Source organism: Hibiscus syriacus, unplaced genomic scaffold (genome assembly GCF_006381635.1).
Source record: "Hibiscus syriacus cultivar Baekdansim isolate YM2019G1 unplaced genomic scaffold, ASM638163v2 tig00111467_pilon, whole genome shotgun sequence".
NCBI lineage: Eukaryota > Viridiplantae > Streptophyta > Magnoliopsida > Malvales > Malvaceae > Hibiscus > Hibiscus syriacus.
Window position 1 is genome coordinate 337,529 of NW_024063100.1, and position 72,089 is coordinate 409,617.

The 72,089-nt window shown below is 33.8% G+C and overlaps 3 protein-coding genes and 2 pseudogenes across 3 annotated transcripts; 2 read left to right on the plus strand and 3 right to left on the minus strand.

Moving 5' to 3' along the window:
- Positions 1-892: 892 nt before the first annotated feature.
- On the minus strand, positions 893-6,447 carry LOC120163631 (probable protein S-acyltransferase 7). The gene is made up of 5 exons (XM_039173519.1): positions 6,100-6,447; positions 5,738-5,920; positions 2,236-2,532; positions 1,787-2,020; positions 893-1,672 (listed from the first exon to the last, which is right to left on the minus strand). Exons 1-5 carry the CDS (start codon positions 6,193-6,195, stop codon positions 1,154-1,156), a joined length of 1,329 nt encoding a protein of 442 aa, XP_039029450.1. The 5' UTR covers positions 6,196-6,447; the 3' UTR covers positions 893-1,153.
- A 2,761-nt stretch (positions 6,448-9,208) lies between these two features.
- LOC120163622 lies at positions 9,209-23,867 on the minus strand (annotated as a pseudogene).
- A 56-nt stretch (positions 23,868-23,923) lies between these two features.
- Positions 23,924-25,758, plus strand: LOC120163624 (exocyst complex component EXO70B1-like). The gene has a single exon (XM_039173512.1). It carries the CDS (start codon positions 23,924-23,926, stop codon positions 25,751-25,753), a length of 1,830 nt encoding a protein of 609 aa, XP_039029443.1. The 3' UTR covers positions 25,754-25,758.
- Positions 25,759-27,308: 1,550 nt separating this feature from the next.
- On the plus strand, positions 27,309-30,729 carry LOC120163618 (annotated as a pseudogene).
- A 9,342-nt stretch (positions 30,730-40,071) lies between these two features.
- LOC120163625 (GRAS family protein RAM1-like) lies at positions 40,072-42,133 on the minus strand. The gene is made up of 2 exons (XM_039173513.1): positions 41,360-42,133; positions 40,072-41,250 (listed from the first exon to the last, which is right to left on the minus strand). The coding sequence occupies exons 1-2, from the start codon at positions 42,131-42,133 to the stop codon at positions 40,126-40,128; spliced, it is 1,899 nt and encodes a 632-aa protein (XP_039029444.1). The 3' UTR covers positions 40,072-40,125.
- Between the last annotated feature and the right edge of the window lie 29,956 nt (positions 42,134-72,089).

Below are 72,089 nucleotides of genomic sequence, written 5' to 3' on the forward strand. Positions count from 1 at the left end.
TTGGAGTTAGAAAGGGGGGAATTGTGTTTTAATCCCCCATTTTTTTAATATTTCATTTTGGTCCATTTAATTCGATTTAACCTCGAATTCTTCTTAAATCGACCGTCAAATTTGATTTTATTTCAATTTAATCCTCTTATTATTAATATATTTGTTTCTTTTTTATTTTTTTTATTATTATTATTTTAGCATTTTGTTTTTTTTTTCCATTTATTTTATTATTTTTCCTTTGTTATTTTTTTGTTTATTATTTTCATATTTATACATTTTATCTTAATTCGATTATGCACTTCATTACAAATCTAACATTTATATCTTTTTAGGGGTCTTCGTTCAATCGATCAAAGGTAATTATTCGAATTGAATTTTTAAATTTCAATTTAATTTTAATTTTCACGATTAAGACAACTGATGAATTAATTGGTACCGAAAGGGCAGTACAAAGGTGCTAATCTTTCCTTGACTGTAACCGACTCCCGAATCCAATACATTTCTGGTAAGACGTAGATCAAGTAAGATTGTGTTTGATCAGCCCAAAATCTTATTTTTAAAATGATCGATGACGACTCTAACCTATTATTTCAAGTCGAAACCCAATTTCGGACCCAACCGAAAGACGACCGCGACACTATCATACCTCTCAACCGAGATTGATCGGTCTTCGAGATCATTTGCATCTACATGTTCTTCAACCTCAAAATCTTATAAAACCATACTATTAAGAAACCGTCTATAACACCACCGTGAATTAATGATTACAACTCTTCATTCAAATCAAAAGAATGAAATGTCAATAACCGCTACAACTCAAATGTTACTATCAACATAACTAATAATCAAATAAATAAACCCTAAAAAAGTACAGAAAATAGAGGCGAAATGCACATTATACGACGCTAAAATCAAAAACCACAAACTCAATACAATTAGTAGATACTAACTAATTCCACAACAAATACAAGAAAAGTGTCAAAATTGAAAAGAACTCTCTCTCGTACAAGGTACAACACACCACTTCTTCCTTAAAGCACAAAGGGTCAAACCAACACTTTTTAAACACCCTGCCAAATCCAAAAACAAATGTCCCCATAATACACATGATTGAAACAAGAATAGAAACATTAGCAATACATCCGATATCACAGCATAATGGTTATGTTTGGCGGTTTTCGGTTGTCAAATTGTTGCTACTGCTACTTCCAACAGCTCGATTCGGTTCGCTCACTCTAGCTGCCAAAGCAAGAACCTCGGGTGACATTTCCCATCGACCACTTTTTCTACCCCAACTAGATCTCCTGGGATGTATACCAGCACGCTCGCCTGTGTCGTCTCCTGTAGTTCTAATATCTGGAGATAATTCTCCCAGTTCACCCTCCTTGACATTTACTCGGTCACTTACAAGTTGCCCTTCACAATGATCGGTGCCAGCACCAATATCACCCCACACTGTCTTCCTACCCATTTCTATGTCATCCACGGCCTTCCCCATATTTGGACTCATAAAACCACCGGGTCGTGTTGGTAACACAGGTTCCCTGGGCACCTTTGCCCTGAATTTGTTCTTGGATAATGGAATGATAGAGCAAAATATCTCCTTGAAGTTCTCAACCACTCCTTTGTTATAAGGGTTTGCTCTACGATCATATCGATATCTGAAATTCTCATATGTTGTCTGCAGAAGCAAGAAACACAGATTGTTACATTTATCTAACAAATGAGCTAAGGTGCCGATATATTAGCGGCCTCAGCAACATTATTATGAAAAGCCAAGGAAAAGTAATCTTGCCTGATTTGTACTGATCAGATACAAATGGAAGGCACTCAAACCACCAACGAACCACATTGCGATGAAAGTGTAAACTATTAAAACAATGGAAGCTGGGGTTTTAATCATTGCTCTCCAAATTGTTGTCTCTTCTGATTCCATGATCCTTCTAACGTAGACCCAGCAGAATGCAAAAACATATATACACAGAAGGGTTGTTGAGAAGACAAACATGAAGAAGAACCGATAATTTCGCTGCAAACAATAAAAATCGCGAGATGAGCTAACAGTACCAAAAAGTGAAAAGCACAAAAACATCACATTTTACAGCAATTTCAATTTTCAATCATTTTGTAATATGAAAATCTTACAGCCACAAATAAGTATAAGGTAATTTAAGTTCCTACAAGGATATTAAGACCATGGTTTAGGGTTCATATCCTTTCAGCCTAAAGAAAATGGTGACATACCAGACCAATACATTGCCCAACCCAAGGACAGTGGTGATCAAAGCGTTCTACACAGTTATTGCAGATTGAACAGTGTGAGCAGCGAGGAGGCCTATAAAGCATGCAAGTGTCACAATATTTGATCTTCACAGTGATTCCATTGACCTCCACTTCTTTAATGCGTGGCAGTCGTAACTGTGGAGTTTGACCAGCCCCAACATCTGAATTTCCATCAAAACTTTCTGGCTCGGGAGGGTGTGCATTGCGCGGAATGATACCAGGATCTCTTCCGGATGTTAACAATAGAAGAACTAAATCCTGGAAGAAGAAACAAAAACATTTATGAGCTTCAAGATCTGTCTTAGAGAAATCACATAGATTCTCCATAACTCCAATAAATGCCTGACAAAATCGGTAAACTCCAGGGGGAATTCTTGTTTTGTACATGTAAGACACCATTTGGATCTTCCAAAACATTGAATGGCACAATCTTTTTTTACTTTATATGCTAGAATTCCGTCACATTCTTGTAACATTCATAAATATAATCCTGATCGACACCACAATCCCTCTATTTAATGATATATTAAACTGCCATGAGAATAGGCAAATGTAACATCCCGAAATCTGGGTCAGTGACTAAAATGAGAATTTTTGAAATTTGGGATCAATTTAGGAAAATTTGAAAGTTCAAGAATTTTAATAGGAATATTTCATTATTGGATAAAAAGGTAAATATGAAAGGATTATAAGGGTATTATGGTAATTTGGAGTGGATGATATTTTTATCTCCCTTATTTAGGAAGATAACACGTGGGGATGGGGAGAGTTATCTGGAAAGCTTATCTCTTCTTCCTTCTTCACGTTGGCTTCTATTTTTAAAGGTAAGTTTGATTTAGTGGTTGATTTCTTGAATTCTTAAGTTGGATTTGAGTCTTTGGGAGTTATATAAGCTTAAGGAAAGCTTATATAAGTTTAAAACACAAAGAAGAGAGAATTAGAAAGGAATTTATATTAAGAGTTAAGAAATGAACTTTTGTTATAAAAAGGTTTTTGAAGTTCTAAGAATGAATTTGACTTGTCAAAGGGTTAATTAAGAAGTTAGAGGTGATAGAATTGAATTTAGAACACATGGAAAATTTAATGAAATTCTTTGATTCAAGAATTATGGTGGATTATGGGAGATGGTAAAGTGTTATAGTGTTATAGTGTTATAAGAAGGTTTATATATGTATAGATAAGTTTTAAGGTACAAGGAGGGATTAATAAGTAGAATTTTGGGTCAAAAAAGACATTTTCGTGCTCAAGATGTAATTTTTGGACTGTGTGCATCGATGCACATTCAATGTGTACCGATGCACTCTCAAATAAATAAACATCGAATGTCATTAGTGCATCGATGCACCCCCTTAAAATGAAAACATCGAAGGTGGTTGGTGTACCGATGCATGGGTAGTGCATCGATGCATATGTTAAGGGATGCATCGATACATGGTATAATGTATCGATGCACTTCAATAGGAAATGAAATAAATTTTTCTTTCAGTCTAAGAAATTATAGATTATAGTATATCAATGGAATACTGATAGTATAAATATATGATTGTGTAGACATCGATCGAAAGCAAAGTTCGGATAGGTCTGCAGAGTAAGATACGCAAAGAAAACAAGAGCTTAAGAGTGTTCATTGAGACCAGGTGAGTACATGATAGTAAGTGTACGTTATGTTAAGGAATTAAGACTTGCGATGAGTCTAATTCCGATATTATATGATATAAGTACTAAAGCATAAACATGTAGTGATATGGTGTTAGATGTATGGTATCTGAGTAAATGCATATGTCTAATTGTCGAATGCATCTTTATGTGTGAACTATGTAAATGCATATGTCTAATTGTCGAATGCATCTTTATGTGAGAACTATGTAAATGCATGTACGTATGATAATAGGTCATGTGATCATGAGATATATGATAAAATATATGTGAAAATAATACGACTCATATGTGTCTCTATTAGAAGGTTATATGATATGTTATGTATGTGAAATGAATGATATGAATACATGTTAGTATAATAAGATAGATTAGATGTTATAATTGAATGAAGGGGTTGTATGATAACATGTATATGCGAACATGTGTTGTGAGATAAGAATCATGGCTATGAACTATGTGAAAAGGCATACAAGAAAAAGTGAAAAGCTATGTGATAAGTGAATGTGAATTACATGGAAATATGTTATGTGAAAGTGAACTATGCCTACGTGAATATGTAAAAAGATGAATAATAATGCCCATGTTATATAATACGAAAGCTATAGGTATAATTGGCATGCCAAGAGTCGAGGGTCTACATGGTCTTCGGGACATAGTGGTCCTTCAGGACACAGTGGTCCTACGGGACAAATTCTACGCGCCCCTAGTGGGATTTATACGAGCTGTGATGACAGCATTGTGCACAACCTCTATGTACTCACATACCTTAAGTTCTCAATAGTGTGCATGTGCTTTGAAAAGAAACATAATTTGATATAATGATATATGTGTTTCTCGTGAAATGATATATGTGATATGTATAAGTAATAAGTTAGGATCATATGATAGTAATGGTAACAAGTGCATATGTGTAATGGTGATATGGATGTTATATGTTTATGTATGATATGATCATAGTAATTATTCATGCATTGTTGTGTTTTGAAGTTATATTATATGTTTATGTTCAATATATGCTCATATAATGGAATGGAATTAATGACAAGGAAATAAGTAAGGATAAACATGTTAGTGATGAGTTCAATAGGTGTATAAGTATGATGTGTATTGCATAAGATGTTCATGCATTTGTTAGTTTACTTTATATATTTACATGTCTCACTAAGTCTATGACTTAGCGTGTAAGTGTCTTACACGTAGGTGTGGATAAGTCAGAAGATCAAGCTTCGGATCCGTAAAGCAACATATCTCCGCGCAAAGTTCAGATCAGAAATATTTTGTAAAGTATCTCGTCATATAATTTAGTATGTTAGCATGTAACTAAGTCATTATGTATATGAACGCTCTGATAGAGTCTGTTAAGTTTTTAAACAGGTTTATGTAAAAGAATTACTTTATAGAATAGAAGTTTTAAATTTTCTATGATTTTTATAAAAGTATATGCTTTGACTGGTCAATGTGACCTCGGACTCGTACCCGAACCCCGGGTACGGGTTGGGGTGTTACAGCAAAGGGAAGAAAAGAGATCTTATAAGCTATGATCATAGAAAATTACACATTCGAGTCTATATACCTTAGCCAACAAAAAAAGGGAGTCTATCACCAGTCTTAACAATGGTAAACATCATGAACTAACACTTAATGGGAGGGGAGAAATGTGAAAGGAAAGAAAATTCACAGTTCATCACTCCTAGAACTCCCAACTCAGTAGGACTCACCATAGTACCATAATCTTTCTAACATGTAATAAGAAGTTTTTCAAATGTAACAACCATTCAAGCATGGAAATTGCGTCAAGACTTACATAAACAGTGAAGATAACAGCAACAGCCATGATGGAAATACCCCAGTGATGAGAATAATCATCCATCAATTTGGTGGCAACAAATACACAGAAAATGGAGACTGGAGCTACTGTAAGTAAAATAGTCAGCCCTAATGATCTTACATCTGGTCCAAATATAAACCTCCCTTGAAATAAAAATTTCTGCAAACAATGAAAAAGAAATCAACAAGTTCAATGCCTTGCAAAATTCACGGAGGAAAATGTCGTCTTTTAAACCATTACTGGTAATGAAAATTACTACATGAATAGGATAGAAAGTGAGAAATGAGGGATTTCGAAGGCTAAAAAATGGGGAAAGAAAAAAAACAAGAAAAGCTTACATTGCTGCCTTTCCAAGCTTGGTAAACCCGTAAATCACTCGACCCGCCGCCGATGGAACCCGGATCCTGTCGCTGGGGTGGCGGCACCACATACATCTCTCTTTTTAACTCTCAGAATAACAACAAAATTTTACTGTAACAGATGATATTTGAGAAAAATAAGAAGAAAGGAAGGAGCTTTTAAGCATGGAAATGGAAACCCATGGTCGTACTGAGTCAAGGCAGGGGTGGTTAACGAGTAAGGGCGAGTGGTGGAGGAATCGGCGACAAGGCATGAGCTTTTTCGAACAAAGTGGAGGAAAAGGGACAGTGGTTGGGGTATTTTGTGGGTTTCTTTTTCTTTTGCTGAAATTTCTTTACCGAACTAATAATTTCAAGTAAAAATCACAAATTATTTTCTTCACTAGCAAACAAAACTTCATAATAGTTTATATAGGATTTAAGAGAAATTATTTTTTCAATTAAGATGAAATGAACCATATTAAAGAAAGATATTTAAATCACTTAACGTCTTTGAAAAATTATAAAATAAATTCGACTCTTTTCAGTTGATATATTACTAAATTTGACGTTATGCTATTAGGGTTTATGTTCATACTACATGAAGTTTAAGAAAGATGTCATCTTTTTAGACATCTTAAAAACGTTAAGTGATCCGGTTATCTTCCTCGTCTAATGTTTATTTTATCCTAATTGAGGAAATAATTTCTCTAAAATTTCGTACAAACTAATTTTTTACCATATTATCTTATCAAAATTTTCATTAAAAAAGGTAAAGTACACAGATGATCCTCTGACTATAACATTCTGTTTTATTGAATGCTCAACTATTAAAAGTTATAAAATGATCTTCCCACAATAGAGTTTGCTTTGTTGAGTCCCTCGACTATTAAAAGTTACAAAATAGCCACCTTACTATTCATTATGTTCCAAACTCGTCATTTTTCGTTAAAAAATTAATGGTACTCTAAGTTGGACGTTAACTTATTGATTGAGATATGATAAAATCTGACATCATAATCTCAAACGACTATAATATCTCAGTCAACATGTAATGTCTAGCTTAGAAGACCGTTAATTTTTTAATAAAAAAACTAGTTTGGAACATACTAGATAGTCAGATGATCATTTTATAACTATTAATAGTTGAGAGACTCACAAAATAATACATTATAATCGGGGGACTATTTTGTAACTTTTAATAATATGATGACTTAACAAAATACTATGCTATAGTCGGGGACTATTCGTGTACTTTACCCTTAAAAATAATATTGATAATTAATTGATAAAATACGATTAGTAAATTGGGGGAAGGACTGTTCATGATTGCACCCTCCTCCCTCCGTGAAATTCATAGCATTGAATAATAAATAAGAAAACATTGGAATATGCGAAAGTAAAAGTCTCTACTTCAATATTATCTTTCTCATGAAAGCAAAGCTGATGATCAATTTCAATGATTTTTCATTTTTGTAACGGTAAATACGATTGATTATTTGATTAAGTTAAGTTGAATTAAAAAGTTTTAAATTAGTTGAGTTATTATTTATAATTTAAATTTTATTTAAATTTTTTAGGTTGATTTAAATTGATTTGAATTGTTTAAGTTTATATTTAGATTTAATTTTAAATATTTATAATGTTATAGTATTAATTGATTATAATTTAACGACTTTTTAAAACCAATTACGATATATATCTTTATATTTTTATATGCAATATACATGTATTATGTAGAGTTGACATACTCGAATCGAACATTAAAATCATTTTATTAATTATTAAAACTTTTAAGTTATTCGAATCATATTTTATAATTTAAACTTTATTTAAAAAATTTCGAATCATGTTTATGAAATTACAAATCAAATCAAGTCAAACATTTTAATGTTGCATCGAGTTTTGTTCGCTCCTAATAGTATTTTTCCCTCTCGGTTTCCCAGAGTTTTACCCTGACTAATTTGAACTCACCCGTGTCATATACCTAGCTTTGGTAGGTAAGTCTCCCAACGAAAATTATTTTCATTCACAAAGCCTTGAGCCCAAGATACTTAAACGATGTAAAACTATTTATCACTTGAACCAAATATATTTATGTAATTTTTTTAATAGTCGCTTCTAATAGTAAAATCTAACTAAAGCAATGTAAGATGTTTATGCGGTGCACAATCAAATATCAATTAATATTATAACATAATAAATATTTATAAATTAAATTTAAACAAAAATTCAATTAATTTTACTAGAAAAAATTCAATTAAATAGGATAAACTACACGTTTAGTATTTAAAATATTAATTGTACTATGTTTTGATACTCAAAATTTATTTTATTTCAAAATCATACATAATATTTTGTTTAAGTTTCGTTTTGGTATCCACCGTTAAAAATTTAACGGTGACGTTGATGTGTCACCATAAGATAATACCATGTCAACATTAATTTTTTTAAATGCCACATCAGCAAATATTTTAATGGCGGTAGCAAATTGAAATCTAAGCTAAACATTAGATATGGTTCTGAAACAAAATAAATTTTAGATTCTAAAATAGAACAAAAGTAATAGTTTAGGAGCTAAATGTATAATTCACCCTAAATTTTAATTTATAAAATAATACTCATTAACTTGATTAATTGATTAGATTTGATCGAACATTCATCCCTATTGCAATAGGTAAATTAAGCAATATTGTTGAATAAATTGAAGATGTTTACGCTGTGAAAAATCAACTGTCAAATGTTTTACATTTAATTAAATAATATAGCGTTCCATGGTGTAGTGGTTAGCACTCTGGACTTTGAGTCCAGCAGCTGCATTTTTCCACCATCCAAAAGGCAAGACAAGTGCAGACATCCGACGACAACGGAACTTTTATGTTCTATCCCAACATTTTTACAAATATTACGCAACCAAAAATATGACTGCAACCGTGATTTAAATCTCTAAACAAAAATACGACCACAACAGTGATTTAAATCTCTAAACATAATTGCAACTTCTTGGCCTACGATTTAATTTATTAATCAACAGTTAACACGACAAGTTAAAGATACTTTGGAGACACATGAAGGCATAACTTTCATAGATGAGAAGGGTCATAATGTATAAAAAAGAATTGCAGCTTCACCGATTACATCTATTCTATATGAACGAAACAGTTTTCACAATGTTTTTCCTAGAACTGCAAAAGGCACGAATCTGATTCTCGTCTGTTGTTCCCAAGCCAGAGAGCTGGATACCGTATTGTTCCAACCTATGAATATCACGCGGAATCGGAGATTGCCACTGGCCCTCCCACCAAGCAGGAGGAAGAAGTGTTGTGAAAGCACACTGATTCCGCTGCCCCCGACAACTCAACGGTCCAGCAAATCGGTTCCATACATGTCCCCACCCCACCTGAAGCTTCAAACCTTCCGCCAACAAGTTACCCTGGAAGCTGCTTAGGAAAGAAAACCTCGAAGTTGTAGAATTTTCCCCTGTAAAGACCAAGCAACTATAAGATCATACTGCATCACAAATGAGTATAAGATATGATCCAGCTAAACAAGCCAGGAATGCGGGGAGCAGCGTTATCTATACTGTTAGCCGCAGCTAATGCAGCAATTAACTGAGCATAGGTAGTCCCGACACGTCTGTGAGCCCCCGAAACAACTGCGTGCCTTGCACGAGATGCAAGAAAGAAGTCGACAAAAGCAACCCACCTAGGTGCCGGTCCCCAATCTTTCACTCTAAAATCCAAACTTGGTGATGCTTTAATATCACGAGAAACATTGCCTCTGAAACGTCCATAATCAAAATGAAGAACCTGAGACAAAAAATTGCAAATACATTAGTATATCTACCTATATACTGAAATATGAAGGATATTTATCATTAAAATCGATTTCTTCCCTTTTTGAGGTGCGTGTGTGTGTGTTTGGGGGGTGACCAATTTTGTTACCTCGGCAACTTCACTTATATTTGGTGCAATGCCTCTTACAAAAGAGGGGGTATCAGATATTACAACCACCCTGGGTCTTGACCCTTGCCGTAAGTTGCGTGTCTCTCTTTTGAGGCAGTTCAATGCAGCCTGTGCAGCTCTCACCGACCTGAAACATGGAACACAAGCACCAGCAACACTAATCAGTTGAGTTTCCTTTCAGAAAATTATCTCTTCAAGAATGCCGAGTCTTTAAACAACATGGATATTCAGTTTTTCGGATTTAGGTGGTTCAAATATTTTTAAAAACTTCTCATCAAAGAATTGGCAGCCAATGCATACAATAAAACTGGAATTGTTTTTCTCCAATTACCTATTCATAAGCATCCGCATGTGCAATGTAATATCAGGGTTCCTACCACCACCAATAACCCAATTTACTGCTTCCTCAACATCTCTTGAAGGTGAAATGAGTATTCTCGTTATTTCTCCAAATTCATTAGGCCGTGAATGAAGAGATTCTGGGTTTCCGAATAACTCGGAAGCCGCATTCCTCATCTAAGGATGTATGTTCTTCACGAAAAACTGGGCCGCAACAGCATCTTCGGTGCCTTGATACCTGAAATATTATAGTGATACATCCATAAATTCAAGAAAACTAGCACAATTTCTATCAACAGAGTTGACACTCTACCAGACGATAGGCTGGCGCCACTTCCTCCAATTGCCACAGAGGGCATTTGTTTTCGTCGGCTTCTCAAAATCATCGATCCTCATCACAAGATGCCTTCCATACTTTTTTACACAACCATTTTGTCTCCATAAATGCTTAACTTCTCTCAATGTAAAGGTGAGATTGGAATACAAAATGTAATCCCCAAAGGGATATTTACCCCTGAAGAAAGACATGTGAAAAAATTACAAATGAACACAAGAAAAACATGAGAAGCATAACTACAATGACATGTAAAATCATTCACACGTTCTCTTAAGACACAACCCTGATTGCTTTCCTAGGGAAAAATGCAAACTAAACGTTTGAATTTTTATACAAGGATATGGCAGTAACCAAGTAAAGCATTAGACAAATAAGAAGGCTGTAAATGAGACTCATATTGTGAGTTACTCGAGTTCGACTTGGTTAAAACTCGGTCAACACTCAAATCGAATGGACTAGACTCGAGTTTTTAACGAGACGAAATAAGCTACTTGATTCCTTAGTCGAAAAGATAAGGAGCAACTTGAAAAGATAATATATTAAATTTTTTATTTTTTAAATTAAATTAATAATAATTTAACATTTATATTTTTTTCTTAAAAAATAAAATATAAGATTTTATGTACTTACTCATCATCTTCGAGTTCGAATTCGAACTTAAACTGATTTCAGTTCAAGCTTCAACCGATCTAAATCTGCTAATATTCTGACTTCATGACTTTTCAAGTTTCAACTTTTAATTTTGAGTTCGAATGGAGTTTAACAACTTTAAGTTTACAAACATTAAAGTCAACTCAACAACACTCGATCTCTACTAGTCACGTCCCTACAAATAACAACATTTAAAACACAAAACAGAAAGGATTGAGAAAGAACCAATAATATGCCTGGTTTGCCCAATGATCAGCGACCGGTTAAGCATTACACTCAAGGCAGCAGCAGTTAATAATTTGTACATTTCATTTCCAAAACCAGCTTCCGATGCTTTTCCGATCGCAAACCCATGTCTACAGAAGTGCTCCGGAGGAAGTTCACGTATTCTTGGAGCGCCTGAAAATAGAAAAAAAAATTACATCCGAGTTAAGTTTCCTCACAATTCTTTCAAAAGGAATATGCATTCAAAAGATTACCATTTATAGAAAAGTGAGTTTGAATAATCCTTCGAACTCTTAGAGTCTCCTTCAAAATCCTCCCTTTAAAAACTTTGCCCATTTCCTCCACCGTAGCACAGGTCTTGGCCCCACCTTTAATGGGTGCCTCGGCCGAAGACAAAAACGCGTCTCTTTAAGCTCCCGGAGTTCCAGCTGGGCAGGCAAATCCAGCATGGCTCCGTTGGCGGTGGTGGTAATCGGCGGCGAATCGAGGGATCTTAGTGTGAGCATGAACCAGGTTATAGAAGTAAAAGCTGCGCAGAGAATTAGAAACCAGCGTACCAAAGCTCGCTTCCTCCTTGAAACGCCATACCTCATCATTTTTCTAGGAGTTGAAGTGAACTTTGACTACTGTGATTGGATTTGCTCCTTCAAAATTAAAGATTTGTGACTTAATTACCCAATTGCGTCGGTGCCCACTGCCAAACCCTTTTTCAAAATATTAAATAATTGGGTAAAGTACGTGTTTAGCACTTAAACAATTAATTTTAATATGTTTTTGTACTTAAACTTTCATTTTTTTAAAACAATACCTAACATTTAGTTTTTGTTTCATTTTAGTATCGCACCATTAAAAACTTAACAGACGGGCAAACATTGCATATATCTAGTGGATGGACAACTTATCCGAATGGTGGACCACGAGGGAATGACTAGTTGACCAACATAGTCTAGTTTCCAGTCCATCGAGCGGTGGACCATAGACATCGGAGGATGAAGAAATTGGAGAGTTCATCGCTGATTTGGAGAGATTGAGGTATTTTTCGGTGAAACAAAGGTCTGAATCGTGTTCAGGGGTCGAAAAGGTGTGGGTTAGAAATTTTGGGCTTCATCGAATGACAGATGCAACGGTCGACGATTGTAGACGAGGCGGCCGACAATCATGTCAATTAAATTTTTAATGGTGGGTACTAAAATGAAACAAAAATTAAATGTTAAGTATGATTTTAAAAAATAAAAGTTTAGGTACTAAAATGGATCAAAACCAATAGTTTAGGTACTAAATTTACAGTATACCCTAAATAATTAAATAAAGCTTTTTTTACTTCCTTTTTATATTTACTAGATTGGTGGCTGTGCAGGGGATTTAGATAATTAATTAATAAACAACAATATTATATTAAATAGTTTTTATAAACATATTTTACATTTTAAATAAATAAATTTAAAATGAAAATGGGATAAATAAATTATTTTCTGTTTTGTATAATAAAGAAAAAAGAGAAAGATAATAAACTACAAGTCTACAACCTCAAGGTACCTTCTATTATTGCATCAATATTTAATGACGGGAGTTGACTAAACAGAGATTCTAATATTATTAAACTGTATATTGACTTTGTGCTAAGTTTGTTAAGTGATCTTCAGATTTACATAAGTCGGGTTGGATCAAATTTTCTATCAATCTGGTTTAACACGAAAATTTTATATCATCCACTCAAAACTTGATCTAATACGAGTTTAAGGTAATTTAATCCAACTCGAAATTTGACCAAACTTTTAAGATAAAACTGATCAAACCCAATTTGATCTGACCTAAAATGATATTTATTAAATTTATTCAATAAAATAAATACTTGTTTGGAAAAATAATATAAAGAGGTTTATTATTACAATTATTTCTAAATATATAACATATAATTATATTATTTTTACCCTAGACCTAAAATCTTATCCTCTACAAAATCTAACTCAACTCGACCGAAATCTGAAATTATTTAAAAAAAATCAACCAAATTAGATTGGACCGGATCAGAATTTGATGAGTTCAAATCCCGTACCGATCCCTAATTTGTTCCCTTCAGAGAATCTACGTCGTATTTCACCGACTCATCCTTCCCTGAGAAAATTCTCACAATCCTTCACCGAAGTGCTCGGTAGATGGTTGTTTGTTGAGTTTTAATTAAGAGCATTGACTAACCATTTAGTATCAAATTCTACTCTTATATATGGTGTTTGTAATTTTTTTGTCAGTAGAAGTTTTTGTCGAACTCCCTATAATTTTGCTAATAGATTGTTCGAATTTGAATATAAAATATGACACAATAAATACGTGATAAAAAATAATACGATAAATATTATTTGTTAACACATTTAGGAATGGACGTAGAATGTAATGTTAAAAATATGAATTTATAAAATTTTAAGAGTAAATAAATAATATTAATAAACATATAAAAACTACTTAAATTATATAAAATTTTTAAATTTATATGAAGATGGTCGTCCCTGAACTCGATCCATCCTAAATACACTAGAATTTATAGACCAAACTACAACAGTAGTCACTTAATTGTTAGGGCTTTTATACCTAGGTTATGTAAATTGAATTTTTTTCATTTTAATCACTATTATTAAAGAACACTTTTATTATGTTATTTTCTTTAATAAATTAATATTATTTAATAAGAGGATTATATGTATCAGATAACTACTACTCTAAGCTAAAAAATTATTATATTTTTGACAAAAATAATATTTATGATTGAAATTAATTATATTTATTTAATAAAAAAATATTAATTAAAACATAAATAATAAAATATTTACAATATTTACAATATATTTTATAACATAAGTCAAAATAAATTTATAATATAAATATATTCTCATATAAATTTTTTAATATTCTTATATCCTCTTTTCATTAGGATTTTTTTTTAATTTTATAACATAAATTAAAAAATATCATGAAAATATATTTATATTATAAAAATATATTCTTATATCATTTTATATTTTATATTATAGTTATTATATTTTATTATTACTTTTTACTCTTTTTATTGATTTTTTAATTTTACAATATAAATTAAAAATATTTTTATAAAATTGATATATTTTAATTTATATTATAAGTTAGGATAAACTACACATTTAGTACTTAAACTAATACTTTGGTTCTATTTTGATACCTAAACTTCATATTTTTTTTTTCAAAATCATACATACTATTTAGTTTAGATTTTATTTTGGTATCAAGTCGTTAAAAACTTAACAATGATGTTGATATGTCACTATAAGGTAATATCACATCAATAGTTATGTTAATTTTTTAACGACGTAATATTAAATTAAAATTTAAACTAAACTTTGATGTTAAAAAAATAAAATTTAAATATTACAACAAACAAATAATTTAGATGATAAACTTGTTGTGTGTCCAATAATTTATGATATGGAGGCTAAACTCACGATATAATGCTTTCAAAATAAATAATTCACGATTTAATGCACTCCCTATATTATTTGCTGAAATAGGGTGAAATCAACAGTGTGGCCATAGGTCGCCATGCCTTCCGGGACCTACTACGTCGCCATGGCTTCCCGGGAGCTGCACGGAGATAATGGACGTCTGCATGTGCCATGCACGTCCCCAACACCCCAACACAGGTCTCCATGCACGTCCCCAGCACCCCAACACAGGTCGCCATGCACTCCCAGCGACCTTGTAGGTCGCCAAGCAATCCTGGCGACCAAGCTTAGGACCAAACTTATCCCTGGTGGCGACCAAACTTATCCCTGCTGGCGACCAAACTTAACCCTGCTCCCTCGTGCATGGGTTGCATCCATAGCTGGGAGATTCTTGCATCCATAGCTGGGAGATTGTAGCCAAGCTTTAACCCTCTGTTCCCTCATGCATGCGTTGCATCCATAGCTGGGAGATTCATGCATCCATAAGCGTTAATTTAGCTGCTAAATGCAACAAATATTGCTGTTGAATTACAGCCTTTCAACGCTCAATAGTTACACGATTCAATGCTCAATATTATTTGCTTCAACAATCAAATTTAATGACGCTCTCCAACGCTCATTTTCTTTATATAGAGGATATGGAGGTTTAGGGTTTAGGGTAAAAGCAGAAGCAACACATATAGAAACTTTATCGAGAGAAAGAAAAGGAAGAAGAAGAAAAGAAGATAAAGGCTCAAACATTTTTTTGAGGTAATTTTTTATTGTTTAATTTAGTTTATTATATGAAATTATTAGTTTGTTAGCTTAGGGTTTAGGGTAAAACTAAAATTTAGTTAATTAGTTTGTTAGTTTAAGTTATATTATATTAGTTTGTTAGTTTAAGTTATATATTATATTATATAAAAAATTCGTTAATTAGTTTCTTAGTTTAAGTTATTAAATATAAAAAAATTAATTATTTGTTAGTATCTTTAAACGTATATTAGGTTGTTTGTTGAAGTTATATTATAAAAAAAATTAATTAGTGCTTAATTAGTTGTTAGAAAGGAAAGAAAGAAGACACAAATATGCGGGTAATTTATTATTTTTTGTTGTCCATTTTTAGTTGTTGTGTATGTGTAAATTAGTTAGTTAGTAAGTTTATATTAGATAATTTGTGCGAGATAATTTCTGTTTAAAAAAATATTGTGTTTAAAAATATTTAGTGTTGTTTTAAAAATATTTTGTTTAATTTATATTATATGTGTAAATTAGTAAGGAGTAAAAATTAATTGAATGAAATAATCCGGTCAACGCATTATCTCACGAAATAATTCTTTCGAGAACATTATCTCGACATTTCTGCCTAACAAATTTGTTTGATATTTAAAAAAAAATATTATCAAACTAATCATTATTATTAGTAATAATTACTAAATGATTAGTATCAAATATAAATCATTAAATATTTATAATAAATAATTATTAGTAATCATGACTAAATCATATTATTATTAAATCATTAAATATCAAATCATTAGATTAATAATAATTATTAAATCATTATTAGTAATATTAGTAATCAATCAATCAAATTAAATAACAAATTTTATTTGATCATTAATATAATAGTATATTATATTATATTTAATGATTTAATGATTTATGAAATTATCTTATCTAATTTTTTAATCTAAATTAATTTATTTTTTTATTTGTAGAGAAAATGAGCAACAACTTTTTTACGATTGTCCATTATAATGGACATATTATGAAAAATGAGGTCGGAGTAGTTTTTCAAATCTGAAAAAACAATAAATATGATGTTCAAAAAAGACATCACATTTATAGAAATGAAGCATAAGATAGAAAGAAAAAATCGAGCTGCAGTTGATGGTTTGAGGTATAGGTTTATGATATGCCCCAACCCAGTCAGATATGTTGCAGTTCCACTTGAATAAGATGATGATATTAGAACCATGGTTGGATTACATGAGTCAACCAATATAGCAGTTATTGAGTTATTTGTTGATGTACGTAACATATGTGATGTTCCTGGGTCATCAAGAGGTGTGGCTCAAAATCCATCTGAAATGGCTTTATATAGTCAGTTTGAGGAGCCGACATACAAGTTCCCGAACAGTTTTATGGCACTATTGGAAAGTGTAAATGAAGTCGGGGGAACATCTGCAGCAGCAGAGTATGAGACGAGAAACATACCGGAATTGGTTGTTGATATTGACGCTGAAAATCGATGGGGAGAAATTCATGATGATTCAAGCAAAGATGAAGAAACCGAAGAACCCGTTTTGGGCGGCGACGAAAATATTTTTGGTAGAGGTGCAATTGATGAAGTTCCGGCACCGTATGAAGCTACTCCTCACATGTACGATATAGACTATGATGCAATGAGGGCACCTGAATTCCCAGACATGCCACATTTACCTCCATACCAAATGACTGAATCATTCGATAATTCTGGTGAATTTTCAGTTGGGGTGCAATTCAGAGGAAAAAATGAAGTTACCCTGGCTATCAAAGAGTACTGCATCAAATACCATGTTGATATCCATGTTGCAGAGTCCAACTAGAAAACCCTATACGCGAAGTGTATAAAATATGGCCTAGAGTGCAAGTGGAAATCAGAGTGTCGAAAAATCAAAGGCACGATGTTTGGGTCATCACGAGGTACAATGGTCCGGACACATGTTTGCGAAACTTCATCGAACAAGACCATCGACTATTGGACTCCGATGTAATATGTGAATACGTGAAGGCGATGGTTAAAAAAGATCCAAGGATATCTTGTTCAGTGTTAGCTGCATCTATTCGAAGCCAATTTGAATATCAAGTAAAATATGGCAAGGTGTGGAATGCGAAGATGAAGGCAATGAAGCTGACGTATGGAGATTGGGATACATCGTACAATGAGCTACCACATTTGCTACAAGCAATGAAGCGATTTATCCCAGGAACCATAGTGAAGTCTCAAACCATGCCCGCATATTACGAAGAATGTCAACTTCTGCCAGGGAAGAAAATATTTCATAGACTATTTTGGGCATTCAAGGCATATATTGAAGGATTTCCATTTTGCAAACGTATGATCCAAGTAGATGGTACGTGGCTGTATGATCAATATAGGCATGTACTTTTGATGGCAGTTGCTCAAGATGGTGAGCGAAATATCTTCCCAATTGCATTCGCCATTGTTGAGGGAGAGACAACAGAGGCTTGGGATTTCTTTCTGACCAATCTACGTCAATATGTCGTTCGTGAAGATGGAGTTTGCTTGATATCCGATAGAGGAACGGATATTTTGGCGGCAATTGAACGACCAGGAAGTCGTTGGATACCTCCATATGCATATCCAACATTTTGTATCCGTCATATTAGCAAGAATAGTATCGACCAATTTCATAACGCACACATTCGTAGCGAGATAGTCAACATGGGTAAGTTTTATTTTCAATATTTGTGCATTTTTTACATGGTTTTTTTAATTACGGTTTAACACAATATATTATGAAACAGGATACGAACTACGTCGACCAAATTTTGACAAGAGATTGGAGAATTTGAAGGTATTTTACGATGATCAGCGTGTTTGGAAGTGGGCTTCAAAAATACCGCGGGAAAAATGTCGCAAGCATACGATGAAGGTTGGAGATACGGACATATGACCACAAACCTTGCTGAGGCCATTAATTCGGTACTAAAAGGTACACGCCATCTCCCAATTGCGAGTGTGATGAAAGAGACGTACTTTAGATTGGCTAAAGTTTGGTCGGACAAAGGCAAAGAAATAGAGAGTCTCATAAATAGAGGTAAAACTTGGGCTCCTACAGTGGTGGAATCAATGAAAGCAAATGAGCGATTGGCAACATCAATGGTTGTTCATAATTTCAACCGAGTTGGTCATACTTTTGTCGTGTTGTGCATATGTCGTAACGTCGGAGGAGAAGACCAAATATTTAGAGTTGATTTACGACAGAAATGGTGTGATTGTGGTCATTTTCAAGCATGGAAATATCCATGTGCTCTTGCAGTCGCTGCATGTATGTATGCTGGTGTAAGCGCATACACTTATGTTGATGAGTGCTTTTACCTACGTAGGATATTAAATGTCTACAGCTATGCGTTTAGACAGATACCGAATGAATCATATTGGCCCAGAAAAGATCATGACGAATGGCTGCCAAATCCAATGCTTCGCAGAAGTCCAAAGGGTCGACCTGAGTCCACTCGTATTCATACCAGTATGGATTTCCATGCTAAAGAGAGAGGTCAAGCAAAGAGATGCGGATTATGTAGGGGTGAAGGCCATTCAAAAAACAATTGTCCTAATTTACCAAGATATAGGCCTCATCATTAGTAATGATATATGTATTTCTATGAATTTCTATGTATTTATAAGATTTAGTAATTATTAGTAATAATGAAATTGTTATTAATATTTAATGATTTGATAGTAATGATTAGTAATGATTAGTAATAATAATTTATTATTAATATTTAATGATTTGATATTAATGATTTAGTAATGATTTACGACTTGAACAATGAACAATGTTTGGTTCAATTAACCATATTTCGTTACATAACTAGTAATGAAATTATAATAATGATTTAGTAATGGTTAGTAATAATGAAATTATTATTAATATTTAATGATTTGATATTAATGATTTAATAATGATTAGTAATAATGAAATTGTTATTAATATTTAATGATTTGATAGTAATGATTTAGTAATGATTAGTAATAATGAAATTATTATTAATATTTAATGATTTGATATTAATGATTTAGTAATGATTAGTAATAATGAAATTATTATTAATTTTTAATGATTTGATAGTAATGACTAGTAATAATAATTTATTATTAATATTTAATGATTTGATATTAATGATTTAGTAATGATTTGATAGTAATGATTTACGACTTGAACAATGAACAATGTTTGGTTCAATTAATCATATTTTCGTTACATAACTAGTAATGAAATTATAATAATGATTTAGTAATGATTAGTAATAATGAAATTATTATTAATATTTAATGATTTAATATTAATGATTTAGTAATGATTAGTAATAATGAGTTATTAATATTTAATGATTTGATAGTAATGATTTAGTAATGATTAGTAATAATGAAATTATTATTAATATTTAATGATTTGATATTAATGATTTAGTAATGATTAGTAATAATGAAATTATTATTAATTTTTAATGATTTGATAGTAATGATTAGTAATGATTAGTAATAATAATTTATTATTAATATTTAATGATTTGATATTAATGATTTAGTAATGATTTACGACTTGAACAATGAACAATGTTTGGTTCAATTAACCATATTTTCGTTACATAACTAGTAATGAAATTATAATAATGATTTGATACTAAAAATCATTATAAATATGTCGAATTTGTTAAGGTTTGAAAAAACTAGTCTAATTTCAATATTAAATTTGTAACAAATAACAAACTAGTTTACAATTGTTGCCGATGTCGGGGTGTTGTTGAATGATAATGTTGGGGCGAACATCTGATGCGTTGTGGCTGTTGCGGTTGCTCAAGAGTATGGTACCCATCCTCCTCATTCGTTGGGGGCATTTGAACTGACATGTGTTCAAAGTCATACGTCGACGAAAACATGGGAGAGTAGATGGATGCATCAGGCTGCACAAACTCTGGTATGTATGCATCGTCGAACGGTTGTGGTGCGCTATTATCCACATCAGTCATTTCCGCTTCAGGTTGTTGAGATGAACTCACACTCCCACTTGGTAGAGAGTATTCAGCTTTACCAAATCTTTTCTTAAACCTCAAAAATTATCGCCTCTCTACAATTGTTGTCAAGAATGGCTTTTCATTATCCAAAAAATAAGCAAGGTAAGCCGAAGTCTCAAAATTAAAGTCGTCGTCTTGAATGTCGTCAAGAGTTGGCATGAATGAAGCCCTATTGTTCCAAGCATTAATGTAGGTTGCATGCTTCTCAACCCAATTAACATTTTCTTTACGACGACCATCAAATATGTGCAGCTGGTCATGCATCTCAACCCAATTCACCTGACGACGACCATCTAAGATTTGGAGGAGGTCATGATCCCATGGACTCCGCGGAATAGGTTGGTGGAAGTGGAATTGTCTCAATACTCTATCCCCAAATTGGATCTCAACAAAAGCAAAATTGATCAATGGTGTAACAGCACACCAATATTGAAACCCATCTAAAATATCGTGCTGTATCAACTCAAGTATTTCTTCATTCATGTATGGTCTCTAATTAAACTGTAAAATTACAAAAACAATAAAATTTATTTAAATCAAATAATATAGTTAATTTAAATAATAATTAAAAATAACAGATTATACATACCTCCTTTTTTGCCTTAATGTCGATCTTCAGCCTGAACTCTTTAATGTTGTTGTGCACCAACCCCGTGCCTTCAATTTTATGCCTCCATCTGTATATCAATCAAAACAAAAATATGGTCAATTTTATTTTATAATTAATATTTTATATTAAAATAGAGAATTTATATTACCTTCCGGCAAGCGGAAAGTCAACCACAGTCCGACTAATCAGTGTCAGAAACGGAAGTCTATGCCAAGCCCATGACTGTAGCAGCAACAGACATCCACCGATTTCTGCTGTATTATTATCATTCACGACTAATGACGCCTTGCACATCTCTCGATACAAGAACGCCAATATCGCCGATCCCCAGCTATATTGCCTACTATTCTCAAAATTTCTTAAAAAAAGAAGATACTGAGTGTGAACATAACTACCGGATTTATCCGGCATTAAAATACCCCCAATCAACTGTAATATATATGCTCGTGTTGCATATATAATTTCGTACTCCGTACTATTTGGTTGAAGCTGAAATTCATTCTTCAACCATGACAACCTCACACGCCACCCTTTACACTCTGGTGGTACGGGCGTTTTCCCAAGAAACAAGCTACAAAGTTGTGCCACATTATTAAACTCATGTGACATTACCACTGGCATCCCATTTGTTTGGACCCCGAGTTGCAATGCCACATCCTTTAGAGTTATCATACATTCGCCACACGGCAAATGAAACGTGTGCGTTTCTGGTCTCCAACGCTCAATCAAGGTACTGATCAAACCTGGGACCAACTTGTAATCTCACACAAATGTTACATACCAAAATCCAGCCTCCTGCAAGTTTTCTTCTATCAATCTGTGTGGCTTGGGCACTTTATGTAGCCGAAGACGAAGGACTCGCTGCTCGTCCTCCTGCAATTAAATATTTCAAAAAATTTATCACAATCATAAAATAATATTCAAATATTTATTAATTATAATTCATTAAACAAATATTTTATTCACCATTGTTCCCAAATGACTTGAAATATGTTCATTGTCAAGCCTCAACAGTGGAATTTGGTCAGCCATTGGATGAATCTGTAAAAAATATTAAACAACAATATTTAAAAAATCATTTAATATAATCTAATATAAACTAACTAACTAATTTACAACACTAAACTTTAATATAATAACTTATAATATAATAAACTAATAAACTAACAAACTAAACTTTTTAAAATATAAGTTAAACGTAAACGCTAAACCCTTAAACAACTAATAAAATATTCTTTTATATAACTAAAACTAATAAACTATTTTTTCATTATAATATACTACTAATAAACTTACTAACTAATTTTTTTATATAATATAAATTCAACAAACAAATATAACTAAACTATTTAACTACCACAAACTAATTAAATAATATTTTTATATAACTAATGATTAACAAAACAAACTAATTAATTATTTTTTAACTATATAACTATCAAACATACTAATTAAATAATTTTTTATTTATGTATAATATAACTTACACTAACAATCATATAACCCTAAATTAACAAACTAATTAACTGATTTTTGTTTTACCATAAACCCTAAACTAACAAACTAAACATTTATAATAATAAACTAATTTAAATAAAAAAAAATACCTCACAAGAGCCTTATCTCCCTTTCTTCTTCTTCCTTTCCTTTCTCCCTTTCTTTCTTTCTCGGCTGCAATTTCTTCTCCCTTTCTTTTGCTGCAATCTCTTCTCCCTTTCTTTCTTTTATGTTCTCACGATAATGCACACCCCATATATAATTTAGGTGTCACCGGCTGCCTCAATTATTTCACGCTGCAATGGTTCAATAATTGCACCAATAATTCACGGCTCAAATGGTTCACATGCATGCATTGCTGCATGAAGCAGGTGATTTCACGCTGTAGGCATGCAGCGGGAGTAGGAGGGGAGCACGTGAAGGAAAGCTTGTCGCCGGGACTGCTTGGCGACCTACAAGGTCGCTGGGAGTGCATGGCGACCTTGTAGGTCGCTGGGAGTGCATGGCGACCTTGTAGGGGTATTGGGGAATGCATGGCGACCTGTGTTGGGGTGTTGGGGACGTGAATGTGCCATGCAGACGTCCATTATCTCTGTGCAGCTCCCGGGAAGTCATGGCGACGTAGTAGGTCGCCCGGAAGGCATGGCGACCTACGGTCACACTGTTGATTTCACCTATTTCAACAAATAATATAGGGAGTGCATTAAATCGTGAATTATTTATTTTGAAAGCATTATATCGTGAGTTTAGCCATGATATGAACATATTCTTACAAAAGTGACGTGGTTATGATTTAACCCTCCTAGAAAACAGATACTACAACCATAAAAAACAAACCTCACTGCCCTCCGTACATTACTGCCACCCACGACCATTTCAATTCCCATTCCGACAAAGCCATGCAAAAACAGACCCACTGAAACTCTCCTCGTGATTTTCAGCCATGGAAGACAACAGCTCAGTGGTGGAGGCGCAGAAACCAGAGAAAGAAACCCAGGAGATAAAAGATAAAGGAGATCCCCAGACCAAATGTGCCCTGGAAAAAGCCTCCCAGGATATCGATGGTTTATTGTCAAATCTCTCCACCCAGAACGAGATCCCCGACTTCGTCGACAAGTATCTTGATCTTGCCGATGACAAAATATCTAGCCATGAATCGATTCTTGAAGATAATGGATCCTTTCTTAAACTTGTGAATCAGATATCAGAACTGTACAGGAACCTATCCGATTCGGGTTCCAATCACGGTGCTTTGATCAACCGCATTGGTAAGATCCAACAGCGAGCAATGTGTTATTTGGAGGATGAATTCATGTCTCTCATGGAAGAATCAAGAACCAAGGATTCCCAGGCTTCGGATCAGTCCGGCGAAGATCAATCGGCTGATCATCATTCGAACGGTGAACAAAACTATCCCGGTTATTCTCATCAAGTGTTGACCACCTTGAATAAAATTGCAAAGGAGATGATCTTAGGAGGATATGAATCTGAATGCTACGAGGCTTACATGATTACCAGGAGGAACATAATTGAAGAGGCATTGAACAAGCTTGGATACGAGAAGATCAGCATTGACGACGCTCAAAAGATGCAATGGGAAGCATTGGAAAAGGAGATTCCTCCATGGATCAAGGCCTTCAAACAATGTATTAACCTCTACTTCTCTGGAGAGCGTAAGCTGGTCGAAACCGTCTTCTCCGATTACCTTTCCTTATCGTCCACCCTCTTCAGCAACCTCGTTAGCCGCGTGTTTATCCAGCTTCTCAATTTCGCCGAAGCGGTTGCCACCGTTAAGCGTTCAACGGAGAAACTCTTCAAATTTCTCGACATATACGAGACGTTGCGTGGTAACATTTCCGCCATCGACAGCATGGTAGCTAAAGAATGTGCTGAGGTACTCTGGAACGAAACGAACAGGACTCGTTGTCGGATCGGAGAGACCGCCATTTGCATCTTCTGTGACCTTGAGAATGCAATCCAGTCCGATACCGGAAAAACCCCAGTTCCCGGCGGAGCGGTTCATCCCTTGACTCGCTACACCATGAATTACGTCAAGTATGCATGCGATGAGTATAAGCAAACCATAGAGCAAGTTTTCAAGGACCATTCCAAGACTGAAAGAGCAAGAAGCAGGCCAAGAAATTATTTAGGTGACTCAGAAAAAGACAAGGAAGAAGACGATCAATCACCATTTGTGGGACAAGTGTTGAAAATACTGGAATTACTGGATTCAGCTCTGGAAGCAAAGTCCAAGCTTTACAAAGACACGGCATTGAGCTGCATTTTCCTGATGAACAATGAGCGTTACATGTTGCAGAAGATCAAAGCCTCGGCGGAGCTCCACCAGGCAATGAGAGACACATGGTGCCGTAAGACATCGTCGGAGCTTAGGAACTACCACAATACATACAAGAGAGAGACATGGATGAAGCTTTTGAGTTGTTTAAACGTGGAAGGATTGAATGTGAACGGGAAGGTGGTGAAACCGGTACTGAAAGAGAGGTTCAAGAGCTTCAACGCCATGTTCGATGAAATCCACAAGACTCAAAGCTCGTGGGTGGTGAATGATAAGCAGCTGCAATCGGAGCTAAGGGTTTCAATATCGGCGATAGTGATACCTGCTTACAGATCATTCTTGGCCAGGTTTTCAGGAACATTGGATCCTGGAAGACAAACGGAGAAGTACATAAAGTTCCAGCCTGATGACATAGAGGCTTGCATTGAGGAATTGTTCGATGGAAACTCTGGTTTAATGGCGAGGAAGAAAACATAATGAAGGAATGAAATTCTGGTTTTACAATGAGCATGGGAACTTCTCAATTTCATTCTTGTAATCTACTTTTGATTCCTTCTTGCATTTTCTTTCAAAGTATTGTATGAAGAACTTTTGTGATTTTTTTGTTCAGAGATTGGTATATGATGTAGGTTGGTTGGGGCACGCCTTGTTGATGAAGGCCGGGATGAATAAGTGGTTGAATAGTATCACATTAGTATCACACATATTTTAAATAAGAGTAAACTACACATTTAATACTTACACTATCAGTTTTGATCCACTTTAGTATTTAAACTTTTAATTTTTTTTCAAAATCATACCTAAAATTTAATTTTTGTTTCATTTTAGTACCCTTCGTTAAGTTTTGATAAGAATGAAAGTCTAGGTACCAAAATACGTTTAGTACCTAAATCATACTTAAGTTTTATTTTTTAAAATTTAGGTACTAAAACAGATACTTTAGGTACTAAATGTGTTAAGTTTTTAACGATGATGTATTAAAATGAAACAAAAAGCAAAATTTATGTATGGTTTTGAAAATTTTAAAAGTTTAGGTACTAAAACGAATCAAATCTGATAGTTTACATACTAATAAATCAAAACTATAATTTAGATACTAAATACATAATTTACCTTATTTTAAATAGAGTGTAAGTAAATGTAGTCCCATAATTCAAGTCCCAACTCCCAAACATGGCCTAGGACTATAAATGAGCAGAGCTCTAGCTCGATCTCAACTTGAAAAATATAAAATTAAATTTGATTTGATTTGAAAATTTACAACATTAAAATTATTAAGTCCAATTCAAACTCGAAATAAAAAATTAAAATTCGTGAATTTGAAATTTTTAAATTTGACTCAAGCTCGAAAAAATTTGAATTCAAAATATTTTCAAACTTAACTCAATTGAAGCTTAAACTCAAACTCAAACATAAACATTAAGTATATGAAATGCTTAGATTGTATATTTTAAAAAAATAATATATAAATGTTAATATTGTTTATAATTTAATTTAAAATATAAAAATTTAGGCTTAATATAAAAATAAATGTTCAAATTATATTGTTTTTCTCATTTAAATGTTTAAACTACTTTTTGGTCAATTTATATACCTAACATTACAAACGTTGTCATTTTTAAGTTATGACGTTAAAAAATTATGTTAAGTGATATATGTTATATTCCGATAATTTTAAAAAAATTATTTTAAAAATAAATTATTGTATTTACGATCATAGCACTTACAATGATAATGTTTGTAATATTAGATACATAAATTGACCGAAAAATAGTTTAGGCACCTAAATGAAAAAACGATATAGTTTGAACACTTACTTTTATATTAAGCAAAAATATTAATATCTTATTTTTAAGTTATTCGCAAATTTTTCGAGTTAAATATATTATAAAGTAATTCATTGATACAAGTTAAGAATTTGAACTCGAGTTTAAATTGAGTCAATTTAATTTAAAAATTAACTAATTTTAAATAGATCTTAAATAACTCTCTATCTATGTGTCTCACTTAACTATCTAACCCTGCGCTGCAATACATCATCTCTTATCGTCTCCTCAAAGGCCAAAGCAAAGCTTTTACAGTGTCTTAAGCCTACGCTTCCACCCAACCGTTCAATTCCTCCTGTTAACCTTCTGCAAAACAACCCTACTTTCATAACTAAACCCTAATCCCAATCCCTCTCCATGACCACGGCCATCCACCAACTTGTTTGATTCTCGCCTTTGCCTTTTACTGGTTCGCTCTCTGTTTTTTGCTGGGGTTTTCTTAATTTTACTATTCTTCTGTTAATTTTATCTTTTGATTGTCTCATAACTAATTCTTGCTTCAAGTTCGTTTGCATTTTTAAGCATAATAGTTTATTATGTAGCTTAAGGACTTCAGTTTAAGGAGACTCGCATTCAATGTTCTTATTTTATTTTTTCATTTTCGTTTAATTATCATTATTCCATAATATTCCTCGACTAATGAACCGGTAAAAGCAGAGAAATAAGAATAGTGTGTTCTGATAAGTAGTACAAAGATAAAATTTGAATAATTCCATGGAAGAAAAGGTGGAAATTTGGATTAATTTCAGGAATACAGACCTTTGATTAATTTGTATTGGGGCTTGCAATTTAATATGGTTATGCTTTGTTAGTCTTATGTTTTTACAGTTTATCCAGTTGAATGCAAATTAACTGTTGCTCACTTGTCCTTCGTCTTACTGCAGCTCGATTCCTAAGGTTGCATTTTGAAGGTCTGCCCTGTTTGTTATTGTGTGTCAGCCTGAGCCATCAATAGCAACAATGGGCAGTTCATTTAATCCCCAAATTTTGGTAGAAAAGCTAGCCAAGCTCAATAATTCCCAAGCAAGCATAGAGAGTATCCTTTCTAAAAATAATTGTGTACTACATGCTTCTTTGCTTAGTTATGACAGATCTTTTTTTTGGCTGGTTTTGCTTTCATTACGGGAAGTCTTTTCCTCGCATTTCAGGCGAATTAGTTGAGCATATACTTGTTTTATTACTTCTCAAGCATAACTTACTACCGATGCCTGTTTGATAGTGCTATCTAGTTGCCATGTAAGTTTCAACAAATGAACTTCTGAAGTTTATTTTTGCACCCTTAACTCGGTAAGCTTTATCACATTGGTGCATTTTCCATATGAATAAGGCAAAACAGGTCGTTGAAACTTGGAACAGACAATTTCATTGCTCTCCACGCGAGCGGAGATTGGCCTTTCTGTATCTTGCCAATGACATTTTGCAGAATAGCAGGCGCAAGGGTTCGGAATTTTTCGGTGAGTTTTGGAAGGTTCTTCCTGATGCTCTTCGTGATGTGATCGAAAGTGGGGATGAGTTTGGAAGGAATGCTGCATTGCGTCTGGTATAGTCACCTTAACTTTCATACAGTTCTTGCTTTTGTATGCTCTCATTCCAATCTTTGTGACGGGTTGAATGTGTATAACAGCCACTCTATTTCTATTTTTATTACTTGAATTTTTCTAGATCTGGTTAACTGGCTTGGTGTTTATTTCAGTGTTTGGCATGCCTAATTCGTGACAATTGAATTGCTGTTAATGGCACAGTAATCGGACAGTGCCTGCTATTCTATTTTCATTTTATTGCTGCATTGTGGTCGGTTATATTTTTTTGTTTCAGAAACATATGTTTGCTTTAAATCTGTAATGTCATACTGTCTCAGAATGGTTGCTCCGAAAATTAGCATGACATTTTACTTTTCTTTTTGCTGTACGAAATGCAGATCAGTATATGGGAAGAGAGAAAATTATTTGGTTCTCGAGGACAAATTCTTAAGGAAGAGCTTTTTGGCAGACAATCAGAAAGTAGTAATGTAAATGTCAGGCACATAAGCCTCAAGCTGGTGAGATTAATTCCATGCTGACTGCATTTTTTGATGCATTTATATGTCTGTGTCATGGCCTAATGTCATTTCTGCTTTATATCCGTGCTAGCAGAAGCAGCCTGTTGGAAATGCAGTGGAAAAAATAGCTTCAGGCTATAATGCTCTCTATGGTAGTCAGATGGATGAAGATGTTATACTCAGCAAATGTAGGAACGCTATTAGTTGTATCGAGAAAGTAGATAAGGAAATTAGTACTGATGTCAATTCAGGTATGACCTGCATTGCTCAATATTGTTAGCATACAGGGATTATACCTTTAGCTGCTCCATGGGAAGTTGGTAAATTCAACAATTGTTCACGATCCTTGTTTCATCTTTCGTTCTTTAAGATAGAAAATTGCTGTTCGACCAATATTTGGAATATCTCCGGACTTGATTATGAAATACAAATTAGGATGTTTCCCCCCTAAAATGTCCAATTTCTTTGCACAGGTCAGTTCAGTGGATCGGCAAGTGTGGAGGAGGTGAAAAGTCAGTATGCTGTATTGAGAGTGTATTGAGCAGCTAACCGCTGTTGCATCGTCAAGAGTTAGCCTTGTCTCACATTTGAGAGAGGCTCTTCGGGAGCAGGTTACTTAGACTGATCCCTTTAGAGTAACATTGTGGCAATGTTAACATAATACTGATTTACTTTTGCTGTCAGGAATTCAAGCTGGAGCAAGTTCGTTATCAGCTTCAGGTTTGACACTATTCTAATCTCATATTTTTAAGTATAATTGTTGAAATTTTGAACTCTTCGCTTCTATATCACCTCTTCAGTTAACATTATCGCAACTTCTATACATTACAATCAACAGGCTGCACAGTCCCGATCAGAACAGGCGGGTAATATCTGCAGGCAGTTATTGAATTGTGACAATCCCGAGTTAGTATCTGAGCAAAGTTCAAAGGAGTCTCACACATCCATTATTCCTCAAAGTTTTATTCCGGCATCTGACAAGCATCTTTTCCTGATAATTCCGTCCACATCGAGGAAGGTCCTAAGAAATCTGCAGCTGCTGCAGTGGCAGCAAAGCTAACTGCTTCAACATCCTCAGCCGAGATGCTTTCCTATGTCCTCTCTTCCCTCTCTTCTGAGTGTGTCATTAGAAATCCTATGAAAGAATCTTCTGGTGATTATCCTTCCGAGAAGAGGCCTAAGCTAAAGAACGATGAGCCATACATGCCATCTCAGAATGTTGCGGTTACCACCCAGCAGTTAACTCCAAACGAAGTGCCACCACCACCTCCTCCATCATCATCTCCTCCACCTTTGCCGCTGCCGCCGGCAATGACACCATTTGCTGTGTCCCAGTACATGCCACGTGCTGGATCGGTAAATGGTGCTGCATATAACCATGGCATGGCCCCATCACAGCAGCCTTCCTTGCCCGGTTATTCAACGGGTGGGGGCGCTATGACTGGCATCTCCCGATTTCCGACATCATTAACTAACAATTCTTACCAGAGCTTCCAAGGCTCTGAAGGTATTTACAACCAACCGTCATCTGTGCCAACGGCACCGAATTCTCTGCAATAGAACATTTTAGGTTCCGTTTGTTTCACTGAAAACAGTTTCCGAAAATAAAATTTGAAAAATGAATTACATTTCTGGAAAATATTTTTCAGAAAATGTTTTCCAGTGTTTGGATGGTACATTGTAAAATGTTTTACACTGTTTATTTAATTTTTCTGTAAACAATTTTCAGAATCTGTTTTTGATAAAGAAGCATACATATTCGATATGTTTTTATTCTTTACCTTTTAGTTTCACTTTTTTATATAATTATATTTTATAAAAATTTGTATTTTTATAAGTACGTCAAACTAAATTTTTAGATAATATTAATAATTTATGTTGATTATGTTATAAATACACTATTTTAGATTTAAAATCTTCATTAGTATTTTTAGAAATGAATTTTAACGTATAATTAATATTATGTAGGTTTATTTGATATAATATTAATAATTTATTAAAAATATATTATAAAAGTTTATAAATATTATGTAGGTTTAATTAATAGTACACCACATTAAAACAACAATAGTACATAACATTATAATAATAATAATAATAATAGTATCAAAAGGTATAATTAAAGGATTTATCACATTAAAACAATAATAATTTACAACCGTAATAATACAAAGTTTAATTCATAATTATGTTCCATCTACAAAGAAATGATCGTAATAATTTATAAATACTTGAACTGTACAATAAATAATAATCACTAAATACTTGAACTTACCATGTTTGCTAAGATGAGTTCAAGGGTATACTGACATACAAAAAAGACCAATGGACTATTGAGATAAGCCATATTTACATTTCAAAGGCAAATTGAGTATCTTGTAAACACGTGCGGCAAAAAAAGATTACTCCATTTACAGCCGATACAAAATAGACGACAGATTATCCATCCAGAAAAGAAAGATTGACAACCTAAGAGAAATTCAACAATAGAACAAGAGAAATCAAAACACACAAGGATAACCAGATCACAGCAGGCCACTGATGAAAAAGTCACATAGGGGCTTGTCAGATTTAAAAAAGAAAGCTCTTCCTGCAACAGATTACTTAGTCCTCTGTTTGAGTCCTTGAAACCTTTGGACTCTATTCTTTCCAATAACATTTTGCTTTTCGGAATAAGCAGAGTGAGATTGCTACTGACCCAAAAAATGCTATTACCTATTAAGAAATGAGTTATTACGTTTCAAACACTCACTAATTGATGCCATTTTGATCTACTAGACTTCAATTGATAAAAGCAGAACAAGCTGAATCAAAGACACAGTGATGGCAATCTACAAGCTAGTGATTAAGACACCAAAAAGTATCACCATAGACATTTCTCATCCAAACCAAGAAACTAGTTCCATTATCACCATCAGAAATGAAATAATCATCATCATGACCATCAAAATCCAAACATCAACATTCAAGAGAACAAAAAGGATACAAGTGTTTCCTTCAACTATCACACAAATCCAAAAACACATAATGTAAAGTGACTTGTTCAAAGTCACAACAGATTACATCATTTTTGTACCTATAATGGCTGATAAGAAATATGGGTGTAAATTGATTTATTCTTTCCTTTTTAAGTATACAATGTTACTACTGCAGCGGGAAAAGGAAGCAACAGAATCCCAACAAATCCTTTCACTTTTAACATCATCATCATCAACAACAAGAACAACAATAATAAAACACATCTCAACTAAAATTAGTAACAACCATAAACAAACTGCAATAAGAAGCTAATAATTATTTTAAGAGCCAAGTTAGTGAAATTATGAATGTGAAACTGCAGAGCATTAAGAATACTAAGAATGAAAAACATATTTCCTTAGGGAAATGCATTCTAGGAAATAGATCGAAATCGAAAGTGATAAACCTGTATTTTGATTTTCATTGTGTTTCCATTGTTTTCATCTGCAACTAGGCATTAATTAATGAGAAAAAACAAAGAAAAGGAACATTTAAGGAAGTCAAAAGCATTGCACCACACCATTCTTGTTCCTAGATGGGATATCATGTTGCCTTCATTGAGAAATAGCATGACATCGCAATCAAAGCTGTTAATAGTTTTTCTATATATTTTTTTGGAATTGAACTTAAAGTTCAACCAATTAAACATAGCAGATAATAAGAAAATGCAGAGGAAATTGAAAGGGATTGGGAAATTAAAGAGTATGAAACTAGCCATCACCTACCGGATTAGATAAGTACAATGCCGATAACATAACTACAGATTATAATTTCTTTGAACATGCAATAAATAACACTAACATATTCTACAAATCAGAATGTAACCACAGATGGAAAAGAAGATCCACAAGTCATGTACCACCAACTGTTTTATGAGTTAGAAGCAAAACAAAAAACAACATGCATTTCAAATTATCTAGTTTAAAGCATATCCTAACATGGGAAGAACAACTTGAATAGGTTTCAAATAAGTACATAATCTCAGTTAGCAACAATATTGTGCAATAATAAGCCTGAGACGATTTGGTAACTACAAAAAACAGATTGTCTAATTTCCTTCTTCAATATATTGTAATCTTTTCAACACACTGCTTAGAGGGGAACCTTTTGCAGGAATTTTTTTAAATTCAAGTAACAGATTTTCCATTTTGTGCTAAAACTTTAAACCATAAAATTCAGATAAATCCTCATAAATGTTGATAAGGAGCTACACTATAATCTTTCACAGATAGTACAATTGTTTTCATAACCTCGAAGCCCAATTATCATGATTTGAATTTTTTTAATTGTTTAGTGATTTAGCAATTCAGCCAAACGAAAACAATAACATAGAAGAACTCGACCAATTAATAAGAAACTAATCAAAACCCATTTCTATAATCAACTAAAATAGAAGTTTGCACCTGAGTTTCAGTTTTGGAGTGTCAAGAACACTGCTTTCGTGCAATAACGGTTGGAGGTTAATAGCATCAGCCATATTCAACAAAGGTAAGTTACCTAGAGAAATCAGCGTATCTAATGCAAAATTGGATATGGGAAAGAGGGATTAATATAGAAGTATTAGAAAAACATTAAGCAAATTGTGTTGCACAAGCAAGGTATCTTGCTTCATTGATTTAAACATGCTTATATACATGTTGCAGCTCACATTATTCATAACTGCAACGTAACAGCCTCTAACAGTTTAGCTTAATAGCTTAACAAACTAACTAACTTCAACACCACATCCATTAGGATACATACACGTGTACCTCTGATTATAATAGTCTAACATTCCCCCTACTTGCTCCAGCTTTCTTGCTTGTTCTTAAAAGCAGGTACTACACATATTCTGCTGTGAAAATCTTCAAAAGCAACTCTAGTCAATGGTTTGGTGAAGCCATCAACAATCTGATGTGCAGCTGGAACATAGTTAACCTGAATCTGTCTGGCAGCCACCTTCTCCCGAGCAAAGCGCACGTCCAAGTCTATGTGTTTTGATTGTGCATGATAAACTTAATTGGCACTCATTGCCACTGCAACAGTATTATCACACCAAACTATTGGTTCTTGTGGCTGCTAACCCTAGATCAGCAAGTAAGGCACTTACCCATGTTACTTCAGCAGCAGTGTCAGCAATACACTTGTACTCAGCTTCCATTATGGATCAGCAAGTAAGGCACTTACCATGTTACTTCAGCAACAGTGTCAGCAATACACTTGTACTCAGCTTCCATTATGGATCTGGACACTGATTTCTGCTTCTTAGAGATCCATGCAACAAGACATCAACCAACAAACACTCCATAGCCATGAATCTTCTATCATCAACATTATATCCCCAATCCACATCAACAAACGCTGAAATTATCAACTCTGCATCAATTGACTGAAACAAAAGCCCATAGTCCAACCAAATACCTCAGTATTCTCTTAACTGCAAGCATATGTGTTTCTCGTGGTGCATGCATATATTGTGCCACCTTCCCAAAACTGTAAGCTAAGCCTGGTCGCGTGTGACACACATATAGCAGAGAGCCAACGATGATTCTGTATTCACTAGGGTTCATCAATAATTCACCCTCATCCACCGAAAGCTTAGAAGACACCACCATTGGTGTAGTGCACGCAACAACTCCTTTCATTCCAGACTTTTCAAGCAATTGCAGTACAAACTTCTTTTGACTCAACATAATCAAGCCATGTGACCTATGCACTTCAATTCCCAAGAAAAAACTAAGCAAACCAATGTCCTTTAATGAAACCCTGTTACTGAGTAGTTGAACAACTTCTTGAATCGCACTCGATGACTACCCAGTGATGACAATGTCATCAACATACACCAACACATATAAATCTCCATCATCCCTTTTGCAAAGGAACAATGAGAGATCAGCTCGTGAGGCTGCAAAGCCAATTTGAACTAGATTATCTCGAAGTTTGGTATGCTAGTTTCGTGGAGTTTACCTAAGACCATAGAGAGCCTTTTTAAGTTTGCAGACAAGGGGAGTTCCATCCACATCATTTTGTTCGAACCCTAGGGGTTGTGCATGAAGACATCTTCATCAAGATCCCTATTAAGGAATGCATTGTTAATGTCTACATGTCTCAACTCCCAACTATTAGCCACAACTAAAGCCAACACAACATTAAAAGAAGAAAACTTTACAACTGAACTAAAAGTATCAATAAAATCATATCCAGGTACTTGTGAGAAGCCTTTTGCAACCAACCGTGCCTTATACCGTTGAATAGAACCAGCATGATTGCATTTGAGCTTAAACAACCATTTTTAGCCAACTGGAACACGACATGCTGACAATTTAACCAACGCCCACGTGTTGTTCTTATGAAGTGCATCGTACTCAGCTTGAACAGTCTCTCTCCAACTAGCAGACTATAATACTTCCTGAACTGTACATGGTACTTTATTCTCAAAATATCTCGTGTAAGATTTAGGTTTAAATACTCCACATTTGCTATGTGTCAACATGTGATGATGATTTTGTAATGAGTTACTCGGCAATCTACTGCATGCAGCTGTGTCTTCCCCTCCACCTGATTTAGCATGACCATCTACACTAGCCACACTAAGAGGCATAATTGAGTTTACATCATCAGTCACAGAAGTATCTGTGGTTCCTTCTATTGTGACTTCCCCAACAACATGTAGTGTATTACCCTGTTGATCAGGAACATCCAACTGAGTCTGACTCATAGCTTTATTATCTCCTTCATCATGTAGGCTGTCAACTACCTCATTTGGAGAAACATTGCGTTGCCAATTTTTCACATCAGCAACAATATGAATGTCCTGAGATCATACTCCTGACAAATGATGTCTTGAACAAGTCACTGCTTTATCTGCAAAAGAAAACACCATTTCATTAAATACCACATGGCATGATATATACCCTACCATCACTTGCAAGACACTGATATCCTTTGTGTGAGGACTGAAACTAAGGTAAGTGCATGGCTGTGATCGAAAAGCTAACTTGTGATTCTGAAAAGGTCTCAGATGTGGAAAACATTGACACCTGAAGACTTTCAACGAGCCATATTATGGTTTCTTTTGAAATAGTTTCTCAAATAGTGTCATTCCTTCAAGAACCATTGTAGGTAATCGATTAACAAGGTGAACAACAATAACTACTGCATATGACCAGTATCGAATGGGCAGGGACGCTTGAGCAGTAGAACGAGATTGAGTTCAACTATATGACGGTGTTTGCGTTCCAAAACACCATTCTGCTCAGATGTGTGTGTTATTCCTGACTTTGCTAGAACCATCGAGAGAGGACGATATTCACCACCCCAATCTGACTGGACTGCCTTGATTGCCAGCTCAAATTGATTTTCTACAAGTTTATGAAACAACTGAAAAGCTGTACAAGCTTGTGCTTTACTTTTGAGGAGATAAATCCATGTGTAACGTGTACATGCATCAAAAAAGGAAATGTAGTAATGAAAACCACTAGATGCAACATGAGGAGGTCCCGCAAATCAGAGAAAACAAGCTCAAAAGGAGTAATGTACTGATTCTTCGAGGAAGAAAATGACAATTTATGACTTTTTCCCATAAAGCAAGCCACACACGTTTTATTAACATCCAAATCAAATTTTACATTAATCTCTTTAGCTATTTTATTCATAGCATAGCTAGCTGGATGCCCTAATCGACGATGCCACAGTTTAGATTGTGACATGCTAGCAGACACGAGATGAGCTGCAGCATTATGATCTTCTACACGCTTACAAACAAATGCAAAGGTATACATCCCTTCCTTCTCTTCACCTTGTAGGAGAATTTCTTTAGAAGACTCATCACAAACATAGCACTTCTTAGCATGAAATTCAAGATAAACAACATTGTCCCTAGCAAGATTAGAGACGGAAAGCAAATTCTTGGTTATCCGAGGCACGTGTAATAATTCATTTAATAAAAAGTTCTTGAAGAAGAAGCAACAACTGTACTACCAATGTTATGTATATTAAGGGAAACTCCATTTCCCACAGTGAGCTTACCTGAACTTCTAAATTTAGCTTGATTTGAGACATTTGCTGCATCAAGTGTAATGTAATGTGTTGCACCTGAGTCGACAACCCAGTGATCAGCAGCTTTGGAGATCTCATTAGCATGTGCTTGACCAATCCCTTGATAACATCCTTTACAATACTCATAGCCCATACTAGGAGTTTTATAAACTGAAACTGAATAATGTGCATTAATAGACTAACCTTTGTGAGATCGTGAGTCAGAGGTGACACACATAAAATCCTCATCAAAACGATGCCAACAACGATCAACTAGATGGCCAAGTTTCCCACATAGCTGACATTGAATCCTAGCTCTTCCCCGACCTCGACTGCCAGATCTGTGCACCGAGGATGATCGAGTAACCTTGGAATCGTGTCGATCACCTTCAACAGAGTTGTGATCTTCCTAACGCTGAGCTAAATTGGCACTCATGGGAAGCGAGTCTAACTACTCATCGAAGCCAGCTAACTGAGCTTCAGCATCTAAAAGAACTGTATAAAGGCTGTCCAAAGAGAGTCTCTCCTTCATTGTAGTAATGATAGCCATAAATGGTTGATACTCCCTGGGCAGCCCTTTCAAGATACTGGCAACATGACCAATATGTGAAACTGCATTGCCACACGAGGCAAGTGCATCACAGACTTCTTTAACTCTAGTAAGGTAAGCAGCATGTTGTCATTACCTTTCTTGAGTGATTGCAGTTTACAATGCAAACTCATCGCAACCGTTGTAGACCTATTGGCAAAGAGTTGTTGCACCGTAACCCACACTGCAACAGCCGATTTAGCACCAACAAACTGAGGAAGAAGATGAGAGCTGATGGTGGAAAAAAGCCACGACGCAAGCGCACTATTTTGCGCCACAAAATCTTCAAAATCATCATTAACGCTCACCTCACCATGTCACCAGTAATCGTATCAGGTGGCCGCTTCAGGACACCGGTCAACAGCTGTTCTAGACGATGGCTACGGACAGTCAGTAGGATTTGCTGCTTCCATAGCAGAAAGTTCGTCTCATCGAGAACAACACTGACTTTCTTATGCGAGAAGCCTTTGGATGATTCCATAGCCAGCCAAAGACGAGCAGCAGCGGAGGCGAACAAGAAACCCCAAAATCTTCGACGAAAGATACCATATTAGAAAAACTGTAAGCAAATTGTGTTGCACAAGAAAGGTATCTTCCTTCATTGATTTACACATGTTTATATACATGTTGCAGCTCACATTATTCATAACTGCAACCTAACAACCTCTAATAGTTTAGCTTAACAACTTAACAAACTAAATAACTTCAATACCATAACCACTAGGATACATACACGTGTACCTCTAATTATAATAGTCTAACAAGAATGGTTTAAGGAAGAAAAGATTTCCCCATGGAAAGTACTCATTTTACGCCTCACCGGTGAGAAGGAGATTAAGGAAGATGAAAATGGAGAAGATGAAAAGAGAGATACCTGATAAGACGACGGTCTGTCTTGCTGGTGAGAAGGAGGCCACTGGATCGCTCGATTTTTTGGTGTGGAGAAAGGAACGGGAAACGAAGGAAAATGACTTACCCTTTTCCAAAGGGTAAGTCATTTTACCGTGTTTTGCTTTGAGTTTTTCGTATTGACCCTCTTGTTTTACGGGAACCAAATATAGGAAAATGGGGAAAATATTTTCCGTAAAATGTTTTCCCTAACCAAACGAACCCTTAGTTTAAAACGAAACATAGTTGTTTAGAAACACTGTTTGGGTGCCACGGCCACGTAATATAACATCATGTGCACATTGTAAATGTATTTTTATTTGGAAAACCCTCAAACTTGTCTTTTTATATAATTATTGATATAGAAAGAGAATGCATCATTTAGATTATTGAAATAATTTTTAAGTATATTAAGTCAAATTATGATTTTGGTCTCAAATTAGAGATTTCTTTAATCTTGGCATATTTACTTTATATGTCATCTATTAATAGTAGGGATGGAGCTAAGATATTTGTTCAAGGGGTAAGATATAATTAATCATAGGAAATGTACAAAATAATATTAATCATAGGAAATGGGATACAAAATAGAATTAATCATAAGAAATGAGGTGAGGTAAAATCAAAATAAACTAAAATTAAGAGGACTAATTTAATATCACCTATATATTTAACATTAACATTATTTACAATAAAGTTTTTTTTAAAGTTAGAAGCACATCAATATTTTAATCAACACGATCTTCGACTATAGAGCGTTCCTTTGAGTCCACTACTCTTAAAAATAATTAATGATTTCCCAATTAAAAGATGATATTTTGTTGAATCCCTCGACTATAAAAAAATTACAAAATGGTCACTCAACTAAATCATCTATTAAACATTTTTTTGAATAGTCTGAGGTGCTTACAAAAGAGTATTTGTTCATAATCTTTCTTAACCATTGACAATGCATACACATCATCCGGACGTAACTGTTCAGAGAACAATATCTCTTTAACTATTAAGAATTAAAGACTACTTAATAGGTTCCTCCGTTAAACATTCTTTTGTCATCATTATCTGTCTAATAGAAAGCTTATGAATCTACTGACACACACGAGCCATGATCTTGATACTGTCTCGTTATGTTAAGACTGGGAAGTATTGTTTGATGAATAAACATCTCTGGGTTTATATATTTTGCAAGATGTATTGATTTGTGAGGACCAAATGTGAGATTTACAAAAGAAACAAGTCAACACAACAATGGGTATACGTACGTGCAGAGAAAAATAAAGAGTTATAAGGAAAATGGAGCCTAACTTTATTCAAGATGAATTAACCATTTTGGATTTGGTTCTCACTATTCAACAGAAATCTGAGGAACCTGTAAGAAGAGATTGTAATTACTGATAACAAGTTATACCTGGAAAAAAAAGAAACATACATGTGCTGTGATTTGAAACAAGGGAAGGGAAGGGAAGAAGTTGATTCAACATCGCCAAGAAGAAGCTGCAAGAATAGCTCTATCTTGCCACCCCAAGAGCAAGCAGCCTTTATCTTCAGTGAGTCGATAACCATCACAAGAATATAAACCCAGCAAGATCTTGGATTGAGTTACTGCATTTGCACTTAAGGGCACCCCTTGGAACCCTTTTCCTTCCATTAATTTCCTCCATTTCTCCAGCCTCTCGTGCCTTTCTATTCTCTCACTCCCTTCACACGCCACTATGTTTCTTATCTCCGGCGCAAATATATACTGCTCTACTTTGGCTCTCTGCGCGGAATCTGGTGGGAAAGTGGCGTCCAGTGAGTCAAATATGGCTGAATAATAGTGCAATGCCTCCAGGAAACGGCCTAAGAAGTAAGGTCCATTATGGCTTGCTTCTTGTTCAACGAGAGTTACTATGTTAGGCGCTTGGTTACGGATCATTGCCAGTAGGTTCCCGAGGCAGCTCCCGGGGACTCGGTGGAGCGTGTTAACAGCGTTCACGGCGAGAGCCTCACCGACTCTCCTGTTGAACATATGGGGCTTTATGTCTTCAAGTTTCTCCCCAATCGGGTGGAACTCGAACGGAATGTGGAGCGAGTGAGCTAGTTCAGTCAAGCATCTCCCCGTCTCTTTAATGGCTTCCATAGAGGTCCCGACTCCAGTTATCCTTAGAAATGGAGCTCCGCTCGGTCGAGCAGCTAAGGCTTGCATGAAAGCCGGCCACTGATAGCCTTGGAGGATATCTAAGTCAATCATATGAACACGTTCTTCAGCTTCAAATGCCTCGAAGATGGCTTGATTAGCAGTGAAATGTGCAAACTTTACGTAGGGACATGCTTGGTAAACAATTTGGTAAATCTTGAGGATTTCCAAGGAGTTTGATGGGAAAGGAGGGTACGGTTTCGGAGCACCAGAGGTGCTGGGATTGGTGGTTATGGTGGCGGCGAGCCTTGCACTTAGGGCTTCAGTGAAGCAAGAGGCAACTCTTTGCATGGAGTCCCCGAGAAGAGTTACCACTCGGTTGAGGTGATGTATATATTTTCTTGCTAACAAGTAATCCTCTTTGGCTACTGCTTCAGCACATGCAAGCAGCAGGTGAACCAACTGAAGTCCACTATCTTGCTCCTATAATGTAAAATTAGAATAAAATGTCGAATTATAAAAATAGAAGATCGAATTATGTCGAATAATCAATGATTAAACAAGAGGAGGAAATAGCAAGGGATCAAAGTACCTGCTCAGGGCCAACAGGGATGGGAACCATCAAGGTATGGCCAAGGTTCTGGTTCTGCTGTTGTTCAGGTGATACTGATATTCGCTTCTCTTGCTGCTTCTCTTGTTGCAGTTGTTGGGATAATGGTGCCCTTGAGACGGCACTTACCTGATAGTGTTGCTCCTGGTTCAACTGAGACGATATCGTTTCACTCACCGACCCAGAAAACGTTGAAGAATTTACCATGGAGATGCAGTCCAACATCGATGGAACAGTAGTAGGCATTTCAAACATGTTATTTGAAGTTCCAATACCCGAAATCCTGCTTGTTTGGTTCTGATCTTCATAACCATCCTTTCGATAATCATCCAAGAATTCTTCGATGGCAGGCAGTGAAAGGCTTTCAACCTGCATGAACTGATCGTTAGACGAGTTAAACACTCTATGCAGTGGGCTCTGCCCTTTCCCCTTGCTGCTGCTGCTGCTATATGACCCGAACTGAGACAAAAACCGAGGCGGAGAACACCCTAAGATACTCTGCCCTTGCATTCCCATAACACTATTGAAGTTGTAGTTCGACACTTGTGGAGACGGAAAGTTCCTCACCGGAGACGAGACCATGAAATCGGAATCGAAATGATCGGAGAAAAAAGTTTCCCACAGGGAACTGTCTGGGGACTGAACCTCAACATCACCATCCAATTCAAATTTCACAGCAGGGAAGTTGAGGCTTGGTGGGGTTAAGCTGGTTTTCTCCATTTCAGAAGATGGAGCATTTTTCTTGGACTCGGCCATTGATTCACATGAGTTTTCACTCTTGATGGAATTAGGCATGCTTTATGTTACTTGTTTGTTGATCAAAAACCCCAAAACAAAAACAAAATATATGTTTTGTTTTAAGAAATGAAGCTGTTTTGTTCCCAATATTGCTGTGATTTAGCAGTTAAATGGAATGAGAAACAACTTTTCTCTCTCTTCTTATTTACAACAGGGATTTGTCTCATTGTCCAGATGGTCTTACGAAGTGGGATGGACTCAAGACAAATTGCTAAGCTGAATTCACGTGATTGGAGGTTTTTGATCAAATCAGCTTTGGCTGGCTTTTCTAGGGGACTAGTTTGTCATTTGGTGTTACTTCACTTCTTTTTTTTTTTTCTCTCCGTTTTAAGGTTTCATACTGACTAATCCGGACTGATTTGTGTCATACACCTTACTTTCATGATATCTTAATGAAAATTTTCTACATGCACAATACATCGAACTCGAGATTAATTTAAACGATATTTTACACTTGAACCAATCCTGTCGATTACTTCACTTGTTTTGTTTTTATACTACATGACAAGCCATCAGTTGGCATTGATGGGGACCCACTTCTCCCTTTGGGCCGGCCCATCTCATTGAAGAATAATGGGATAAAACAACTTTTAACCCTTGAACTTGGTCACTTTTCTCAACCTGATCCATAAACTTTTTTGGGTCCAAATTAGTCCCTAACTTTAGAATTTTGGTCCAATTTTAGTTTTGGTTAATGACACTAGCAAAAGGACTAAAATGAGAAGAAACGATAGTTCAATGATTAATGTGGATAAAAAAATTCAAGGATCATGTTAAGAAAAATTACCAAGTTGAAGGACTAAACATTGTCTTATCTCAAGAATGAATAATTGAACTTATTAACCTAAGCAGTAAAAGTAAATGTTATTCTACCTAAAGTACCTGAGTTCAAAAAACTGCATCTATAGAGTGTGTGCATTGTTAATGGTTAAAAAATATCATGAACAAATACTATCTTATAATCAGCTCAGACTATTAAAAAAGATCAAATTATGGTTTTGCTCCCTCTATTAGTCTTATATTTATAATTCAATTAATATACTTTAATTTAGCATAGTTTGATCGCTCTACTCTTACAATGTCATTTGGTAATCTCAAATAGTTAGCACCCCTTCCAACTCATCTTGGTTAGATGATTTTGTTTGCGTGTTTTTTGTTGGAAGGATGATTTCAAGAAAAATCCACGCAAATATTTTAAATGTCATAGTTAATAGTATTTGATTAATTGATATAATGTTAAAATTATCCCCATTGTTGCTTAAAATGGTCACTTTAATTTTTTTTAGCATTTTGGCCCCTAATATTTCTTTAAGAGTAAAAAGGCCCCTAACATTTAATTGAATAGTCACTTTGACCCTCAATGTTTATTTTATGGCAAATATACCCATGTTTTGGAGCATTAACATTTTGTTAACGCATGATCCAAGCGACCTAAATGGTAAAGGAACCGTTGTTTTCTCGAGGTCCTAGGTTTGAGCACCATGAATGACAGGGGTGTGAGCGTTCAATCTCAAATGATTTATAGTTATCTTTAAAAAAAATTACTTTGTACTTAAGTACTTACCCCATATTAATAAAAAAACATTTTGTTAACTAACGATTTCCATCTACGGATGAACCTTTTTACCCTAAAATGTTCCAAAAATAATAACATTCAAAATGACTATTTTGATAAATATTGGGGACATATTATGCCTTGATAACAATTAAGGTAGAGGACTAAATTATGTGAAATTAAAGTACAAGGACTATAGTTAGAATCAGTAGAGCTGGACTGAGTGTGTGAATCTGGAACTGGAAATAAAAAAAAAAAAAAAAAACTGGAACGATGACAAAATTTCATTTCTTGAAAAGGACTTGAAACAATGCATAACTCTTGTGAAAAAGACTGCAAAATTTGCATAATGACAAAGGGATGTATAAATTCTTTTTAACTTTTACACTAACGAGGATGCACTTCGTTATTAGCATTGTAATGTGCAAAAATTGTTACTTTAACACTATCGAGGGTGGCTTAGCTGTTTTTCATCCATTCTAACAGTGCCATAAATTATATCGTTTTCTTACTTATATTCAAATACGGATGCAGAAATTTATGTTAGAAGGTATGAATTTAAGAAATTATATTAAAAATTTAGAATGTGCGAAATTATAAAAGGTCATAGGCACAAAATTAGAAAATCAATAAAAACATAAAGAAAATACATAAGATATAAAGGAATTTAAAACTTTTAGGGGTGTGTCTGCACCCCAACACCCCTCAATCTCTCTCTAGTTTTATCTTTAGCTTTTAAAGGCTTTCTTGTGTCAACATTATATGAAACTCAAGTAAAAAGCTTGATTAACTTTAGGGTCGTAAGGATAATTAATTAATGTAGGATGTTGGGTTAAAATTCCTAAATGTAGGTATATATATATAATGTATGATGTTATTATGAAGTATAATATAAAATTAAGTGATCAATTATGTTATATGTGTCATAGATAGAGATGATAATTTAACCCGTATTCAATATTTAGTTTTTTTATAAAAAAGTTCGGATTCAGATCATATTGGATTTATGGTGAAAAATCTTTGATCCGACCCAATCTAAGATTTTTCTTTTACAAATTTAGGGATAACTGCTTTAAAAATAATATATATATATTTATATCGGGTCAAGTCGAGTTCAGGTGGAGGAAATATGCTTCTCGGGTTAGGTTAGATTATGTGGATAAGATATACTTCTTGATCGGGTTCAAGTGAAGGATGTATATTTCTTGGGTCGAATCAAGTTGACCAAAAACCCGACCCAACCCGACCCATTGCAATCTTTTGTCATAAGTATAAAAGTATCATGGAAACAAAGTGTAAATATCATAAGTTGCATTTATAATTTGATGAATGACATAATTATAAATACTTAAAAGATTGATCTGATATTTAGTTTACGTAGTGGTCCCCAAGTAGGTTAACTTATATTTTTTTCTTATCACGCAGAGAGTTTATACTCAAGTGAAAACATATCTTCTTAAAAAATTATAATCTTTTAGGCGATCTTCAACAATTAGGGATAGACCGAGAAGGGAGCGACCAAGACACTCATCCTAAATTTCAAATTATCATATATTTGAGATATTTTTTCTGTTTTTTTTGTTGATAATCTAATTTTCAATTGCAGAACACAAGAAGGACTAGTGGGTGTCATGCCGTCATGGTCCCCTAAAATTTTAAAAATCATAATTTAGACCGTTAAAATTTTAAAAAATTAATTTGACCCTTTAAAATTTTTAGAAATTTAGATTAAATTTTAAATTTTTTTAATGTTCTTAATTAAACCGCCCATAATTTTTAAAAATTCTCATTAAACCTCTTAAAATTTCAAATATTTTAATTAGATTCTAATTTTTTGGAAAAATAAAATTTAAACTAAACCCTTCAAAATTTTTAATTTAAATCTATGATTTTTTTAAAGTTTTAAGTTGCCCCCAAACTCTATTACCAAATTCCACCACCATTATTTTTGTTCCCTAAAATTTTATAAGTTTACCTCCTAAAATTTTAAAAATTCGTCCTAATATAAAATCTTATGTTCGTTCCTACCAACAATAATGAATTTATGTACATTTTAGTAAATCTAGTATTCTTTTATTGTGAATTTGACGCGATTAAAACTTAAATTTGATTTCAAATCATTTATGTTTTGATTTTAACATGCAAAACCGAAAAAATGCGTATAAAAGTAATTGGTGATAGTATTGTAGGTGATTTTACATAAAGAAAAAGCAAACACAAAGTCACCACCATGGGAGGAAAAGACAAGGGGACATGGGCAAGGCCGTCGCGTATGGCGTCGTAGGCGCCGCCTACCCTTGGATTTGCCAAAGGAACGAAGCGTTTGTCCCAAGCCCTTTCTGCCTTAGGCGGCTTCTCTCTCCTCTCTCTCTCTCTCTCACACACACACATCATTTTCATATAAACAAATACATTTTGCATGTCAACTTTTGTTTAAAATAACCCTAAATCTTGCCTTTGTCACCTTTGGGGATTCGTTTGCGTACTTCTTTCTCTTCCATTTCTTTACCTTAATCCTTAAAACCATCGTTTAATCATTGTGATGGAGAATATCTTCTCTACAGTATTTCATAGGGTTAGTAAGAAACGAATAGATATTGTTTATCATATACCCAGGGATGAATCGAACGGGGTTCACAAGCACATTCCCTCTTAAATTTTTAAATTATCATATAATTTAAATATCTTTTTATATTTTTTATTAATAATTTATTTTTACGCTTAAAATTTTATAAATTCGTTCCTCAACATAAAATCATACATACGTCCATATATATATAAACCATATATGCAAGGTCGGCTCTTAAGGGAGCACCCTTAGCTACTGCTTAGGGCCCCCAATTTTTATATTCATGATTGAGCCCCTTGTATGAACCAAACAACTTCAGGTTAAATGATTTGTTGTTATTTTTTGAGGTTCCGAGTTCGAGCACTGTGAGCGTTCATTGTCAAAGGGTTGAGAATCTTTGAACATATAATACTTTTTATTTACCCCAGATTTATAAAAAAAAAATAATCAGGCCTCTCAATTTTTATATTTATAATTGGCCCCCTTAACTTTCTTTTTTTCATAAAAATTTAAATTTTACCATTTTCTTCCATCTCTCTTGTTAATTCATTTAATTTTGGTTAAATTTAACTATATTTTTCTCTTTTTTTTAATCTCATTCTTCAATTTATCAAATATTCTTTAACTTTTAGTTCTCCAAATACAATCGAACGATAAAATATAACCCTACTCTTTAATTTTTGCTCAGGGTCTCGAGAATGTTCGAGACGACTATCCATATTTGCAAGTATATGCCTAAAAGAAGCATTATTTTAACCCTACGATGAGCCAAATGATGTTTAGTTTAATGTTTTAAGACCAAGTCTTAATTCATGAATGGATAGCAATAGGAAGAAATAAGAGGAGATGTATGTAATTAGCATTGTCTGCATGGAAATGACAGGTAAAGACTTGTTTTATCGCTCGTTTTAACCTGCTAAAACAATGCCATTGGATTATCTACCAAACAAAGCTCCACAAGAAACAGTGGAAGCTAAAACCAAAAGGGCAAAGTTCATCTCCATGGACTATCTGTGAGCTGAAACATATTGCCTGGTCATAGCACTGCTTTTCAAACTATTGCTGGGCGTATTAGCGTAACCAGAAACATCACCTCCTCCATTGCACTTTAAACCTAACACAACTTGATAACAAAATGTCAATAATTTAAACTTTAATGCCCCGAATTTCTAAGTCAACGTGTGTGAGTTGACTTGAGAGATCTACGAACTGATGTGTATTTATGATTAGAATCGTTGATCTAAATTTGGGCCTAGTAGGTTCAAAAAATTGAGAGCAACTGAAAAAGAACCAAATGAATAATTAGACCGTTAAAGAATAAAAAGGCTGAAATTCATTAACTTTTGCATATTTATCAAACGGAAATTTGGGAAAAGGTTGAAGTACACCCTTTTTCTCATCTCTTTGCCTTATACATTCTCATATTATTCTCTTCTCTCAAGCTTGATAGAACCACCAAAGAAAGCAACTTCAATGAGTTAGCTCAGCTCATATCTGTCCGATTTTGGCATCATAAATGCATTGTTATACTCCTTTTAAGCTCGTCTATGTTAGTAATCTATTTTGTACTTTTTTGAATATCGTACATTCAAAGTGAGAAAATAAAACTCAATCGATGTTACTCCAATCAAAAGAAAAATTACGAGAAGAAAAGAAAATATAATAGTAATAATATGTCTTGTGTTAAATATAGAGAAGAGTTATCCATTATATAGGGGTGAAATAGTTAAATGACAATTATCCACTCTAACCACTCCTTAGATATGAGTTACTAACAGGCGTCGTATTACTGCCAAATAATTTCTTCTTCTCAAGAATAAATGAATAAAGGAAAGAGTAGTAAAGAGAAATAGGGTCGGTCCACAGGGACTTTGGAGTTTCTGTGGTTGTAGACTTTTTGATTTAGATCTGGATAAGGTGAGAAAAGATGAGGATAAGAGAAAAAGGTGTTTTAAATTGTTTAAAAAAATAGTTATTTGAGATAAAGATAAATAAATAAATAAATTGAAAAATAAATTGAGATAAAGAAAACTTACAACCTCATATTTCACTTTTGCAATCAAATTGATCATTGAAATAGATTTTCACTTCGGATATCTGTCGGTTATAGTCTACAGGGTCCAACCCTTGTAACTTGTTTTTTTTCTATTGTAAACCGAAAATTCAAAAGCTATCTTTGAATTCCAGCCCTTATGTATGTCGCAACGGTCCTTCGGGTGGTCCCGAGATCATATTTAGACTAAAAGTGAATTTTAGCTTTTTGGAGTCGCTACCAACCTTTTTGTATTAGGTAAGGTCGGATAGTTAAATTTTACCTTTAACTGGATCTACATCTTACCAGAGATTCAATTGGAAGGGTTTGGGAGTCGATTACATGTGGGGAAAGATAAACACCCCATATTGCCCTCTTCATATCGCCATCTCGGTACCATCACTATTACAAGTTGTCTTAATAGTGAATTGAAGTTAGAGCCAAAATTTAAAGAAAAGATCTAAATTATTTACCTTTGAGATTTGGTACCATGCAACAAACTAAATTAGGGTTTAAGAAAAAATAAAAAATAAGAAAAATTTAGGTTCAATATGCAAATGTGAATAAAAGGGTCACGAATACCGACATAACAGAAACATACAAAAAAAAATAAATGGAATTAGTATTAATGTACAAAACTTAAAAGACACTTACAATAAATATAAACAATAAAAATAAATACAATGATTTGAAAAGTAAATGAATAAAATAAAATTAATTTAAAATAAAAAAGAATTCTTATTATATTAAATAAAAAGAAATAATATCCACAAAATTTAAAGTAAATAAAAAGTCAAAAGAAAAGGTTAAGTAGTTGCATTAAGTGAATTAAAAATAAAAAGAAAAGCAAGTCTAAGAAAATATATGGCAAAAAATCAAATTAAATGAAAGTATTGGATTAAATTTATTGAGAAAATAACTTGTCATAAAAATAATAATATTAAAGAGAAATTAATGAGAATCAAAATTTAAAAGAAAAAATAAATATGAAAAAAACTAATAAATTGAGAATGAAAATACATGATGGGGAATAAAATAAATTTAAAAAAATAAATAATAAGAATAACAATTGTAATTATCTCTTACCCTCATAAAATATATGGATCTAACAGGGATTTAAATTGGATCACTGGGTAATTTTAAAAAATTATAATTAAATCAGGATAAATAAATATATTATAAAATTTTCAATCAAAATCCACCAACAGTTCATTGAGAAACCTCAAGGAAGGCTTGATTTATAAAAATCTAATTAAAAGCCTTTTCCTTATTCATCGGTTCTCTCATTCGATGGAATTTTCAAACAAAATCAATGTCGAAGCAATAATATAAAAAATAATATATATATATATATATATATATATATATATATATATATATATATATATATATATATATATAGAAAATCATCAGCTTTCGCGGAGAAACCTGAAGGAATGTTAGATTTAGGAAAATCTATTTAGGAGTCTTTTCCTTGTTCATCAGTTTTCTCTAATCCAAAATAGTTTTTGAAGGAAAAAAGAACGAAGTTGATCGAAAAAATAAAGACAATGATAAAAATAAAAAGCATAACATTGAAAAAAAACTCAATTTTATTCCTCTTGCTCTTCAAATTACAATGGATGATTCTTTTATCTCATTCCTCCTCATTTTTTTTTCTCTCCTCCTTTTCTCCCTTTTCATTACAAAATAAGAGGGACTATTTATAGGCTCCCAAAAACCCTAAAGTAAAAAAAGCTAACATCTTTTCATTAATGCTAGATATGCTAATTAAAAGAAAAGTAATTCTAAAATAATAAAAAGATCCTAAATTACCTTAAATAAACTATGGAAAGTAGAGAGCTGAATTTAATAACAAATATTCAATAAAATAATTGAAAATTCGTAATAAATTAAAATCCCGTATTAGGCTCGTATCCAATTTTTTGCATGCGTTATCTTTGATAAAATAAGCATATTTTGGGTTTCTAACGTCCGATTGATGTGTTCAAAAATGCGTTGGAAAGATATCTGAAATACAATTCATTTTCAAGAAGATACCATGCCTTAAAAATGTTTTCATCTTGTCCAAAAATCGTTCCGAGTTGGCTGATGTATTGGGCTTCAAAATCAGCTTTAATAAAAATATTTCGGCTTTAGAAAAAATAGACTAAACAAAAATAAGGTATTATAGCTGCCCCTTTTTTCTAATTGGCGTGTAATTCGATTAGAGAAAAGATAAAAATAATCGATTTGGTTCAGTTGAAATAGCTTTGTTCCATGGTGTTATCGCTTTCCTTTATTATTCGGTTAATATGCTCTTCCACTTTTCTGCATCTTCAAGATAATTGGCCTTTTTGGGGTCCATTTTGAGGGCTTGTCTTCACTTTTACATCTTCAATTAGATGGGTTTGAAAATATTCATCTAGTTTGTCTTGGTCCCCGAGTAATTGAATCCTCTGCGGGTTAATTTGGATGAAAATAGCTCATCGCTGTTAAGCTATGTTGTGGATGACTCATTCGTCGTGAAGTTGAGTCAATTTCAAATGACTCGATCTTGATATCCTTCATCGTGAAGTTGAAATATAGCTCAAAATCTAGATGAAAATAGCTCCTTGTTGTTGAGTTAAGCTAAATTATGGTTAACTCATTCTTCGTGAAGTTGATTCGATCTTGGATGACTTAAGCATGATATCCTTCGTTATGAAGTTGAAATCATGGATAAATTCTTCCTCATGATTGAGTCGATCTTGGATGACTTGAGCATGATTTCCTTTATCGTGAAGTTGAAATCTAGCTCGAACTCTGAACCAGAAAGTAGTTCCTCATTATTGAGTTAACCTAAATCACAATTGATTTTTGGGTCTTCTTCTAGTCCAATATCATTCATCGTGAAGTTGAAATTTGACTTGAAGACCTTGGTTTAAAAATAGCTCCATGAGCACGATATCCTTCATCATGAAGTTGAAATCATGGCCGACTCCTTCTTTGTGAAGTTAAGTTGATATTGGGTGATTTAAGCATGATATTCTTCGTTGTGAAGTTGAAATCAAGCTCAAAATCTGAACTGGAAAGTAGCTCCCCGTTGTTGAGTTAAGCTAAATTACATTTGATTTTGGGTCTTATTCTAGTCCAATATCCTTAGCTGTGAAGTTAAAATTTGACTTGAAGACCTTGGTTTAAAAATTACTCCCTGAGCACGATATCCTTTATTATAAAGTTGAAATCGTGGTCGACTCCTTCGTTGTGAAGTTGAGTCGATCTTGGGTGATTTGAACATGATATACTTCATCGTGAAGTTGAAAACAAGGTCAAAATCTGAACTGGAAAGTAGATCCTCATTGTTGAGTTAAGCTAAATCGCAATTGATTTTGGGTATTTTTCTAGTCCAATACCTTTCGTCGTGAAGTTGAAATTTGGCTTGAAGACCTTGGTTTGAAAATAGCTCCATGAGCATGATATCTTTCATCATGAAGTTGAAATTGTGGCCGACTCCTTCGCTGTGAAGTTGAGTCGATATTGGATGATTTGAGTATGATATCATTTTTCGTGAAGTTGAAATCAAGCTCGAAATCTGAACTAGAAAATGGCTTATTGTTATCGAGTTGAACTAGTTTGTAGTTGATTTCGGATCTCCTTTTAGCCTAATATCCTTCGTTATGAAGTTGAAATTCGGCTTGAACACCTTGATGATAGCTCCTATAAGGTGAATTGAGCTATGTTGTGGATGACTCCTTCGTTGCGAAGTTGAGTCGATCCTGTGTATCTTGGGCACGACAACCTTCGTTGTGAAGTTGAAATCATGAGTCAAATTTGTAGATGACTATTCTTGAAGCCAGATATCCTCCGTCGTGGAGTTGAAATATGAATTTAGAAGATATGAGCAGAAGATAGCTCCTCGCCAATGAGTTAAGCCAAAATGTAGTTGATTTTGGATGCATTTATGGGTCAAGAATCCTTCGTTGTGAAGTTGAGACTTGGCCTAAAAACTTTGACTGCAAACTAACTCCTCCCACTGAGTTAAGCTAGAATGCACCCGATTTTGAATTGTTTTTCTGAACCCAATATCCTCCGTCATGAAGTTGAGACTGAATTTGAAAAGATTTGATTGGAATATGGCTTTTCGCCACTGAGTTAAGCTAAAATACAGTCGATTTTGGATGACTTGCCTTCACGGGAAAACCAAATGAGATGATCCCCTCACGGTTTAAATCAATCTTGATTCTTTGGATGACTCCCCTTCATGGAAAAGTCAGTCTTGATTCTTTGGATGGTTTCTCTTCGCAGGTCTAAACCAGGTGAGATGCTCATTGGATGACTACCCTTCACGGGAAAGCCATGTGAGAAGTTCTTCGAATGACTCCTCTTCGTGAGAAAGTAAAGTGAGATATTTTGTCAGTCGGATATCCTCCATCGTGGAGTTGAAATCTAGCTTGAAAACTTTAACTGGAAACTAGCTCACCTCCGTTGAGTTAAGCTAGATCGTAGTGGCTTCTGAATTGACTCTTGAACCTAACATCCTCCTTCGTAGAGTTGAAGTTGATTCCAAGGTCTGTAGATCTTTCTATAGGTTGAGTTGATTGAGATGTAGCTCCTCATTGTTGAGTTAAACTAAACCACCATCTACTTTTGTAGATGCTTTTGAATCGATTATCCTTCATCGTGAAATTGAAACTTGACTCTAAAGCTGCAAAAATTATATATGCAGAAAATGATAATGCGATGCTCTTAAGTATTTCTAATATGTATGAAAAATGAATTAGTTCTTGTTTTATTTCTTGGACAGAGTCTCATTCTTTGTCTATTGATCTTGTCCTTGGAGTTGATCTTTCCACAACGTTGATGGCTTCATGGTGATTATCTGATCTTTATACATTTGCTCACTCAATCCAGTGATCTTGTACTCCTTTCATGCTCTCTTTGACCTTGGTTTAGCCGAGGGGGTAAGGCTCTCTTTTATTTTGATTGATCATCATTGTAGTTGATGCATCAATATTCGGTGAAAGGTCTCTTCAAGTGAAAACATTTACAACCAAGAATACCTCATCCAATGTCTGTAAAAGAATTTTGATTGTCATGGAAAAAAGACTGGAAAACAAGAAGGTATGATGCCTTGAAATTATATCAAGCACCCTCAGTTCTTTTTGTGAGTTCTCAGATTCTTGTATTTGCAGAGTACTCTAAATTTATTGCATGGGAATCTTGATAGCAAAGCTTATCTCTACTCTAAATGTCTTTGAGCGTCTCTATCTTTTTTTCTATAATCTATTTGGGTTGTCATTACCATCAAGGCTTAATTCATATTGTTTCTCTTTGATATGGCATCCTCAAGTACAACAGTGAACTCATGCTTGTTATTCAGAAGGGATTTGATAGCGACCAAACTTCTCGTAATCACGGGCAAAACTCTTTCTAGCCAAATCATTGATGTAGGTCTCTTGCACCTTACTGGACCATCTTTATAGTAAATAGAGACACTGTACAGAATGAAACAACCATTTGTACTGCCCACTTTCACTTTAAAATAATTAGTTAGAATAGTTTTCTTTTGCTCTTTTGATCCATTACCATGTCCGGCCATGGGTTGTAATGCTACCTTCTTCTTCGCAGCATCAGGATATCTTTTGATAGGAACAACATCAGGAGGTACAGGTGGTGGAAGGAAAAGAGGTTAGAATCCTAGAGATGCCCACACTGTTTCAGGTTCTTCAACCAATTTTTTATAGAAAATATGTATTGTCTGAGATATATCTCCTTTTTTTAAAAGGTTTGGTATAAAAATGATGTCATAGCAATTGAAGCAAAGTATCAGTTCACTGAATATCAAATAAATGAATCATATAAGTTGATTTAAAAAATTATAGCCCTTTGACAAGTGTTAAGATCCATGAGTGATATGGAAAGACAATTCGATTTGGTTTTGTTTTTAATGATTTTCAAATAGGACGTGAACAAAATAGCGCAACTGTTGCACTCCACTGCAAGATCCTTTGAGAGCATTTCTATTTCAGTTCTTAGGAATCTTTATTTATTCAAGTTTCGTAGATTCCTAAAGCAAAGAAGCACAAAAATCAATATAAAAACAAAACCCTTGAGTGCTTTTTTGTAGTCAACTATAATAAATGTTTCCTGACTGCCTTAGTCCACCTTTCATCAAAATTTAATTTCAAATCCACATTTATCTCAAGCCTTGACACAATTCTTTAAATTATACCTTGTTAAACTTGATGTCCTCACTTTAGATTTTGCTGGGAGATTCATCTCGACACATAAAGACTAGTGTAACGATCTGAATGTACTCATATTCATAAAGTTAGGACAGTTAACATGGCCCATTACTTTAGTGGAAGATTAGCAGCCTGCCAATTTCAGTGGAGTGCCCCAACATTGTTAAAATTATAATTCATTATATCACATTAATTCTTCGATTTTCTAAGTTTGTCGAGAAGAATCTGTTATAGTTTGAGTATCAGTGAAAATCAAAAAAATTTCATCTTTAGAGCTCAATTCCCAAGCAACTGATCTAAGTCAAAATTTTCTATTTCACCATTCTATTTTTGAAAATTGTATATCGTTACGGAACATCCTTAACAAACATGAAAACTAAGTGGTATTGCAATATCATGCATTGGAGAAGCCCCATCTTGTCCACTTGCAAACTTATACGTGAGAGAAAACATTTTTTTCTTTTTTCGGGTAAAAGTTATGAATCTTGTTTTTTTAAAAGGAATTTGATCTCGGCATATGTCAAAAGGTTATAACCTCATTTCTCAAAATGTGCATTTCATTATACTTGATATTCACTAAATTTCAAACGATGCTCTATTACTCAAAGAAACGTCATTTTAAAAAAGGTTCAGGCATATAAAAGACAAATTCAAACACAAATCTGTTGTAATGGTGATGATCTCCTATTGTCTTGTCCCAAGATGCACCATTCCTCTATTGTAGTATTAACTCTATAGGAGTCCTTATCTAGTTTGACAATTTCCATCTTGTCGTCTTGTCTCCTCCTCCACATTTTAAGACTTTTGCTCTTTGTCAAAGCTTGGAATACGATGGTTTTTCACATTTTTAGTTGAAGCCTATGCTTTCATGGAAGAAGAGTCTCTCAAGTACCTTTGAAAGTTTTCAGGAGTGATTACTAGCTTTGATGGTAGTAGTGACACCACTATTTCTTTCGATCTCTCTGCCCTAAAGATGTTTACAAAGTTCAAGCATGTCAGCCTAGTCACAATCTGATCAACCAGGCTACTTTGGTTTTTTTTTTGATGATGTCCTTGTGGTTTTGGATCGTTCTGTTTTCCAGATCCTTTTGGCAAAAATTTCCTTGATCTCCTCTAGTCTAGCTTCAATTTTCTTTGATTTAAGTTGAGAAATATGCGTTTGAGATGGGTCAATTGATTGTTCCTTTTTTAACAAAACATTATTTATTAGTTTATTTTATCTTTAACAATGAATGTACATTAATGTAAAGTGTAAAAAATGCAAAATGAAAAATGCATGAAAATTCTGAGGCATCGATCCAAAAAAAGATGTATGTTATTGTAAATAGCCTTTATTTGGGGCAAAAGTGTCATAAAAAAGGGTCCAACAACAATTTAAAGGTACACCCTAGCTAGATTTTCTAAATCCCAGATAACTTCCAATAGGTTGATAAGTCTTTTTGCTTTATCAGTTACCGGCTGAATACTCTGCTTGACCACTCCAACTTCTCTCGCCAAACCATACAGGTGACAGGCTGTTTTCTATACTTGCTCTAAGAAGTCACGAATGACTGCATTCCTTACTTTCACCTTTTTCTGAGCTTGCTCCCAACAGAAATGCCACTGGTGTCCCCATCACAGAGGACTATCTGAAGCTCGCTTTCCTGCTTTTATACTTGTCCATAATGCCTTTCAGTTCAACTATTCATTTCTTCATAGCTCTATTCTCATGCTCTTATTGCTTTTGAAGGGTTTTCTCCAGGTCATTTACATTAGTCTTCAACCGCTTGTTCTGGTGCTGATTTTCTGATAGTTGTCTTTGGGAGCCCTTAATTGATCTTTCAGTGCTTTCCTGTCGCCTTGCACTTCAAACTTCTTTTTCAAGTTTCCAGTTTCATCTCTCCAATAAACTGGCATTTTTCTGGACATGCTCTTGGTACCCCATTTCTCAGATCCTACAGCTCATTGCAAACTTTCTTTTGTTCATTCTCCATCATGTCCGCTCGATCTTGTTGAACATCTGCATCCAGCTTCCACTGAAACATTTCGGCTTATTCAATTTTTCATTCAATTCTTTCTTTTCTGCTTCAAACTCATTCTTTTCTATCTCTAATTCAGATGGAATTGATTTATGTTGGGACCATCGGCTCACCCCATGGCACAGCGGAAACAAAAATTCGTCAGTCTCACCAGCGATCCAAGTACGATAAACCGAAATCGGGAGGAAATGATACAAATACTTACAGCGGGTTCCTTGAAAAATAACAAGGATAGTAGTGGCTAATGGTGGTGTCGATCAGTTCAAATCGTAAGCCGCCACGAAACCACGTCTCGACCTCTACTCAGTACACCCGATTGATAGCAATATTTATTTTTCCCAAAACTGTTTTTGAGAAAAAGGCTGAAGATAACGTGTCTTAAAATGGCTGCTAGACCTTACACATTCTTTTATATCCAAGTTACCCTAACATATTAGGGATTTTATTATTTAAAATTAATTAAATCTTTATTTAAAATTAAATATTCGAGATTATTAAAACATATGTATATCAAACATACATATATTAACTCTAGATATATTTTAGTAATGTACAACAAATTGTACATCTTTTCTCGTTTCAATCCTAGGGTGTGACCCTGTAGGTTCTTGTAACGTTAGTAGTAATTATTAGAACAATTCTAATATTACATACAATGAGTGATATCTAGCAATATATCATTGTCACCTAAGTTACAAGAAAATATGATTCGACATATCATCTTCGTGATTATCTCTTTTATGTATAACATCCTTTTGTCCTTTATATCTTGAATAGGCATATGTCTTGGAATAGTCACACTTGTATAGCCTATCTATTGTTTCTTGATATCTAGAGTAGACTTTAATTAATGAATAGTTTGTGATATCTCATATCAACTTATTCGAGCATGGTCATATGTTTGTAGTCTCACTCAATCAAGTGACATGTGATATATTTCCTATTATGTAGGAAGGACAAATCCTATCTTAATCATACACACCCACTACATATATTGAGATATATTCAATAACAGTCTTTATAGAGCAACCAGTTACGGAGCTTGTTTAACTGCATCAAAACATACAACAATATATGTTGGGATAATATTGATATCAAGTATGAGGATCATACATATAGTCATCACCATAGTAATGTTATGACTGTCATATAATAATCCAAGACATATGCTCATGTTGGGTCAATCCAATACATTATTCTCTAACAATATAATCATGTATCAATTCTGACATTTCTATGTTAATGACAACTTGTTGTCATCAATCAATAACATGTTAGTCTTAAGCGTATTATTATTGTCCATACCCATAATAATACTTGACTAGGGATCTTTTAATAATAACAATTATATTATTATATGGACTTTATTATCTTCTAGTTTATGTTAAACACATATATATAATTGAAAATAATAGCGACAATGCCTTTATTCAATAGAATCGGTAAATAAATGTATTATTACAATCATCATATGATTGGTCTTTGGGCATACTCTAATAGTCTCCCACTAGCACTAAGACCAATCACTCACATATCTAATACCGAGTGACTCAGTGTGATGATCATGCCTTTGTTGTGTAAGAGGCTTTGTCAAGGGATCAACAATGTTGTCATCTGTGTGTACTCTGTATATTTCCACATCTCATTGATCTATGATCTCTCGAATGAGATGAAAACACCTAAGAATATGTTTGGATCCTTGATGAGATATGGGTTCTTTTACTTGTGCAATGGCTCCATTATTGTCAAAATGGATTTCTACAACATCTGATATGCTGGGAACAACCCCTAATTTTGATATGAACTTCTTGATCCAAACAACCTCTTTTGCTACTTTACTGGCTGCAATGTATTCAATCTCTGTTGTAGAATTAACTACTGTGTTTTTCTTCAAACTTTCCAGCTCACAACACCTTCATTAAGACAAAAAAAAACTTGATTGTGATTGTGAGTCATCCTTGTCAGTTAGGAAGCTGGCATCAGTATAACCTTTTACACTAAGCTCTTCATCCCCTCTATAGAAAAGAAATTTATCCTTAGTTCTTCTTAAGTACTTAAGGATATTTTTAACCATAACCCTGTGATTTTCACAAGGGTTTGCTTGATACCGACTCGTATTGCTTAAAGCATACGATACATCTGGTTGAGTACATATCATGAAATACATGATAGAACCAATAGCCGAAGCATATGGAATCTTATTCATTCATTCTCTTTCTTGTGGAGTTGAAGGACACTTTTTCTTCGAAAGTGAAATGCCATGTCTCATAGGCAAAAATCCTTTATTGGATTCTTCCATACTGAACCTTTTCAGCACTTTGTCTATATATGTACTTTGGCTCAAACCTATAAGTCATCTTGATCTATCTCTATAGATCTTAGCTCCTAAGATATACACTGCCTCATCCAAATCTTACATAGTAAAACAACTACCTAACCAAGTCTTAACAGACTGTAAAGTGGTATATCATTTCCTATGATGAGTATGTTGTCTATATACAAGATTAGGAAAGAAACAATGCTCCCACTAACCTTCTTATAAACACAAGGCTCATCTTCATTTCTGATTAAACCGAATTCTTTGATTGCATCATTGAAATGAAGATTCCAACTTCGAGAAACTTGCTTTAGTCTATAAATGGACCTTTGTAGCTTACAAACCTTTCTAGCATTTCCTAGGGTGAAAAAACCTTCTGGTTATGTCATATACACATCCTCTTCAAGTTTTCCATTAAGGAAAGCAATTTTGACGTCTATTTGCCAGATTTCATAATTATGGAATGCAACTATATCAAGCAAGATCCAGATGGACTTAAACATAGCTACAAGGGAGAATGTTTCTTCATAGTTTACACCATGAACTTGTCGAAAACTTTAGCAACTAATCACCCCTTGTATGTTTGTACATTACCACCCATGTCAGTTTTTTTCTTGAAAACCCATTTATACCCTATAGGTTTGACCCCTTCAGGTGGTTCAACCAAAGTCCACACTTGGTTTACTGACATGGAATCCATCTCAGATCTTATAGATTCAAGCCATTTTCTTAGTCTGGGCTAGACATTGCCTCTTGATAAGTCATAGGCTCATCTTGATCTATAAGAAGAACATCTCCATGTGCAGTAACGAGAAATCCAAATCTCTCAGGTGCACGACGTTCTCTTGTGGATCTACGCAGTGGTTATGTTTCTAAATATGTTAATTCTTCCTCAACAATTTGTGAAACATGCTCAACTTCAGGTTCATTGATCTCTTGTTCTTGAACTTCTCCAAGTTCAATATTTCTACCATTCTATTTTTTTTGAGAGAAATTCTCTTTCGAGAAAAACTCCTGTTCGAGCACCAAACACTTTGTTCTTATTAGGTGAAGAAATAATATCCCTTAGTTTCTTTAGGATATCCAACAAATATATACTTATGAGATTTAGTTTCGAGATTTGTAGAAATATGATGTTTTACATAAGCTTCACAACCCCAAATCTTCATAAAAGACATACTAGGACGCTTCCCAGTCCATATCTCGTATAGTGTCTTTTGAACAGATTTACATGGAACACAATTTAGTGTGAAAACGGCTGTTTGAAGTGCATGTCCCCAAAAAGAAGTCGAAAGATCACTATGACTCATCATCAATCGAATCATGTCAAATAATGTTCGATTCATTCTTTCAGAAACTCCATTCCACTGTGGTTTTTCCAGGTGGTGTAAGCTATGAGACAATCCCACATTCTTTCAGGAGTTCATCAAACTATATGCTTAAGTATTCTCCACCTTGATCTGATCGAAATGCCTTAATACTCTTGCCTAGTTGATTTTGCACTTCATTTTAAATTCTTTAAACTTTTCAAGGGCTTCAGATTTATGGCGCATAAGATAAATGTACCCATACCGACTAAAGTCATCGGTGAAAGTAATGAAGTAATGGAATCCACCTCTGGCTTGTGTATTCATCGATCCACATACATCACTATGTATTAACCCCAATAAATCACTTGCTCGCTCACCTTTACTATTAAAAGGACCTTTAGTCATTTTCCCAACAAGCAAGATTCACATACATCATATTGTTCGAAAAAAAATGAATCTAAGAATTCATCTTTATGGAGTTTTGATATACGTTTCTCACTTATATGGCCTAAAAGATAATGCTAAAGATAAGTTTGATTCGAGTTATTTATTTTTGATCTTTTAGTATTTATGTTATAAATGGTATTTTCTTGATCCAAAATATAGAGACCATTAACCAATTGTGCCGAACCATAAAAAATATTATCGAGATAAAAAGAACAACAATTATTCTTAATAAATCTCAAAACCAATCTTGTCCAAACAAGAAATATAAATAATGTTCTTAGTCAAACTAAGCACAAAATAACAATTCTCTAAATTTAAATCAAGTCCACTAGGAAAAGATAAAACATATGTCCCTATAGAAAATGCAACAACTCTTGCAGCCATTTTCCACTCGTAGGTCTACGTCTCCTTTAGCTAGATTCCTTCTCTTTTGCAGTCCTTGTACGAAAGTACAAATATGAGAACTACAATCGATATCTAATACCCAAGAAGTAGATGTTGACAAATTAACATAATAACATAAATACCTAAAACAAACGTTCTGTTTGCTTTTTCCTTATTGACCTCTTCCAGGTAAACAGGGCAGTTTCTCTTCTAGTGTCCGGTCTTATCGCAATGGAAACATTTTCCTTCCTTGCTAACTCCCCCTTTGGGTTACAATGCATTTTTACCTTTCGGTTTGACCTTACCATTGCCCTTAGACTTTGTCGCTACCTTTTTCTTTCCATTTCCTTTGTCATTATGGACCATCATAATGGGCTTAGGTCTAACCTTTTTTCATGTTACTTTCAGCAGTTCGTAATATGCCAAGTAACTGTGGCAAAGTCTTATTAATTTCATTATGTTGAAATTAAGTACAAATTGGGTAAAGCTATCTGGAAACAATCGTAGGATAACATTGGTAGCCAATTCATCTTTGAGAGGAAATCCCAACTTTTCCAACGTTTGGATGTAGCCCATCATCTTGATGACCTGAGCTCCTACAAGAGTTCCCTCGACCATTTTGCATTGAAATAGAGCTTTAGAGGTCTCATATCTCTCTTGACGTGCTTGCCTTTCATATATTCTTTGAAATTTTGAATCATCTCATATGCAACCATGTCCTCATGTTGCTTCTGAAGCTCAGGAGTCATGGTGGCAAGCATTAGACATCCAACGTCTAACATATCATCCATATGTTTCTTGAATTTTTGTTTGTCAGCTGTTGAAGCATTAGCTGCTGGTTCATATGGAACAGGTTCGTCAATGACATATTTCTTCATTTCCTGTTTGAGAACAATTCTCAAATTACGAAACTAGTCAAGGAAGTTTATGCCATTAAGCTTCTCCTTCTCAAGGAGTTATCGTAGTGATAAAGTGTTATTTTCCATTAAGTCTACAACAATGGAAATATTAAAGTAAGTAAATTTACTGAATTAAAAATTTATAAATAGGTCTTTATTTACAAATTACTCCCACTATTTTATTCAAATTAAAACCCTCTCTGTTTTAATTTTGAAAAAATTAAACGAAATGTTTTTTAGTGGGTGAGGATCCATAATACATCAATTTCCTAAATCAGCTTTGGCTTTTATTTTAGGATAATGATTATTTAGGTAAGTATCACTTTACTAGTTACATCTCATGTAACGCCTCCTTTCGGTGAACAACTCTTGTTCAAGTCATCTCATGACTTATTCAAATACTTAACCTATAGGTTTCTAATCCTATTAGAATAACCTAGCTAAGTTATTACCAATATCTCAACCAGTGAATATCACTTAACCAAGATATATTTATGTGCCAATGCTTTGGCAAAGCCCACACAATATCAATCGAAGCCTTAACGAGGGTAAATATTGGAGGGTTAAATTAACTTAGATTATAAAGAGGGATTTGCGTAATTATCTCATCATTGTTCGTTTTAATATTAGACCCTTATTAATCTCATCAATATTCATTCTTATTTTATCATTTGATGCATTGCATACATAACAACTATAGCAATAATAAGATGCAATGGTTATAGCCTAAAATAATGACTAAGGTGGCCCATCCCAAGCCAATATGAGAACCAAAAAACCTTAAAACCTAAGACTACTCTCTAGGTATCTTCTTGCCTTTTTCTACTCCTTGTGAATCTTCATAGGATTATAATTTTAAAAGAAACTTGTTTTACATACGAGGGAGTAAGATAAGAAGAGAAATACAACTGAGATATAGAAAGACACGACTCGCAGACTGTATTTTAAATTTAACCATTGTAAATTGAAAAGGGCTATAACCATGCATGTCAAACACCATGAAAAACAAACATATCATATATATATACACGTTGTTACATCTTTGTTAAAAAATATTAATATGGGCCTACAATATGTACTGCTGATGAAGGATCAAGGGGTGGAGCCCCTAGCGCGATCGACCATCGTGATACGATCGGTGGGATTTTTTTTGAAAAATAGTAATTCGTTTCTATAGAAAAACCTCATGATTTGATAACACTTATCAATAGAATCATGTTTTTGGGATTTTCAATCTCGAAGGTTTTCTGCATCGGAATAACCATTGTTCCAATGCCAAATGCGATCTGCTATCACACACCCACAGATCATCATGTCAACAACTGACATATGGATTTCGTAAATCCTTACAGCAACACATAGATTGTAAAAAGATTAACAAATTAACATATTAATCGTTGCGGTTATCAAATCGAATAATGATATCATGCAAATTTACCGAAAACGATAAAACTAGAACATACATCTCATACATATCACATTAACCAAGAATTTAATCTGAATTCAGTTCATACAAGTGGCTCTGATACCACTTTTGGGACCATCGACTCACCCCATGACGCAGTGGAAACAAAAATTCGTCAGTCTCACCAGCGATCCAAGCACGATAAACTGAAATTGGGAGGAAAGGATGAAAATACTTACAACGGGTTCCTTGAAAAACAACAAGGGTAGCATCGGCTAATGGTGGTGTCGATTGGTTCAATTCATAAGCCTCCACGAAACCACGTCTCTGCCTCTACTCAGTAGACCCGATTGAGAACAATATTTGCTTTTCCCAAAACTGTTTTTGAGAAAAATAAAGATAATGTGTCTTAAAAGGGCTGCTAGACCTTACACGTCCTTTTATATCCAAGTTACCCTAACATATTAGGGATTTTATTATTTAAAATTAATTAAATCTTTATTTAGTTAATTGAAATTAAATATTCAAGATTATTTAAACATATGTATATTAAACATACATATATTAACTCTAGATATATTTTAGTAACGTACAACAAATTGTACATCTTTGCTCGTTTTAATTCTAGGGTGTGACCCTGTAGGTTCTTGTAACGTTAGTAGTAATTATTAGAACAATTCTAATATTACATACAATGAATGACATCTAGCAATATATCATTGTCACCTAAGTTACAAGAAAATATGATTCGACATATCATCTTCGTGATTAACTCTTTTATGTATTACATCATTTTGTCCTTTATATCTTGAATAGGCACAAGTCTTGGAATAGTCACACTTGTATAGCCCCTATATTGTTTCTTGATATCTAGAGTATACTTTAATTAAAGAATAGTTTGTGATATCTCATATCAACTTATTCGAGCATGGCCATGCATTTGTAGTCTCACTCATTCAAGTGACATGTGATATATTTCCTATTATGTAGGAAGGAAAAATCCTATCTTAATCATACACACCCACTACATATATTAAGATATATCAATAACAGTCTTTATAGAGCAACTAGTTACGGAGCTTGTTTAATTGCATCAAACATACGAAAATATGTTGGGATAGTATTGATATCAAGTATGAGGATCATACATATAGTCATCACCATGAGCAATGTTATGACTGTCACATAATAATCCAAGACATATGCTCATGGTGGGTCAATCCAATATATTGTTCTCTAACAATATAATCATGTATCAATTCTGACATCTCTATGTCATGACAACTTGTTGTCATCAATCAATAACATGTTAGTCTCAAGCGTATTATTATTGTCCATGCCCATAAAAATACTTTACTAGGGATCTTTTAATAATAACAATTATGTTATTATATGGACTTTATTATCTTCTAGTTTATGTTAAACACATATATATAACTAAAAATAATAGCGTCAATGCCTTTATTCAATAAAATCGTAAATAAATGTATTATTACAATCATCATATGATTGGTCTTTGGGAATACTCTAACAATTTAGGATTCTCCTCAATGGTCCGAGTGACTTCATGATAAGGTATGGGGATGTTATTATTTTTCCTTAAGTTCCTCCATTCCAAATAATCCGGAGTAAACATGTCTTTGGCAGCTACAATATCAGTTCATAATATTTTTTCCATGACTCAACTATGTCTTTGACTTTCTTATTGTAATTGTCTTCATTAATGAAAATTATTCGAGATTAATGAACACTTTGCGGATCAACACCTCTTTAAATGATGCAAATGATAAAAAAACAGAAAAGAAAGAAAAAGTTAGTAATATAGAGACCATAATAATTAAAATAATAATAAAACAATTCCTACCCCGCATGATGTCTACCCTACATGCTTTTGTTACTACCCGAACATGATTTCTATCCCGTATGCTTATTTTATTGAATAAATCCTAACCGTATATATTTATAGTTCGCATGCTTTGACCAGTAAAGTAAAACAAGACAGTAAATCAAATAACCTACGTTTTGAATGAGGTTTTGGGGTAGGCTCTAATTCTTCGCAGCATCACGATTTGGTTCTAAAATGGTACCCCAGTTCTCCCTACTGGTTCCCTATTGGGCTTGCCAAACCCTCAGTCCTAAACCCATCACTGGCTTATGTGGACCAATTTAAACTTGAGAGGATACATTCTCTTATGCATGTATGAAGAATAAATTCTCACGAAGGCATAATGTATATGAACCCCGAAGGTTACTTACTAGGATTATACAGAGAATAAATCCTCATGAAGGTGTCGCTTTCACCCCTACTTAAAAAATGGTTTGGAGCTCTGGTATAGAGCTTGAGATGGGTGTTATTTTCCTTTCTAAAAAAACTAAAATCATTATAAAATGGTTAGTCCAACTATTTATACAAAAAATTAAAATAATAAAAGGTAATTAAAAAGGATCTAAAAATTAAATAAATGCTCAAACTTACAAATTTCTCTTAAAAAGTCAACAAATAACTGATTATGGCTTGACTCTCTTCATATCCCCAGTGGAATTTCCAAGCTATCAGAACGGTCCTTCAGGTGGTACAAGGATCAAATTTTGACTAAAAGTGAATTTTACCTGTTTGGAGTCGCCACCAACCTTTTTGGATTAGGTAAGGTCGGATACCTAAATTTTACCTTTAACTTGATCTACATCTTACCAGAGATTCACTTGGAAGGGTTCGGGAGTCGATTACATGTGGGGAAGGATGAGCACCCCCACATTGCCCTCTTGGTACCATCACAGTTACAAGTTGTCTTAATAGTGAAAATTGAAGTTAGAGCCAAAATTTAAAGAAAATATCCAAATTATTTACATTTGAGATTTGGTACCATGAAACAAACCAAATTAGGTTTAAGAAAAATAAAAAACAAGAAAAATTTGGGTTCAATATGCAAATGCGAATAAAAGGGTCACGAATACCAACATAAAAGAAACATATATAAAATAAATGGAATTATTATTAATGTACAAAACTTAAAAAAATATAATTAATATAAAGAATAAAAATAAATACAATGATTTGAAAAGTAAATGAATAAAATAAAATCAATTTAAAATAAAAAAGAATTCTAATTATTTTAAATAAAAGAAAGAATATATTCAAAATTCAAAAGTATATAAAAAGTCAAAAGAAAAGGGTAAGTAGTTGCATTAAATGAATTAAAAGTAAAAAGGAAAGAAAATCTAAGAAAATATACGGTGAAAAAATCAAATTAAATGAAAGTGTTGAATTAAATTTAATGAGAAAATAACTTGTCATAAAAATAATAATAGTAAAGAGAAATTAATGAGAATCAAATTTAAAAGAAAAATTAAATATGAAATTAAAAAAACTAATAAATTGAGAATAAAAATACATGATGGGGAATAAATAAATTTTAAAATAAATAAATAATAAGAATAACAATTTTAATTATCTCATACCCACATAAAATATATGAATCTAATAGGGATTTAAATTGGGTCATTTAGTCATTTAAAAAAATGAAATTAAATCAAGATAAATAAATAAATAATAAACTTTTCATTCAAAATCCGCCACCAATTTAATTGAGAAATCTCAAGGAAGTCTTGATTTATGAAAATCTAATTAAAAGCCTTTTCCTTATTCATTGGTTCTCTTATTCGATGGATTTTTAAAAAAAATCAATGTCGAATCAATAAATACAATATATATATATATAAGAAAATCATCGATTTTCACGGAGAAACCTCAAGGAATGTTAGATTTAGGAAAATCTATTTAGAAGTCTTTTCATTATTCATCAATTTTCTCTCATCCGAAATAGATTTTTTTTAAAGGAAACAAGAACGAAGTCGATCAAAACAACAAATACAATGATAAAAATAAAAAGTGTAACAATGAAAAAAAACTCACTTTTATTGCTCTTGCTCTTCAAATTACAATGGATGATTCTTTTCTCTCCTTCCTCCCCCTTTTTCTTTTTTCTCCTCCTTTTCCCCCTTTTCATTACAAAATAAGAGGGCATATTTATAGGCTCCCAAAAACCCTAAAGTAAAAAAGGTTAACATCTTTTCATTAATGCTAGATATGCTAATTAAAAGAAAAGTAATTCTAAAATAATAAAAAGATCCTAAATTACCCTAAATAAACTATGGAAAGTAGAAAGCTGAACTTTATTACAAATATTCAATAAAATAATTAAAAATTCGTAATTAATTAAAATCCCGGTATTAGGCCCGTATCCAATTTTCTGCACGTGTTATCTTCATTAAAATAAGCATATTTTGAGTTTTTGATGTCCGATTGATGTGTTTAAAAATGAGTTGGAAAGCTAACTGAAAGACGGTTTAGTTTTAAGAATATATCATGCTTTAAATATTTTTGTATCTTGTCCAAAAAATCGTTCCAAGTTGGCTGATCTATTGGGCTTCAAAATCTGCTTTAATAAAAAAAGTTTAGGCTTTGGAAAAAATGGGTCGGACAAAAAATCAGGTATTACAATGTGGACTAACTACGACTATCATCCCTAGCACCAAATCAATTTTAAAACCTTTGAAAAACCTGACTCGGACTATGTTGTCTCTATGAGAATCGAGCCCGATCTCAATTTCCCTTAGCGGACCGCTGCTAAGTGTGTTCATAGGAAGTCAAACTTTCTACCAACCGATTTTTCCTCCCAACTAAAAACTAGAACAACATCCAAACCAACATTTACTTTTTGATTTTAAAGGTATAAGTCGATTACCTATCCTATTTCACCAGAAAATTGAGAAAATAACCTGAAGGTATTTTAAGTGCTTTTCAATCCTCACAATAGGAATTGAGTCATCGCTCTAGCCCTTGTCTTATGGAGAATTTAACTAAGTATGACAATCATACTTAGCATCTTTAAAAATAAAAATAAAAATAAAAATAAAAACAAAGAAAACTTTGAAAAAAGAAAAGAAAACTTTTATAAAACTCAAAGCAAAAGAAGAAGAATGAATTATGAATATGTTTTTAGGCTTACCTTGAGAGGGTATTTATAACCTTCAAAAATCCTAAAAACAAGAGATAATTTCTAATGATAATTCTTAAAATATTTAAACTAAAATCCAAAAAACGTGAGCTTAATTTGAATTCGAATTTCAAAAACACAGAGGACCCATTCATCATTCTAGAAGCGTTGACTTGACCTTTTAGAAGGTGCTGACTCAACGACTCATTAGATGCGTCATGCCCACTAATCTGACCTTGATTATGAAAAATAAAAAAATGTATAATTATGTCTTTAAAGTGCAATTTCCAGAATATAGTTTCTTGTACACAAAATGAATCAAAACGAATAAATCAACCCCAAAAACCAACAACTAAGGAGTAATTTAAAGGGAAAATAATAACTAAATAAACCACATATCAGTTACCTAACCCCACAAAGAAATGATCCCACAAAGAGTAGATAACTTTGAATGAAAGAAAAAGACAACATCGCGATTAGTCGTTTTAGTACTAGTGAATGTATCTTGAACTAATACAAAGTGAAATGAGAAATTCTTCTCTTAACGAATGAACAAATATAAAACTTGTTAAAATAAGAGTAAACTCGTGATACAAGACTAATTTTATTCTCCAAATAAGTTTTGTGATAGATCAACAATTTAGTCATTATACATCAGAATGTTGGTAAGTTTTTTAAAAATACAACCCAAAGTATTTCATGGAATGTGGCTAGTTCTTTACACTTACACTTACACAAGTGATTTCATCAGGTCTATCTTAATATAGACTATTCGAATTAGAGCTATGAAATCATTAAGAATATTTTATAACCTTAATCTCTCAAATTTATGATTTAGTAATTCATCAAGTTCGTCTAAAAAAGATTATCCAAATATTAGGTAATAAACTCATTAAAAGCATAAAAACTCATCATTTCACGTTAGTGGTTCATCAAGTCCTTCCCACTAGGACTATTTGCATTTGTATCTTTGCATCCTCAAACCTAGGTATTTGTTTCTCCTCAAGCAACTACAATGAAAATACGCTAAACAGTGTTCCCAAGTCTATTCATATTCTTATCTCATTTTTCAGTTCTCAGAATTTTTCATTGAAGCCACAAATATGGTAGCATTAACTGATCTCAAATTAGGGAGTGTTTTTTCCACTTACCGAAGTCAGGATCTATATAGTGCTGTAGTGAGCAAGCAAGGTGCATCCAATCAATACTTAGCTAAATTAGAAAAAAATGATCCTACTCACTTATTTAAACTTTCAATGTTGTAGCAACAACTTATAGCTATATTCATTGCTGGAGCCAGTGTTAGGCACCTCAAGTATTGTCTTGTCTAATGCTAAAGGCAACGTTTGACACCTTCAGCATTCATGTGTTTCCATTTCATTACTAAGGACAGTGATGGTCACCTTTAACAGATTAAAAAAAACATAATTTTTATCTTTTTTTTACAAGATCCAGTTTCAGGCTCCTCTAACATTCTTAGAATTCCAATGTTAGCTACATTATCTATTAATGCTGTGAGATTTGTAGGGTTTAACTATTTCTAATTTATCTAAGTATTGAGAATATACACTTATTGTGTTAAACATTTTCTATGAATCCTAACTCCAATGATAATCTAACACATTCCTTAAACATTTCATTAAAATCAATTTTAAAAACTTTATAAATTAAGACATCATTCTATCCTAAATGCATTAACAATATATGAACAACAATGCATAACAGAAGAAAAAAAATAATATGTAATATAACAAATGCAAGTGCAACATGATAAATGGATAACTCATCCCCAAACCTAAGATGTGTATCACCCTCAATACATGCAAATAAAATAATAAAAAATGAAAAGTAAATAAAACATGGGACACGGGACAACAATACTCCCCTATTTTTTTTGAAGATGCTGTGGAGCATTGCAGTATGGAATTCAAGAGATGTTGTGTAACAAAAGTAGCATATGGTGGATGATGATGCGATGATCGATGTGGGAAACTAACCTAAACGAAATCTCAAGAGAAAATTATTAAATAAAAATAATAATGCAATTCTAATATAATGGCATAAATGACTTATTGCAAACAAGTAAAGAAAATGATTTCATATAGTGAAATAATAGTTTGGGATAACTTCTCCTGGATCCCAGCAAAATAATTTCCCTTTATGTTTGTCGATGGTTGTAGGGACATACATAATCATGCTGCTCTAGGGACTTTGCGCTTGTGAAATTGAAACATTGTCCAAAGTAGGACTCTCGCTTGTTGAAAGCATTAATGAAGAACAATTCTTCATTATCACCATATAAATGCATCAGATTGACATGTTGAATCTTCGGAGAAGGAGTTTCATTGTAAGAGTATTGTAAGACATTTCCTTGATGCTTTTATTGATGCTTTACTTTTATTCACCATGGTAGCATTTGTAGTTTTCCTTAGGTGCTCATGCTGTGACTGTGTGGGCAGACATAATGGGACAAACATGTAGTTTATGTCGAGATCAGTGTTGAAGCATTGGTTTCCCTTATTTGACTTAGTCTCTTCATAGTCTCTTCACTGAATTAATAATGAATGAAGAAAAAAAGAAAGATGAGCGTTTCCTTATGAGAGATGAACCTCACTTAAAGAAGAGGAGCAGAGAAGATGCCCAAGTGCAGATCAAGAAAACTAAGGAAAATCAAACTATTATGGGTCAGTGCCTTAATCCCTCGCAACCATCAAGTCTGGGCAACTAAGTTCAACTTCTAAAGATAACATAAGCTAATATTTCATCATGAGAGTCATATGATAAAAGGAATTCAAAGAGTTTTCAGTTCCCCCTTTCACTTTTTGTGTGAAAAGATACATTATGAAATTCTCAAAGTCAAGCTGATTGCACCGTGCTATATCCGGCCACAATGGCCTCTGAACGAGAAATGGTTTTATAAGAAGGTCTCTTGGATAAACTAGACCAAAACCTGAAGATGCTCATATATTTCTAGTAACCTTGAAGAAAAATTTCAAGATCCTCTGAAGAAATAAATTCAAAGGTGTAAGGCAGGAAAATAAAAGGCTAAAATTCGATCTCTAGAAATCTCTCTCCCAAAAGAGATTAATCTGGTCAAATCCTATGAATTCCACATGGCACAAGAGAAGGAGAAGGGAAGCCCATACAAGAAGGTCTCAATGTATGTAATCCGAGATTAGCCTATAAGATGGAAAATAAATTGGTCAGATGTAAGCCTCAAAGCATTTCAGACACCTATATCAAATTTTCTGGTGACAAGTGGGGGATTAGACATTTTAAAGAGTCTGACAAATACTCCACCAATCATTGTAGCATTAGATGTTCAAAGGTTAACCAAGGCTGTCATCCTCGAAGGAAATCATTTTGGATCCAAATTTGGGCCCAATTTTCAACAAAGGAAAGATGAGCTAAAAAAGCAAGAAGGAGAGAAAGATGTTAGCATGATTGAAGGTGATAGTCTTTTGAAACATACAATAACGTCTTCTAGTTTAGAAAGGTCAAAGTGGAACCACTCTTGGTGGAAGAAAGTGAAGAAAAAGAGAGGCTGAAAGATCAAGAGCTGCACATCACCATTTTGCTTGAAGATGGTTATGTTGGAAAATTTACACTGAAATCTGACCATGTCTCCCTGAAGAGTAACTGAAAAATTGGGTTACATAGGTTATTCTCATAGTTTTAGATGAAATTTAGAGTAATACTCAGAATTAACCCTATGTCTTGCCCCCGTGAGCATTAAGTAATCTTTTGTAAAGGGCTACTATGTTAATTCTACTTT

Excerpts from the sequence above, each read along its gene's own strand:
- LOC120163631 (XM_039173519.1), bottom strand. The coding sequence starts at position 6,195 with ATGTATGTGGTGCCGCCACCCCAGCGACAGGATCCGGGTTCCATCGGC. Across the intron at positions 5,921-6,099 it reads AAGCTTGGAAAGGCAGCAAT|AAATTTTTATTTCAAGGGAG; the intron begins GTAAGCTTTTCT and ends CATTGTTTGCAG. Across the intron at positions 2,021-2,235 it reads TTGGGCAATGTATTGGTCTG|CGAAATTATCGGTTCTTCTT; the intron begins GTATGTCACCAT and ends TATTGTTTGCAG.
- LOC120163624 (XM_039173512.1), top strand. The coding sequence starts at position 23,924 with ATGGAAGACAACAGCTCAGTGGTGGAGGCGCAGAAACCAGAGAAAGAA.
- LOC120163625 (XM_039173513.1), bottom strand. The coding sequence starts at position 42,133 with ATGGCCGAGTCCAAGAAAAATGCTCCATCTTCTGAAATGGAGAAAACC. Across the intron at positions 41,251-41,359 it reads TCCCTGTTGGCCCTGAGCAG|GAGCAAGATAGTGGACTTCA; the intron begins GTACTTTGATCC and ends TTTACATTATAG.